The sequence below is a fragment of the Dioscorea cayenensis genome, chromosome 16, assembly GCF_009730915.1.
Source record: "Dioscorea cayenensis subsp. rotundata cultivar TDr96_F1 chromosome 16, TDr96_F1_v2_PseudoChromosome.rev07_lg8_w22 25.fasta, whole genome shotgun sequence".
NCBI lineage: Eukaryota > Viridiplantae > Streptophyta > Magnoliopsida > Dioscoreales > Dioscoreaceae > Dioscorea > Dioscorea cayenensis.
Window position 1 is genome coordinate 3,902,949 of NC_052486.1, and position 53,737 is coordinate 3,956,685.

Sequence of the window (53,737 nt, forward strand, 5' to 3'; positions counted from 1 at the left end):
TTTTATCTTCTTTATTATGTTTTATTTCAAATTATTCTAAAGTGATATAGGTAATTTAGTTTATGACTAATGAAACATCGGTAAACTTTTAATCAATCATCTAAATACATACTCTATTCACGCTAATTTTAGAAGATGATTATTACGATAAAAGTATTGAATAATTTTTATTTTAATCATAATTAAAAATCATGCTTATATTTTCTTACACAAAAAGCAAAACAAGCCATGTCATGAGATAGCAGCACACAAAGATATTTAGCTCTCATAATACTCATGTCAACTCTAGCACATGCAAGCAAAGATTCAAACCTATTTTCTAGCGACCTCAACGATTCTATGTAAAGAATCGGATGCTCAATGACCAACCGGTTGTCGACTTTTACTCATATTCACCATATCATTTTTATTTTTCTATAAGAGGAATGGGAATCATAGAAAAGGCAAATGCAAGACATGCTAACATGTTACCATTAGAGGTAATGGGGATAATAGCATAAAAGCTGCTGGAGAAGGCATTGATAGATATATCCACATGGTTGTGAACCTTTTTCTAACTAGAATTGATGCCCTGGGACTTCTGTGATCATGTGATGGACTAGTTTGTAGTTGTAGGATCACTGTGCTTTTTCTTTTAACTTTCTTTCTCTTCTTTCTTTCCTTGCTGCAGTTGCTCTTGGGGTCATTTGATCTAAGTTGTCTTCTTTTCAATTTTGATATAATATATATATATATATATATATATAATTTTGAGACTTTAAGTTGTTTTTTTTTTATTTTGCATTTTTATAATATATTTTTTTATCTTCATATTTAATTATAGTTTGTATTGAGATTAAATGTTTTTTGTTTGTGTATATAAAGTACTCAATATAATCTATGATGTTGACTTAGAGTATAATTTTATATAGTGATGTAGCCCTTTTATATCATATACTTTTGGTACCGATGGCTCCTTGGCCTATTATCACATTAGTCCCCATGTATAGGTAAAATTATGAGTTCAACTTTTCAGGTGTGGGTTATCCGCTTTATCAAAAAAAAAAATAAAATAAAATAAACTATTGGTGACGTTAGATTAAAGTGGACAGAGTACAAAGTTAATTTATGTTTTGTCATTTAGTTTTGTTTTATATTTTCGTTTTTATATTTTTATTAAGTTGTTGAAAAAAGATTTTTTAATTTACCATAACAGATCCAATGAAAATTGAAATTAAATATTCTTAAAAATGTCAGTTCGTACAATCGTTTCGATTTATTACGGGGACCCATGAGTTCCTATATATGCGTGTTCATCCCACTTGTTAAGCAATTTAATTAATTCTCAGGTGGAGTACACAAATATTGTGAAAAGTCTCAATATTCGTATGTGCTCATTTTAAACACGTGATTTTTTCACATTTGTCAAAAAAATAAATAATAAAATAAAATAAAATGTATATATGGTAAAAATAATTTATGTGATGAAACATATTTTAGAAGGCAATGAATCGACATAAGATAAAAAATCAAATGTGTGTGTATATATATAAGAGATACTTTCTTATTTTATTTGATATTATTCCTAGGTAGTCTTCTTCAACATATATATATATATATATATATATATATGTTCTTTATATGGTTACAAGATCAATTATAAATAGATCCCATATCTTTTCCTTAATTTGTTTTCTTTGTTTCTCTCTAGATTAGGGGCCACAGCAAATCACTATCAAAAATTTTATAAGCTTAAGTTGAGGGAATTTAGGATCGCAATGGACTTGACCTAATAAAGCACATATATATTTATTTTTTTAATGATATAAAAAAACCAAAAAGGTTGGGAAAGCAATTTATTAAATACCAAACCTAAGGTCTAGACCAAATATATTTAATTTTTTTATTTATTTATGTATTTGGTGATCATAACTTTGGCCGAAAGACATGAAATGCTTTTTCCCTACAAACTTATTTTTCCTTTGCTCTTCTTTTTATTATAAAAAAGTTGCTCACCATCTTGCTCCCCCCAAATGAAAAATACAACATTGGCATTCAATTCAATCACCATATGACAATGGGATCATTCTTTTTTTTTTCCATAAAATAAATAAATAAATATAATTTTTATCTAAATATAAATAAATATCTTCAAAATTTTGAAATTCTTTTTCCCGAGGGATAAGCCACGTATTAAGGGCTAGTGTGGGGTTTTTAAGTATTCCACATACTTTTATCCACCGCAAGTGTAAGGAACTGATCTCTGATCTCACTCGCTTTGCAGAGAATCTTGAGTACTACTAGGCTCAAAAGCATTTAACGAAATTCCTTGTATGTCCTTGTAAAATTTATTTTTAAAATTATATATATATATATATACCCAAAACCCTCATAATTGTGTATACTCCCCATGAAAGTAATATTTGGTGCACACCCTTCCTATTACAAGATGTTGAGCTCCATTAGGTATATAAACTCAATCCTAATTAACTATTTATTTCATTATAGAAAATGTTTAAGTATCTTTTACAAAGTAGTTGAACCGTTAATTTTAGGGGATTACATGTTAACCTATAATTGTCTTTTCCCATCCTTCACTGTGTTAAACACAGTTAACGAAGGTAAACCCACAAATGTGAGTAGCTTGTGGAGGGATAAATACAAATATGCTTTTAATACGGTATATAGAAATTTTTACATGTAGACTGTTGAGTCTAATTAACTATATAGTATTAATTAATAATGTATGATATATATATATATATATATATATATATATATATATATATATAAAATTATTAAGAGGGATTGATCCAATTGGCAAAGACTTAGATAAATTACGGAAGTAGTTTTAAGTTTGAATCTTTTTGTATATAAATGCCTATTAAGAAAAATTTATCCACTTATCTATCTCGCTCCATGAATTCTTTGGATGAACGATAAAAGAAAAAAAAAAATATCTACATTTAAACATTTATCATTTCATATTATTTAGTTTTATCTTGATTTTTATTTTATACTTTTATTTTTATCACACATAAAATAAATTTTATTAACAACTCATTTATTTATATAATTATTATATTTATGCCTCTTGTTTGTGACACAGGGATAGAAGTGAATATTTAAATTATCATAATTCCATGTATATGGAGATAGAAATTTTCTAATCATTTGATTGTGAATATTTAAAAAATTAAGATAGATAAAATCATAAAAATATATACTACTTGAGAATGTATGCTATACATTAATATATATATATATATATATATATATATATATATATATATATATATATATATATATATATATAGTGTATGTGTGTGTGTGTGTGTGTGTGTGTGTGTGTTTTAGGTATAAATAAATATGGTTAATATGAAATTAGAAAAAAAAAACTTGGAGGGTATTTTTGGAATCAGATAAAATAAAATGGTACTGCAAATCATTTGGGATTAAGAATTATGAGTATAGTGGTAGGACAATGAGACCCTATCAATAATTCTCCAAACTCTAACAAAACACTCACTTAAACTAATTAAAGTTCAGTGTATTGTCACCTTGATGCAAACACAACAACATTTTATAATTTTTATAATTTTGTTTAGTCTAGATATAATTTAGTTATTCTTTTATGTATATTCAATAACATAACTCAACTATCATATAGATTATTTAACTTATAGTATCAATACCAAAAATATATCAATAGCTAAAAGATTACATCAATCTAACATTAGTCTCATGATTGTTCTAAGATAATTTTAATATTCGTTAGATTAAATATTATAAAAAATTCTGTAAAATAATATAATTATGTTTTACTCCACTTACAATTTTTCTTAACTTCATAATCAACTTGAGTTAAAAAATTATTTAACCCTTCATCGTACCTCTAATATTAATTAAAAAATATATTAATCATATATTTTAAATTGAATGTCATTTATCATGATTCCAACTCGAGAAAGAAAACAAAATGTAGATCTAAACTTTGCAAAGAATCTATCAAAACAGGAATTTTAAATGCATAAATTTTTTCTAAAATATAACCCCTTTTATGTAAATTAATTACCACTTTTTCTTTCTTGTATTTTACTTGTCACTTTTGTAATCACTTTTAATCTCTAACACAAGACATAATGACAATTTTACTCATTTATTTACATAAAATATATTATGAAATACATATCACTTAGATATCAAATATATAGTCAATTATATTGTAAAAAAATTTAAAAAAAAATATCTTATATCTTACATATATTATTCAATAATGTACATATATGACTCATATGATTTTTTGGTCTATTACATAAAGTATTTGTGTTCTTATAAAGAAGATGTAATTCAAATTTTAGCTTACACAGGAAGAAAGCAATATGCGCCCTCATGTGATCTATTTTGTTAAATATATATATATATATATATATATATATATATATATATATATAATTACTAGAATTTAACCAAACACAAGATAAAAACATTTGTATTTTAAATGAAGGGGTGGCATGTAATTTCAAAATAGATATAATGTCAATAAATAAATAAATAATGAGGGGCATATATGTAAACAAACAAATAATTCAATTGAAAACTATGTCACAAAATTTGCATGTGTGTTTGTGAGTGCAGATGAAGTGATTGTTGCACTGTTCATGTTGCGTCTTTATTCCAATGGAGTAACACCACAAGCTCTCTTTAACTTCTTTTTGGCACGAGCTCGCACGTGCCAATCATTCTTCAAGATCATCAAACCAGCCCCTACACATGCTCTCATACATATCTATCCACTCTCTTTATTGCTAACCTTATCCTACGACCCTACCTACCATTGACAGAGATTTGGGTTGGACCTTTCTTTTTCAGTACTTTTATTTGTTTTAGTGTTTCCCTTTTCTTTGTTCCGTTTGAACATGCATGGTTGCTGCTACATTTGAAAGAAGCTAAACATAATGTATTTTAATTTATGTGTGCAGGGATTAAAGAAAATATGAGTTATTATACTATTAAAATGCTTCTCCTTGATCCTCTTAATTTATTGATGCTAAGATCTTAACATGTCACAGATGTTTGTGTGTCGCTGTGTGTTGAGTGATTAAGCTGGTATTTATATATGTCATAATGTTGTTTATTATCGTGGAATAAAAATAACTATATGTATGTATTTTAGTTTAATATTTATTTCTATGTTCATTCATGGACAATAACGAGTGTTTTGAAAATATAAAAATGAGAAAAAGAAAAAAATATGATACAAACCATTTGACATATATGTACTTTAATTCAATGTTTATTTCTACTTTTATATGTATTTTGAAAATATAAAGACAAAAGTGAATAATATGGAAATATAAAGACAATTAAAAAATGCACTTGAAATGCACTTAATTTATTTTATGCATCACCATTTGAATTAATTTTAATGTTTAAATAGGGTTGAAATGGCTTTTACTTTATTTATTTTAAAACTATTTTTTTAATACATATTATTAAACTTAAGATATACAATCCATTTAAAAAAAATGTTTTTCTTATAAAATTAAAAATATTCTCATATTTTATCAAAGATAAGTATCTAACAAAGATTTTATATAAGCACATGAAAAAAATTAAAACTATATTTTTTTATAGTGCTTGAATTATTGAGCATGTTGAGAGAACGAACGGAGGAAAGAAGTGAACATGTTGACATTGACAAAAGCTAGGGTTGCTATTTGCTAAGATGTAAAGAGATCATTATTTTTGTTTTTTTCGCTTTTCTTCTTCTCTAAATTAGATTAAAACTATATTTTTATAGTGCTTGAATTATTGAGCATGTTATGAGAATGAAGGAGGAGGAAAGAAGTGAACATGTTGACATCGACAAAAGCTAGGGTTGCTAAGATGTAAAGAGATCATTATTTTTGTTTTTTTTCCATTTTTCTTCTTCTCTCAATTAGTTTTTATGTTTTTGTCTTTGTAATTCAATTGTATTGCTAACTTATCGTTATCGATAAAAAATGTCAAATCAATTTAATATGTAGGGTTTTTGGTCTAGTAGGGTTTTGATTTGACTTAGCTATGTTTGAATCAAACTAACTTAAATATGTTGATCGAGACTATTTATATATATATATATATATACTCATATAACTCATTTAATGTGATATTATTATATTATGAATATAATCGATGGCAAAATTATAGACCTTTAACTTGTCTTACTTGCTAAGTGGCATAATTTTTATACCAACTTTCAAAAGAGATTTTTTTTTGTTAAATTTTTCTTTAACATGAAATTTTCATGTTAAATGATAAAATCAGCTTGATTTGTTACTAAATTCATATGCATACACACTTAAATAATATTACATGTGTGAAACAAATTTTAGAATAGTTTTCTTAAGAATAAATTATACCATACTTTTATAAAAAAAAAATAAAATAAACCTAAAATATGTCTAACTCATTAGTATGGCGTTTCACTAATGCAAACTTTGAAAATAGACATTATAAAAGAGAGAGAAAGATAATGTCATTTTTTGTTTCTTTATTTATGGTAATATTCATTTTAACTCGTGCATTTTTAAACTATTCAATACAGTCTTTACATTTTTTATAATTTTGTTTTATCACTAATATTATGATTTTGCCACGTGAAAGTTTCATTAATTATTTTAAAAAATAAAAAAAAATCAAATTAAGAAAAATTAATAAATGAAAACATTTTATCACAGGCAAAGTCATTCTCAACCATGAAAAGAAAATAAAAAATTATATTAAATATTTTGAGAAATATATAGAAGAAAAAATCAGCACTAAGGAGTAAAACAAAACATGCATACATAAATAAAAAAAAAAAACTTTATTAAAAAAAAATCAAACATTGAAAAAGAATAAAGAAGAGTAGTGTGTGTAGGACCATATTAGCACATGGCTTAGCTGGTGCTTTGAATAGTGGTAGCAGAATGAGGGGGCCAATTGCCATCATACAGGGGACCAAAATCAAAACCTCAATATCTTATTCCCTTGCAAATATGGCATATATATATCTATACATACCATGGTCAACATTCAACCCTTTATTCATGTTTGGTAGTTTTTTTATTTTTATTTTAATAACATTGCTGTGGTCATTGCATTTAACGATGTAGAAAAGATTTTAGGTTGGACCAAGAACTGATTGAATATGATAATGATCATCGACGTTTGGTTTGAGTAGTCAAAGTTCTCATATCATAGTTTACGTAATGAGTTTATAGTTTATTAAGCACAATGAGTGTTTCGAATAGATGTTTCTATTAATTGAGTCTTATTTGAACTTAATTTAGTATATTGATGATAATTTAATTAAATAAGTAGTTTTATTGTTGATGTAAAATTTTGAATTGGACCAATCTGATTATAATTATTATGGGTTAAATTGAGCCCAATTTGATGTATGTTTAACATGAGCCCAATTTGAGCTTGATATAAAATTATTTTATTGTTTTCAAAATTGACTATGAGTTTACTATAATTTTATTATTCATATTTGATCAAATCAAACAGAATTTGAGTTATATCAAGCTCAAGTTGACTTGATAATCATAATCATATTATTATTTAAAATTTTTTAATATTTATTACAGCCAACTTTTAGGTTAAATTTTATTGAGATAAATCCATACATTTTGAATTTGGGTCCAAATCTTAAATTCCAAGCCTTTTGCTTGACCCATTAACCATGTAATTGATCCAATGAATATTTTGAATGCCTTGTTGGTGTTTTGATATCAAATCATATTTTTATTCTTTTTCAATATGATCAAATTTATGAAATGTTACCAACATTGCATTGTGATTTATTAAATCAATTAATTTTTTTCCTCAATTTTTTTTCCATCATTTAGTTAACAGATGCCAAGTGATGAACTTATTTTAAATTAGTGTTTTGGAAAAAAAAAACTTAAATAAATAAATATGATAAATAAATAGAAAATTATTGAAGAAAAGTGGTAAGTCTTAAATCGAATTGATGATTAATTAAATAGAAACATGAAGCAATACAATGGCCAAGCCCAATTTGCAAAACTCGGGCTTGATTTATCCAGGTAAACAATATTGATTTATTAGAATATTATAATTCAAATTTCATAATGTTTAATCATATACATTAACAGGACATTTTATTATAAAGAAGAGTTCCTTTTAACTCAAGTTAATATATTTGAAACTAAATAAATTCTCTCATTCAGCATTGAACTTTTACAAATTTGGAAGTTTTAAGATAATTATATATATAGACATATAATAGAAACTCTAACGATATGATTAAATAATGTTGTACATAGAAACGGTTGGAATATCTTCATTTTGAAAAATTTATTATGCAAACAAATAAATAAAATATAGTTTTATTTTTTTCATGTGTTTATATAAAATCTTTGTTGGATAATTATCTTTCAATGTTATATAAAATATGAGAGTAATTTTAATTTTATAAAAAATTATTTTTTCATTAAAACGCATTGTATATCTATTAAATAAATAAAGTAGGAAAGCCATTTTCACCCAATTTAAACAATAAAATTAATTATTGGGTTCAATATTATTCATTTTGAGTCACTAAAATGTTTTCATATTATTCACTTCTGTCTTTATATTTTCAAAATACATATAAAAATAGAAATAAAAATTAGTTTTATCCTCCAAAATGGATTGTATTAAATTATTCATTTTCATGTTTATACTTTCAAAATACTTGTTACTGTCCCTGGAACAAGCATAGAATAAAATATTAAATTAAAATACACACGTCACAAATAGTTTTGTGCTTTTTATCTATAATAATGATTAAAACAATAAAAAAAATACATAAATAATTTTTTTTTATAAAGTGAATAAGCTATGTTAGGACATAGACAAATATGGTGTTAATATCTCAATACTCTTATCCTATTTATCAACAAGAACAAGAATACCCTATATAGAGTATTCAATATTAATAAACTAAGAGATTATTGATAAGTATTTAAATAAGTATTGTTATAACTATTTTTTTTTAATCTTACTCCTTGAACATAAATCAAAAATATATCGAGAAAATAAAAACATTACTACTTTCTCTTTTGATGTAGCACAACGAAAAAGAATGCATAAACAAACAACGAAAATGAAACAAAAACAAAAACAAATAGAATTTAGTAGTAAAGGAAGAGTCCAGCTCCAATTTGGTTGGATGGATATGTTAGCAACAAGGACAGTGGATAGACATGTATGAGAGCATGTGTTGGGGCTGGTTCGATGATCTTGAAGAATGATTGGCACGTGCGAGCTCGTGCCAAAAAGAAGTTAAAGAGAGCTTGTAGTGTTACTCCATTGGAATAAAGACACGACATGCACAGTGCAATCATCATTTCATCTGCACTCACAAACACACATGCAAATTATGTGACAAAGTTTTCAATTGAATTATTTGTCTTTTTATATATGCCCCCCTCATAAATAAATAAATGTTTTTATTTAAATAAATAAATGTTTTTATTTTGTGTTTGGTTAAACTCTAGTCATTATATATGTATTTTTTTAATAAATAAATAAATGTTTTTATTTTGTGTTTGGTTAAACTCTAGTCATTATATATGTATTTTTTTTATGGGTGGAGCAGCCACATGGAGACATGCATAGGCATAGAGTAAATATCTTAACAAATTTGTGCTTTCATCTTCGTGAGATGATATTCAAACTTGTCCTTTTTATAAGGACATGAATAGTATATTACTTAGAAGATAGGATTTTTCTAATCAGTGCATGTCAAATCAACTTTCTAATGTTAAAGTCAAACATTTAGGTAAAATATCACATGATGACTATGTGCACATATGAGGTTTTTCTTTTAAAAAAATGACTGCATCTACCATTGGCTGGTGAGCAAGATTAAGTGAGTTAATCAAAGTTTAAACTCTTTAATCTCATCTAACTATTCCTATAAATAAGCAAAGATGAAGCTCTCATGTTGCACTAAGTGATGAAAGTGAAAGAATAAAGTGAGGTTGAGAGAAAGAGTGGGAGAGAGAAAAAAATTTGAGAGTTAGTATTTTTACCCTAGTATAAGAGAGTATAGTGTCTCCTAATTATTAGAGAGATTGTAACTCCAAAATTTTCTCACTTAGTAAAATTCTTTTATTCTTACCCGTAGCTTATACCTTAATTTATTTAGTAATTTTTCACGTAAAATCTGTTTTTTATTTTCAATATTGTTTTAATTTCTTTTGTTGCAATTATGCTCCATCTGGTCTTATATTTCCATATCACACAATACAGAAATTAGTAGTCTTCCAATTTTTATGCATGAACTCGAAAATTTTGATTGAGCATCATGTATAGATCAACAAAATGCAATAAGAATGGGTTCTTATATTGACTCTCCATTTTTTTTTATCGCACATAATTAAAGATTTGGGAATATTTTTCTTAATGAACAACAAAGTGAAGAACAAGTGAAAAAAGACCAGCCGTGGAGGGAAAAGATGATAAAATGCTTATAAGCGTATGGCTAACAATTTCAAATAATAGCAGTATAAGCATAAACTAAAACGACTTGACATTTTGGAAATGAGTAAGCATATTTGGGAACATTTTAGAGGGAATGAAGATGATAACTATAGTGTTTTTAGCTATTGTACTTTTTCTATTATTAATGGCATTAATTATGTAATATTTTTTGTCACCAGTAATTTACGTTAAATTGTTTGTTGTTTCTTTATCAATTTGACAAAATATTTTTGATTTTTCATCAACTAAAAATTAAATAGCACTTAAAATTTAACATTATATTATTTTATGGAAATTTGAATAAGTTTTTTAAAATGTTTTAATAATGTATTAAAAATATAATTTTTAATATTAACTAGTTATTTTCATTAAATAATGAAATATTTTGTTAGATAAATAATTTTTTCCATTGTGAATAATTGAACTGATGAGTTAAATGATTGTAGGTCTTATACTACACCCTCCGGTTTTATTTATATGTTTGTCTCAACAAATTCAACCCCATTAAGAAAGTCGATTGAAATTTATTAATAATCTTAAATTTATAAAATTACATCAATTTTCAAAAATTACCCTTAATTAAATATACATATGGATTCCATTAATTTCTCTCTCTATTTTAATTATATTATATTTTATATTTTTTAAAAAATATTAGAAGTGTAAAAATACACAAAATATTAAGGGTAAAGTTAAAAAATTTATTTAATACTTCAAGAATTTCTAAATGGACATATATTTTCGTATTATTTAAAATTATCCGATCCACATTCGGGGGTAATTTAATATTACCTCCAACCAAACCACCATAAACCACCATGTTATGATTCAATAACTTTTCTACAATGGAAAATGTTGGAATATCTTGGTTTTGAAAAGTTTAATAGATATTTATTATGTAAATAAATAAAAATATAGTTTTAATTTTTTTTCTTTTCATGTGTTTATATAAAATTTTTGTTGGATACTTAAATTTTAATGCTATATAAAATATGATAATATTTTTAATTTTATAAAAAAAAAAATCATTTTTTATTAAAATGAATTGTATATCTAACGTTTGATAATATGTATTACAAAATTTTTTTTAAATAAATATGTAAAAAGCTATTTCAACCCTATTTAAACATTAAAATTAATTCAAACGGTGATGCATAAAATAAATTAAGTGCATTTTTTTAATTGTTTAAGTGCATTTTGAGTCACTAAAATGTTTCCATATTATTTACTTCTCTCTTTATATTTTCAAAAAACATATAAAAGTAGAAATAAACATTGAATTAAAGTATATATATAAAGTGGCTTTATCCCCCAAAATAGTTTGTATCATATTATCATTTTCAGTTTTTATACTTTCAAAACACTCATTAGTGTCCATGAACAAACATTGAAATAAATACTAAATTTAAATACATGCATCAAAAATAGTTTTTTATACTTTTCATCTATTATAATTATTAAAAAAATAAAAAAAAACATACATAAAAAAATATTGTTTTTTACAAAATGGATGAATTACATTATAAAAGTGTATAAATATAGAGTTAATACTTCAATATGCTGGTGCCCTCATCCTACTCATTGGCAAAAACACAAATACTCTATGTAGGAGACTCAGCACGTACTAATAGACCAATATGTTGTTGGCAAGTATTTTAATAGCATTATAATTAAAATATTTTTGGTTTAATTTTGCCTTGAAAATAAATTAAAAATATATCAAGAAAAAAACCCATTATTAGTTTCTCTTTCGATGTAGCACCAAAACAGAAACAAAAACAAAAACGAATAAAAGTAGTTTAGAGTCCAACTCCCATTAGGTTGGACGGATATGCTAATAACAAAGAGTGGATAGACATGCATGAGAGAATGCCTTGGGTTTGGTTTGATGATCTGGGATGGATATGTTAGTAACGAGAAACCTTGTGGTGTTACTCCATTGGAAATTTGGAATAAAGACACAACATGCAAACTGCACCCATCACTTCATTGCCACTTACAAACACACATGCCAATTATGTGACATTGAATTATTTATTATTTTATTATTATTTAATTTTTTTTGACATTATATTTATTTTAAAATTAACTGCGACCCTTCATTAAAAAACAAAAAAACAAATGTGTTTATTTTGTGTTTGGCTAAATTCTAGTCATTATGTAAAATTTTATTTATTATTTTTTTAATGTGCAGCAGCCGCATGTGGGCGTGCATAGGCGTAGAATTAGCACCTCATCAAGTTTTGTACTCTGCATGCACTGAGATTTAAACTCATCTTCTTTACAAGGCCACAAACAATATGTTTTATGGAAGATCAAGTTTTTTAATTCGTTCATGGCAAATCAACTTCCAAATGTTAAAATGAAACATTTTGGTTAAATTATCACATGATGATTGCTGCGCTCATGTGAGGTTTTCAAAAATGACTGCATCTACCATTGGTTGACGAGTAAGATTAGGTTAGTTAATCAGAGTTGAAACTCTTTAATCTCATCTAACTCTTCCTATAAATAGGCAAAGATGAAGCTCTCATGTTGCACCAAGTGAATGTGAACGAAAGAAGTGAGGTTGAGAGAAAGAGTGTGGCAGAGGAAATAAAAAAATTTTGAGAGTCAATATTTTTCTTCCTAGTATAAGAGAAAGCAGTCATTTTCTCCTAATTACTAGAGAGATTGTAACTCTAAAATTTTCTCACTTAGTAAAATTCTTCCATCCTTATCAGTGGTTTTTACCTTAATTTATTTAGGGGTTTTCAAGTAAAATCTATGTCTTTTATTCTCAATATTAGTTTTAATTTCTTTTGTTGTGACTTTACTTTATCTAATCCTATATTTTTGTAATACCCTAATGCAGAAATCAGTAGCTTTCCAATTCCTATGCGTGAACAAGAAAATTTTGATTGAGCGTCTCATAGTGATCAACAAAATGCAATAGGAAGGGGTTCTTTTTTTTGGCTCTTAATTTTCTTTTTATCTCGCACAATTAAAGAATTGGAAATAGTATTCTAAATGAATAACAAAGTGAAAAACAAGTGAAAAAAAGGTCAGCTGTGGAGTGTAAAAGATGATAAAATGCTTATAGGCATATGGCTTATAATTTAAAATGATAGCAATATAAGCAACGGCCAAAATGATAGAACATCTTGGAAACGAGTGATTGAGCATATTTGGGAACGTTTTAGAGGGAATGAAGAAGACAACTATAGTGTTTTTGGCCATTGTTCTTTTCTTGCCTTTATTTTATCTATTATTAATGCCGTTAATGATGTAATATTTTTTGTCACTCTTAATTTATATTAAATTGCTTATTATTTCTTCATCAATTTGACAAACTTTTTTTTTTTTTATTATCAACTAAAAATTAAATGGCCCTTAAAATTTGTAACAATATATTATTTATGAAAATTTGAACAAGATTTTAAAATATTTTAATAATATATTTATAAAAAATATATTTTTTGGAAATATTAATTAATTATTTCATTAAATAATGAAATATTTTTGGTAGATAAATATTTTTCATTGTGAATAATTGAACTAATAAGCTAAATGATTGTAGGTCTTATACTACTCCCTCCCTCCGGTTCTATTTATATGTTGGTCTTAACAAATTCACCCCCATTAATTAGAAAGTTGATTAAAATTTGTTAATAGTATTAAATTTATAAAAATTACATCAACTTTCAAAAATTACTTTTAATTAAAAATACATAAAGATTCCATTAATTTCTCTCTCTATTTTAATTATATCGTATTTTACAATTTTTAAAATATATTAAAAAAGTGTAAAAATGCATAAGAGATCAAAATGTAAATTTGAAAAAAAAATTTAAGAATGGACATGTAAAACTTCAAGAAAGGGACATGTAAATGGGGCCGATATAGGAATGCAGGGATGCAAGTAGGGTGGGGAATCCCTATTCCCCAGACCCACCCCGATGGGGCGGGAATTCTCTGAAAGAATTGGACTACGACATGCAAATGTGATGGAATGGAGACTACCTCCTTTATGTCGGAGGGAAGTTTGATTTAGTTTCAACAGTAAATTATGCTGATGATGGTTCTAAAGCAAGAATTGCGTCCACCTTATACCGAAGGTTCTGTAAAAATAGAGAACATATATTTATCTAAGACATACATTGTCTTTCGAAGCTAGAAAGTTCATAAATTATGTTTGGAGCTCAATAGTTTAGTCTAAAGTGTCTCAAGCTTTTAATTTAAAAAATTAATCCTATGCCTCCATGTTTGTTATAATCTAGACCGACTATCTAATTTTTGTCAAAATACCATTACATGATAAGGTGAAAATCTATTTATTTACAACAAAATATAGATCATATATATATATATATATATATTAACTTGAAGACTATAAAAACGGTGGGAGTAACATTGGCAGTAATGGCCTAAAAAACATTACCCTCATTCATACCTAAGAACACAACTCTAACACCATCTCTAATGAACTTCTAAACTTCATGCTTGAAACCATGACCACCACTTGTGTAACTTGGTTGATCATCTGCTAAATTAATTTCATAAAACTTTCTCTTTTTGTTTTTATTTTCCTTCTTCTGTTTTCAAACTTAATAGAATGACGTATGGATAAGGAAAAGAGTTCCTTGTCAATAGGTAACAAAACATGATTTGTCTTTGGTTAGTTAGGACATAGCCTATAATTCTTTGCCTACAATGTATAGTTGTCGATTTTTTCCTGGCCTATATGTTAGGGTCCCTGCACCATTCACATGACACCCATGTGTGTCTCATGTTCCTCGTCTTCCCATTTCTAACATTTTTTTTCTTGTTTTTATTTTTATTTTACTTGTTTTATTTTCAAACTTGCTAGACTCATGTGCAGAGAAGAAAGAGAAGTCCTTGTCTCAAGGTCAAACAAACCCACACATTAACTAATATAATATATATAAAAATATAGGTCATTTGTTATCCATGCTACAATAATGATTCTAATTATATACACATAAACAAAGAGGGATTAAGTATATATATATATATATAATTTTTATAGTTTTAGTTCAGTTCAAATCAAGAAATATTTGAATGAAATAAATGTTTTTTTCAGCACAAAAGAATATATTTTTTATTTTTATTTTTTAAAATTAGCATGTTTTTCCTCACAAATTTAGTGTTTTTTTATAAAAAAAGTGGAAGATAAAGAAAAGCCTCATTCAATATTTCACAGGTGACACTTGTGTGTCTTATGTTCCTTGTCTTTCCATTCCTAATGCTTCTTACTCTTTTTTTCCTTGTTATTTTTGTATATTTAATAGAATATCTTGCAAATGAGAAAGGGACCGGGGTCCTTGTCTCCAAGACAAACTATAGAGAAGTCCTTGTCAATAGGCAATGAAACATGATTTTTCTTTGATTAGTTAGGACATAGCCTATATTTCTTTGACTACAATGTATAGTTGTTGTTTTTTTCCTAGGCTATATGTTAGGATCCCTGCACCATTCACATGCGACCCTTGTGTGTCTCCCATTCCTTATTATCCCTATTCCTAACACTTTTTTTTTCCCTTGTTTTGTTTTTAAACTTGATAGACTCATGTGCATATAAGAAAGAGAGGCTCTTGTCTCAAAGTAAAACAAACCGACGCATTACCCAATATAATATATATAAATATACTATTGGTTATCCATACTGCAATAGTAATTCTAATTATTATATATAGATAAACAAAGAGCGATTGAGTATATATAATTTTTATAGTTTTAGTTCCGTTCGGTTCACATCAAAAAATATTTGAATGGAGTAAATATTTTTTTAGCACAGAAGAATATTTTTCCTAATTTTCTTTAAAAAAATTCCCATGTTTTTCATCACAAATATACTGTTTTTTTAACAAAAAAAAGGAAGAGAAAGAAAAGCCTCCATCAAGATTTCACTTGCTACACTTGTGTGTCTCATGTTCCCTGTCTAGGTTATGTCATAACACTCCTTACTCTTTTTGTTTTTATCTTCATTATTCTTTTTTGTAGATTTAATATGAATGACTTGCATATAAGAAAGATGGGTCCTTGTCTCCAAGATAAACTCTAGAGAGGTCCTTGTCAATAGGCAATGAAACATGATTTGGTTTTGGTTAATTAGGACATAGCCTATGTTTCTTTGCCTACAATATATAATTGTTGATTTTTCACTAGACTATATGTTAGGAGTTCTCCACCATTCACATGGCACTCTTGTGTCTCTTGTTCCTTCTCTTTCCATTCACACACTATGTTTTCCCACAAATAAAGCCCTTGTTCTCCAGCCATAAAATTTATATTTCTATCCAACAAAATAATTCTGTGATAAAATTTATCTTTTAAAATATAACTTGATTTAAAAATGTCAATGCCAAGATCAAAACTTCAAGATATGGCATCTGTCACATCTTTAGCAATCATAAAATTAAAAACCTAATATTGAAGATTGGAAGAGAAAACCTCAAGAGCCTTCTAATCAAACAGACTAAATCCCATGTCAGTCTTCTACTGGAGCTCTTACTTGAAATGAAAACACCAAAGCATACTCAAAATCATACTCAAACTCATCAAACACAATTTTTTAAAGAAAAATAAGTAATTAATTCAAATTGAAAAGAAACCCGCCTTTTTCTCTTGGATAACAAGAGTAGTTGCATGGGATTCTACCACACCGACAATCGTTGACGCAACGAGCACCAGGAGAAAAAAAATCAATAAATAACATAGTCAAAATCAAAACATTACAAATTTTTTTTGCTATGGTGAAAATGTAAGAAACAGGAATTGAGTTCTCTCACCATATGCAGATCCAACATTAGCGATGAGATTGGTGATGGACCCTTTTTGCAACGCAAGCAGCTTACCCCATCTTTAATATAAAAAATAAAAAACAAAAACTACAAAAGACTTTCTACCCAAATGTGTTAAATTCAAAAAAATATAAAAAAAGAGAATAAAATTTTGAAACCATCCAAAATTTACATGATAAGTGTACAATTGTTCATTATTTTATATCATTTTGTACACTCATTAAATATGCATTAGAGTTATATTTTGAAATTCGATGTTAAACATGGTGTATTTTGCATTCTCAGGCTTTAGATGGTTATTAAGGATGAGAGAAAGAAGAAAAAGCATTCTAAAGAAAAATCGATGAAGATGGAGTGTTCTTGACGTCAATCAGGAAGAACAGGCCAGGACAGACCCACTTATGGTTGCCTGATGGTCGTGCTTATGGAAGTAAGCCTCTTCAAGATAACCTTGCGGGCATGCTTATGCCCATAAAGGAAGAGCATAATGATAGACCAGAGGACCTTATGGGCAGGACTTATGCTCATAAGTCAGATTGTAAGGGCTATCTAGAGGAGTTTACTAGCACATCATGCGTCCGTAAGGGTGATCTCTACGGTACTCTAGAGAAGCTTATAGTCGAGCACCTTTCACAGTCGTAAGCTGGACCGTAACACAAGATAGAAGACCTTACGGAAAAGACTTATTGCCGTAAGTGATCCCATAAGCCTCACAACCCATCATCGCTAACTCCTTACTTTCCCCATTCTTACGCTCGTAAGTGGCACAATATAAATATTCTTGATGAGGGTTTCTAGGGCATATTTTGTTCTATTCAAAGGAAAGTCTTAGGGGAAAGAAGGGGGCCGATCTCCAGGGCTTTGGAGGTTAATTAGAAGGGAGAATCAACCACCTATCTTAGATAAGAAGGAATGTAGCCGTTAAGACTAGCTTAGTGACGTTCGTGGAAGGTTTTTGGACATTCTTCGGTAATCATCTCTCGGTATAATTAAGAAAGGGGTTTTCATGTCTTCTTTGATTCTCATTATGTCTTGTTCTTTGGATGCTTGCTCTCCATTAATGGAGAGCTAATTTTGTAGATGAAGAAGCATAGTTGAACTCTAGGGTTTTATTTTATTTTGACATTGATTGTGGATCTTGTTGCTTTAATTATTTCTTAATTGCAATTCATATTATTTAAATCCAATTGCGTGTTTTGTATGGCTTTATTTCTAATGAGGTGAAAACCCTAGTTCTCATGTATGATGTGTTTTGTGACGAGTATAAATACCCACCTAGAATAGACATGCCGTGATTAGAGGGAATTATGAGTTAGCCTGGCAATGGGGAACTTTGGAGTGGAGAGTTCTCCATCAATCCTCTTGAGTAATTAGCAAGTGATTTCCATGCTCTTTACAATCGTATAGAATAGATTTTAAGAGAAATCACATTTATATTTTGTATGAAATTAGGAATAATCTCTTCCCAAGAAGGATTATCTATTTCAAAAATTCTTGTTAACTCACATTGAGATTTCATTGAATGTATTGCGATTGTAGAGTGTTTGTATCAGCACAATACTAAATTAGTCCGCGACCTCATTGAGCGCTCTTGCTCCAACTTAACCTTCTCTGCGGATATATGGGCCTCATCCTCTTTCCATTTCTCTTCCAAGGAACTTTTTCCCTGCAATTTGAGGGAAATTTAATGTAAAATCATCTTGATTGTTACTTGTGATATATTATTGATAATTTATTATTATTTCTAGTTTTTGTGAATCATTGCACGTTTGCTTAATAATATTTTGCTGATGTAGATGAGAAAGATATGCCCCCACATTAGAAGACCCATGCTCTGTTAAATCTATGCATGTGCTAAAAGTTTAGGTATTGCTAGATCTCTGAATTAGGATTTGATTAGCCTTGCTAATGAAATTCTTGAACTTAAGGCGGACATAGGAGGCTAGGATAGGAAGAGATTCCATCCTAAGTTCCTAGTATTTTAGACCTGGTTGCTGAGAGATTGGAACCAGTAGGCCCTTGAATTCCCCCGGTCCATTACTAGATGAAATCATCACACCTTAATGCTTCTTTACAAGTAATCATTAATGGAATCTTCATATGATCTACAAAACGCCTTTCAATTGCACTGAACAATCCTCAACTATATTTTATTAATTAATTTGTAGAAGTAGAATTAAGAAACACTGTAGACGTTTAGGCTATTGATTAAGCTAAAAAGAAGTAAAATGAGCCTCTCACCATTCCCTGAGTAATACCACTCTCATGCTCACCCACAAGATATTACTTGATGACCTGCGCACTTATGGTATATACACACGTAAATCCTGCGTCAGACATGGTGTTGAAAATCATGGGAGATTGAAAGTGACATTGTTATTGTTAAGAGCATGATTAAAGGATGGAAGGGGGATTTACGGTGTATCGATCATGGTTAGGGATGGGCATGGGGCGGGGACTCCCCGCTCCCCACAGGGATCCTCCCATTCCGGATGGGGAATCCCTGATTTTCTCCCACGCAGAGATGAGGACGGGGAAAATTTTCCCCTGTCACTATAGCGGGACGGGGCCGGGGAGTGATCTCCCTGCCCTGCGGAGTCCCCACCCAAAAATTCTTTTTATAAATATATATGGGTTAAAATAAAAAAAAATTAAAAGAAAACTGGCATCACGAGATTCATTTTGAGTAAGTTACTCGAAAGACAGACCCTAATTTCTTCTAAACTCCACCGTAGCACCGCCTCCAAGCCACCACTGATCTCCAAATCCTCCATTAAATCTTCTCATCTCTTCTCTATAATTCATCAAATGCTCCCACCGATCTCCACCGAACCATCTTCTTCACTTTTTTTGTAACTCGTAAGCCATAGCTTTGTTTCTCAAGAATCTCAACTTGATTGTGTTTTGGATTTTGAGTATATTTAGTATTCTTATTTCATAATCGAAAGATGCGGCGTTGGTTACGGTGTCTCGCACGGGAGAGGCGAGAGAGAGTTTTCTATTTTCCATAGCAAGTAGGCCTCTATCACACATCTAATGCATGAATTCATACCTAAATATTTTCATCTAGTGCAAATTTTGTTGATTCAAGAGTTTCGCTTGCTTTTCCTTTTCATGAAATTTGATTTTATCATCTTAAATGATTGTCTGTTGTCAAGAATTTCTAGTTTTAAATTTTTCAAAGCTAATTTCTTTTTTAACTCTTCTTCTTATAAAGTAGTGATTGTTATCTTTTTTTCTTAATTTTTTTTAATGTTCAACTTATGATTTATAGCTTAGTTTGCTCACTAGTATATAATAATGGAGTCAATGTAGGTGATCAATTAAAATTATGGATGAGGGTTATCATGAAGAGAATTTACTTATTTTCAACTCTTGAAAGTTGTAGACAATCTATAGAACAACAAAGTTGTGAACAATCTAGAACACACCTTGAATCAACAAAACCAGTTGGATCAAGACAAACATTACCAACAGATGAAAGTGAAAAATTGAAATTGAGCATTAAGACTTGTCTAAAATCGGCTATATGAAACCATTATAACAGACAAAAATTGATGATAAATGGAAGGCAATATGTAATTATTGTCAAAAGAAACTTGGAGGGGATACAAAGAATGTGACTAAACATTTACATGATCATTTTGCATTATGTCCTTTGAGAAAAATCAGAAGTATAAAGCAAAGCATTTTGAAGCATAAAGTAGATAATGAAGACAAGGCTTCAATTGGCAAATATGCTTTTAATGAAGATGTTGCAAGAAAAGAGTTGGCATCAATGATTATTGTACATGAATATCCTTTATCAATGGTTAAGCCTCAATATTTTCGAAGGTTTGTTGGGGGCTATTTAACCACTATTTAAAATAATTGGCTCACATATAGTAAAAAGGGATATATTTAAAATATAAGAGCAAGAAAAAGAGAAGACGATGAAATTGCTTGAAAACAGTGAGAGTAAATTTGCAATTACAACCGACATGTGGACTTCAACAATAAAAAAAAGGATTCATGGCAATCAACACATTTGATTGATGCTAATTGGAGCTTTCAAAGTCAGATTATCAGGTATTGCTTTTATTTATTTAACTATAATGTGTGGGTGTGTTTACATATAAATGATATTATGTTTATGCGTTTATGCTCAATTTGCTATAACTTAAGCACTAAAAATTTGATTTATTTTTTTATTTATTGAATCAATTATTTAATTTCCAAGTACTCAATTAGTTTAGCTTATATATATATATATCTAATATTATTTCATACTTTATTTGAGTAGGTTCATTTATGTGCTATGCCCACATACTGCTGAAGTACTTTGCGATGTGCTCACAAATTGTTTAATGGATTGGAATCTTGATCACAAGTTATCTGCATTGACATTAGATAATTGTTCAATGAGTGATTCATTGGCGAATTTAATTTGAACAAACTATCAAGAAACACAATTTGGATAAACAAAAAATTATTGCATATGTGGTGTTGTGCACACATTTTGAATCTAATTATCAAAGATGGTTTAGAGATTGCATCCCGACACAGTTGTAGTATTAATGTGTGCACAAAATTGGATAGATATTAGTATATATATACATATATCTATTACATATTTTATGATTGACTTTAATTTTCAAATTACAAATTATAATTGTTGACCTAATTATTAATTAATGTTCTAGATTCCATTTCCATGACTTATTCTCAAGGTTACACAATAATTGATGACATAGATGTTGATGAAGAGGTAAGCTTACAAATATTGTATTTATCAAAAGCTGTTAGTTCAAGAAGGGAAGTAGTGCGTTGATTTTTTTCTTAATCACTCATGTAAGCATGTACACACACACTCAATGCAAACACAAACAAGTAAGAGAAAGGAGACACACGAATTGGTTGCCCAATTCTGCATAACTTGCTTACGTCTAGGGGGCCGAGCTGGAGAGAACAACCCACTAAAAGTGGTGAAGAATGAATAGTACAACACTCACTCTCACACAATAACAAAGAATATCCTCTCTAATTACTCGATGCCCACTCTTCTCAACCCACACACTAGGGTCTCTCACTCGTGGCACATCCTAAATATTAAAACAGGACTATCTTATATAGATGTCTCTATATCCCAAAATAACTTTCTCTTTTAGATTCTCTGCGGTTTTCTAACTTGGGCACCTTCCAAAGTTAGATGTTGCAACTCTTGTGCAACCAAGCTTGCAACGCGGCCTACCTACTGATCCTGACTGAGTTCCAGCTCCCATTGCAACACCACCTACGACACCACTAACCCTCCCGGTTGCTCCAGTTCTCGTCGATGCAATCAACTCCTTCCGAGCTCTTCCTACCAAAAACTAGCCTCCTTCCTCACGTCATATCAGGAGGTCCCTCTCCCGAGGGTTGCATCCACCAAGGCGCATCTCTATCTCACCAAAGATGGTCTTCAAAGATCTCCATGATCTTCTTTCCAAACTTGATCTCCATTCATCCAAGTTTGGTTTTCAACAATCATCAAACTTGATCTTCATTCATCCAAGTTTGATCTTCAATATCTTGTTATTAAACTTGATCTCCTTTCATCCAAGTTTAGTTCTTCAAGATCTTCCAAGCATGATCTTCATTCATCCAAGCTTGGGTCAACAATCTTCTTCCAAATCTATGCACTTGACAAAGATAGCTTGTGCCATTGAATAGCATATGTCTTCAAATAACTCCGCCCATAAATAGCATTGGATCTTTTCTTCAAATCTAAATTCTCAATGTGCTTGATAATTATTGTCTTGAGATCTTCATAGCTTTACCCCTCTTGGTTTGTTCTTTCAATTAAACTTTGCACCAAACTAAGAATCTCCAAATCTTGGCCTCAATAGATGATCTTTAAACTTGCCAATAATAGATTAATTTTCTCTTTAGAATATTCTTCACATGGTCTTTAATAAATCCCTCATGAGAAAAGAGTTTACCAAAGATTTATTTTATCATCTTCGATCTTACCAAAGATAGATTAAATCATAATTAAGATAAACTTGCTCTTCAAGAGAGATCCTTCAAAGAAAAAGCTCCTGCCATGATTTTCATTATCATTTCTTACCACATCATTAGTGCCTAGTCATTTTGCCATATCATCATTGATCATTCTTTGCCTTGTCACCTTGTTTACTACATCATTGCTTTTGCCACGTCAACTTCTATGTGTGTCAAATAATACCAATTATAGAGCCCCAGCTCTAACAAAAACTCTTAGTGCAAAATGTTAATAGCCTAAATGAAACTTATACAATTTTATTTACTTGATTTATACTTCAGGTTGTTGATATTAATAAGGATCGAAGTGGACCAAGTTACCTAGTGGTCTTTGATTGATAGAAGGGCCTAATTGTCACACCTACCCCTTCTAATGAGGTAAATGTGGCACCCATCAGTTAAAACTCATTTTAATTGGAAAACTAACACCCTTTTAAAAACAAAAATCAGATTTACAAAACATGATTGACAACTTTTACACCAACTACAAGTTCAAATACATGAATACAACAAACATAATTACTTCAATTTGTGGGTACAACCACTACAAGATTACAATACCAACAAATAGAAAGAAAGGGGACCCACTGCAATCCTAGACTCAACCCTTACTGACTCTATACTTGTACAGGCAATCTAGTAGAGTCCTGCTCCTGCAACTGTAACACACTTCAGTTGGTTGATAATAGCTCAATAATTTCAACAATAATTTCAAATAATTAAATTTAGAGTATATAAAGTATATAAAAATCAATTTCTCAAATAACTTCCTAACATTCACAAATACCATAATTTTGAAAAATAAAAGTTTTAAGAGCTTTTAAAATATAAACTCATCACGAATCATCATCAAATAAATTTTCCAAGGAAATATAATTTTTGTGAGAGACTACCCTCCTAAGAGCAATAGCTGGGCTTTGACCCATTCATCACTATCAAAAATAACATCTTTTACATGACTGAATTGTAAACCCGATCTCAAATTAATGGCCTAATAACACTCTTTGACTTAGGAGCCATCCCGACTAGGTTGAGAGCCATTAAGGTTTTCGTAACCTTGACGTTGGCCATTAAGATCCCCGTGTGATGACCCTGGGCTTCTCGATAAAACTAAGCCCTGTTAATGGCTCTACACACTTTTTAACCAGGGGTAAACTCAGGGTTAACTACGCCGCTTCCCATCAGGTCGGATCGTGGAACCTCCACTGCAATGTCAGACTAAAGTCCGTAGTCACCATTAAAATCATGTGGAAGCTTAATAGTACAATACATGCATAATACCCGTAAAGTCTATATCTAGAACACCATCCCTATACCGGGAATGAAAATCGATTCCACAAGCATTGACGGTAAAATCATTTTAATATGCACACATGGTTTCCCAAATCATTCAAAGTCAAAGCATACATAACCATTAAAATAAATGCTTGAAATGAATAATTAAATCATATATACATGTATTTATACACAGTTAAAACTATGTATAATTATATAAAACCGAATATACTAATATGATTGCTATGGCATGACAAAATGCAAATAAATATAAGTATCCTTTGACAATATAAATTATTAAACATAATATAATAAAATAATTAAACAATTATTTCCAACTAGTAGCCATTAAGCACTTGTTTCAAAATAGTAGCAATTAACCAATTATTTCAAAATAGCAACCACTACCAACTCACCTGGTCTCCCTTGGATTTTTTTTTAGACCTGGAACTCCCTCCCAAGCTTGAACCCCAGCTAACAAGAGAAAAGAATAAAATAAATAAAACAAGCTAATGATAGAACTGAACCAAAAGAAAATACAAAAAACAATAACATACTCTCTAATTGGGCCTACTCACTCCAATTGATTCAAACCCGACCTTGCATAATCAAACTTGCCTCCAGCTAGCATTTAAACCAACTCAATTTGGGCTAAACCATTCTGAACTAACCTGAACCAACCTCAATTTCATTGAACCAAGTTCAAATCAATCTCAACTAACTTAACTTAGTCAAAACTATTCAAGCCCAACCACAACTCATCTTGATTTGATCAAATCTAGACCAAATCAATTCAATTGAACCCAACCACATCAACTCTCATCCAAACCCAACTCCAATCCATTTTAATGAACTTAACTAAACCAAATCAAACCCAATTCAACCAATTTGGCTAAGCTCAACCACTTAATTTCCAACCATTATCATGACCATCTTCATCATCATCAACTTAATTAACCAAAACAATCCTTAATTCTAGTCGTTTCAGTAATATATAGTAAATCCGAGAAATCCTCGACCATTCCAAGCAAGATCCATCTTATATTCAAAGATTTTTCCAAACAAAATCATCTTATAACAACCACTTCATCCTCTCCATCAACATTTCTTTAAAAAAAAAAATCCACCATTTTCTCCAAAAATCACCCACACATACATACATACGTACACCCAAACATACACAACCAAATAAGCTATTAAAATTCTTACCAAGTAAGGTCATTCCTCCGCCGAGCTCCCTCTGACGATCTCAAGACCCAACTCTTCACAAACCTCCAATTTTCTTCTCCTTTAATTATTTCTCTTTTCTTTTACTGGTTTAGCCCATTAATGGAGAAGAAAGCTTCAGCTAATCCAATTAACTCTTCTTTTCTCTTTAACTTAATTTCTACCAAAATTCATTTTCACTCCCTGAAAATAAAATTTCTTACAAAAAGTCTATGAAAAGTCACCAATTTTCCCTGAATCATAAAATAGTATTTTAAAAAGGTCCCTGCCAACTTACCTCTCAGTCCTTGGTCTCCGGAAGTATTTCAAATCAAATCCTTTTATTACTTGCTAACCCAAAATCTTCTATAAACTCTCACACTTAGGTCCTTGTGCTTTTCAATTTGGTTTCTCAATACAATTGCTTTGTAGGATAGTTTCACTGAAGTTTTGATAATACCCTAAACATAATTTCCAACAGGTATCCAAAGATTCATGGTATTACACTAATGTTTTCAGGTTTATGCTTTTATCTCATGCTTAATTGTGGCCTAATTTTTTTCATGGTATTGTTATTGATGCAAACGTTTTTATTTTATGAAATTCATTTATTGCTATGTCTTGAGATGAGATATTTGTGAGAAAGAAAGATGTTTTTTGTTATATGATTCATTGATTTGAATGGTTTGATTTATATTTATTATTATGTCTTGAGAGTTGAGATATTTGTGAGGAAGATAGCGAGATGTGTTTATAATATGTTGTATGATTTATTGATTTAAATGGTTTTATATATATTTATTGCTATGTCGTGAGAGATAAGATATTTGTGAGAAAAAAAAGAAAGTTGTTTTTTGCTTATAATATGTTGTATGATTCATTGATTTGAATGGTTTTATTGATACTAGGCATTCTCCCCGGATTTGCATAGGAGTTTTTAAAACATTGTGAAGGGTTTTTAGGCAATATCAGGTATAAAAAATAATATATTTAAACAACTCCTACTATGGAAACTGTTGTATACTTTAGATTCCAAAAGCCTTATGTACATTTATTATAAATAATATAAATAAAAACTGAAATATTATTAAAAATTTAAATTTATTCTTTGAAACACTTTAGGGTTATTGATTTTTTTTTTTATAAAAAAAAATTGTGTTGGGAGGTGGGGATTCCCTTTTCCCTGATTTCCCAACCAGGGTGGTGATATGGAATCCCTGCCTTGGATGGGGGAGTGAGTGGGGGGAGTGCCTCCCCATTTTCGCCCAGCCCCGTGCCCATCCCTAATCATAGTGTTGAAAACATGTGAAGTTGAAAGCGACATTGCTATTGTGAAGTGTGATTAAAGGACATGAAAAAACACTCAATCAAAACTTGACAAATGTCTCTTAAACGAAAGGCTCGAAAAGAGAGATATTTGGAGATATAATTAAGAGTAAGTATATATATATATATTGGTTTTATTTATTAATTTAGTTTCAAACTTTATGTTATTTATATTAATTAATTTGTTGCATTCTACATTATATTATGGTTTATTAAGAGAAATTCTTTGTGAATTTTTTATTTCCTATATGATGTATATGTTGTAAGAAAAAAAACGGTATGGGTTGTAATGGGGCGGAGATGTCCCATCCCGTGGAAATCCCCAAGGAGGAATGAATGGGGGGATTTCTCCCCGTGGGGAATTTTGGGGAGGATATTCCCTGCTCATAGGAAGCGGGGACAAGGATCCCATTTCCCCACCCGCCCCACTTACATCCCTAGACCAATAATAATATAATTATTATAAAAAATATTTTGATGGAAAAGAATTTACGAGATAAATGAGATGATATGAACATCAAACTTTAAAATAATTAAACCATAAAAAAAATTGCCCTAAATAGTTTAATGGATAGAAGAATCAAAATCAAACTTTTTTATAAAATTGAAAAGCTAAAATTAATATTTTTATTTTTAGTGCTAAAAATGAACTTAGACGCATAATTTGGGGCCATTGGTTGCTTAATCCCAATTTTGAGAGAGAGAGAGCGATGGGGGATGGAATGGATGTGGAGATTGGGAGCAGTAGCGAATCCATGGTGGAGAAGGAGGAGGAGGTGGTGGTGGAGGTTAGGGGCTCTAGTTCAGTGGCACATGGTGATGGGTGGGAGCTCCTTGGGCTGGCTCGTCAGCTCGCCAGCCAAGGCAAGCCCTCGCTTGCTCTCCAAGCGGTGAGCTTTTTAAATGTTTTGATCTTTTTTTTTTTCCTTGAAATTTTTGTTTTTTTATGTTTATAGTTAGTGATGAAGTTTGATTAGGGAAATTTTGATGCTTTTTTAAGGTTGATTAAATGTTTGATTGTGTTTTTTGTTTTTTTTTTGTTTATTCCTTGTTTTTTGGTTTTTAGATTGAATTTTCATTAGTGAATGAGAATAGGTTGGTAGAGGTTTACAGTGCATTTTGTATGTTATGATGGTGTGAGAATGATAATGCATCTTCAAACTGAGAATTGTAGTTTGGTTTAAACTATTGCTTGAAAATGAACAAAATAGGGCTTGAATGTTTGCAATTTGTGTATTTGTTCTTGCTTTGTACTGGTCTTAAATCTTTGATGAATGTCAGATTTAAAATATAATATATATATATATATATATTGGAAATGTGAAAATTTTTGGTGTAAGCTAAGCTATTGTGTCCCTGTGTTGGTAAAAGTGAGATAGACAACTTTATGAGCTATGGAATAATAAGTAATGATGAATTCAATTATAATAATTATATACTATGAGGATCATAACGCTTACAAGTGCCAAGATGAGAACAAGATTTCCATGGAAAATCTAAAATTGGAAAACTAGTATGTGCAATCGGTTCTGATAATTGATGTGAACAAGAGTTGGAGATTCTACAACAACAATATAATAGTCATGAAGACAAGGTATCTCTACAAAAAAATAATAGCTAGTTCTTGAATCGTGACTTGAGAAATCTTAGAAACGTAAACCCCTAAGAATCTCAAAGTGTTTTCATAAGAGAATGAATATGAATACCCTTGTGTGTTGATATTCTACTTGAAGGTAATCCCTCAGCCTCCTTATTTTTTGTTCTCGTCCTTCTTCATTGAGTTTTCATCTCTTCTCAATTCTCATCTTGCTCACAACCATTACTAGAAAAACATGCACATATATGACTAAGTCCACTCCACACGGGGTCTAACTATGTGAACCCAATGCTATTAAAGTAGGAATGCTCAATGGTGGTTTATGGCTGATTGAATTTTAGTGTGAACTGTGAAGGACTGCATGGAGATTGCTACTACCAATGGTTCTTTGCCTAAAATGGAAAGATGGCTTTAAGAGTTGTAAGGCAAGTAGATTAGAATCAGAAGAAGCTTGATGTCAAAGATGCCTTTCCTTCTGACAAAGTAATTAGTTGCCATTGGTTTGGAATGGTTCTAGGCTCAAATGATTCACATTTAGACCTTTTTAGTTGAAAGAACCTGTGCATACCTTCATGACATTCAGCAGTTGATTTCCAAGGGTTTAAATCCTACTGAATTTCAGATAGCTTAAATTTGGATTTTTATTGCACTGCAATTTGATGTGATTGACATCACTTTTGTTGCTGCTGTCTTTTCTGATTTTCTCATTAATCCATTTGCTTTCAAATTTCTTCTATATGGGTTATTACTTGCCTATTTTTTTCGGCGTATTACAATTATTGAGGCCGGTTACATGAATCTTTCCTTTTCTCATTGTTCAATCAATAGCCAAAAGACTAGATAGATTAATAGCATACATATTATTACGTAAAATTTTTGTTAAACACTTTTTTGGTCTACTTCTACTTTTTTTGTGCAGATCACTACTTGAAACACTTTTATCTTCCTTGTAGGGGCATCTACTGGTCATCTTAGAACATGTTTCATACCATCTTAAACTATTCTCTCTTAACTTATCACAAATAGGCACTCCTCCTAATATATTTTAGATAAATTCACTCTTTACTCTGTTTTTCCCAATAACACCTAGCATCTATCTCAACATTCTCATCTCACCCATGCTCATATCTTGAGTATGTTGTTTCTTAACCGCCCAACATTCTGACATGTGCATCATAGCTGGCCTCTATAAAATTTACCTTTTAATTGAAAAGGTATTTTACCATTACGTAAAACTTCAGAGGCTTCTCACCATTTCATCCATCCTACTTTAATCCCAGTCATGATGTCTTTTACGAGTTCCTTGTCATCTTGGATCATGGAGTGTGTGTATTGAAAATTTCTACTTCTACCCATCTTAATATCATCCATCCAAATTCTCCCTCATTTCTTCTTATTTTATAACTGAAATTACATTTTGAATATTCCGTTTTTACCTTATTTAATTTGAAACCCTTAGCTTCTAAAGTATTTCTCTAGATCTTTAACTTTAAGTTGGCATCTCTTTTATTTTCATCAACTAAAATCACGCCATCAGCGAAAAGCGTACACCAAGGATCTTATCTTGAACATGCTTCATCAGCTTGTCCAAAACTAAAGCAAACTGGTAAGGACTTAATGCTGAGCCTTGATGTAGGTCCATGATAATAAGGAATTCCCTAGTCTCTCTCCATACAATTCTAATACTAGAGATAGAGTTATTTTACATAGTCTTCATTGGGTCTACATACATAGTGGTACTCTTTCTTTTCTAAAATCCCTCAAAAAGGCCTCCCTTGGTATCCCATCATAAGCCTTTTTTAGGTCAATAAAAATCATGTGCAAATCTTTTCCTTTTTTTTGGCCTTGTACTTTTCCATCAACTATTTAAATATGTAAATAGCTTCTATAGTTGACCACTTAAACATAAAACTGGATTAATTTAAAAAAACAGTAGTTTCACATTTCACTCGTTGCTCAATAACTCTCTTTCAAAACTTCAAAGTATGACTCTTAAAGTTTAATTCTGCGATAGTTATTGCAACATTGGATGCAACCTTTATTCTTATAGATCGGAACCAAAATACTCTTTCTACTTGCGTTGATATTTTGGTTTCTTGTCTATTTATCCTTGTGATTTGCCGAATATTGGCATTACTCTTCCTAAGAATATGATTTCACATTTAGACCTCTACAAATTTAGACCCATGCTATCAATATAAAAACTTCAATGGCGGAATAATTGCTTAGTTCATGAAGGTCCCTATAAGTTTTACTGATAAAGAAGGTGCTCTTCACCAGAGCATCGTGTGCATACAAGTAGAAACTGATATGAATGTCTGACCTACGAGTAATATTAGGCGCCAACTTTTTATCTGGAGTAGATCCTTATATCTTAACCCAAAGCATGCTCTCCCTTACACTTAATGGTGTCCATGTCCAAATCCCAAGACGTGTATAACTTGTCCATGTAGTGTATATATTCCTATTGCTATTAATTATCTAGATTATCAACCTGAGACCTTGCATGCCTTCATAGTTATGAAATCTGGGCCATCTCTTGCCAAGCAACATATCTTTCCGAATTAATATTGGGGAACAAATACTCGAATAGTCAGGGAACTATTAGTTGAAAATGGACCATTAACTGCTTTTAGTGTTCCAAATGGACATTATGAGGCATTAGTCATGCCTTTTGGTTTAAAAATGCCTCTCAAATATTCCAAAGGCGAATGGATCGGGTGTTCCAACCCATCCACAAATTCTGCGTTGTTTATATAGATGAAACTCTGATCTATTCTGATACTGAGAAAGAACATCAAGCTCATCTTAAGTTCTATCATTTAGAAAAAAAAAATGGAATATTATAAAGTGAAGCCAAGTCTGAACTATTCAAAACCAGAATTGATTTTTTGAGCCTCACATTAGATGAAAATGGGATAAAATTACAGCCGCACGTTGTAGAAAAAATAAAATTATCCCCAGATAAAAAACAGATAAACTACAGTTACAAAAATTTCTAGGCTGTCTGAACTACATTGAACAATTTATCTAAGATATAGTTAAGAGTCCCATTGAATGCGCTACTTGAAAAAGGTCAATCCTGGAATTGGGAAGAATTACATACAAACTGGTTAAAGAACTCAAAGCCCTTTGTACTAATCTCCCATGGCTACAACTACCCTAAGGATGAAGATGAATTTAATCCTAGACTCTGATGCATCTGAAGAATGTTGGGAGCTGTGTTAAAAACTAAAGGTGAAAAAAAATATGTAGACTACTGGTACTTTCAAAGCAGCTGAGAAAAATTATCATGGCAATGAAAAAAGAATTATTGGCAGTCAAGAATCGTATTCAAAAAGTTTTGGTCTTCCTTATTACCCAAAAAATTCAAACTGCTAATACGTAAGTCAATGCATTTATCTTTAATAAACTACCTACTACTCCAAGATATAAAAGACTTGATTTCCTCAATAACTCAATCTTTATGTCTAGATAGTTCATGCCCAAAAATGATATTCAGAAGCTTTTTTACGCCTATAACAATGACCATAACTCAATTTCCTCAGATACTTTTAACTTAGGTTCAGCTTTGTATGAGTAAATCAAAATCACATTTTGGAGTAAGACTTTTTGGCTGCCAGCTATCCTTTGTGCTATAAAAATGTATTGCCAAATTCAACACAATTGAATTCGAGTTTGTGACAGAGAAACTTAAATTGCACAAGTTGGTTGTCACTGACACATTAGCATATTACCATCCATGCAATATTTAGGCATTAGTGAATGACTAATTATTTGATTACCAATTCAAGATTTTCATTCTTTGAATCCAGGTGGTTCTGGCCATAAAATCAGTTGGTGGAGAACAAGCTGTTATGCAGATGCTGGGCCGTGCTCTGGGAACTCTACCAGAACAAACTCCGATCAAATGCCGCTGCTGATGAGCTCGCCTCCTTGTTTGCTGAATGTCTCATAGCGGAAGTCCACCCCGGAAAATCCAACCCATCACCATCAAATACAGTTTCTCCTTCCACACTTTTATCGAATTCTGCAGAGACATCCATACTTGGAACTAGTGGCCGGAAACAAATCATGCTTGATGCCTTCTCAGACGGAAGCAGTTTCATCTGTTTGCGTTGCGGGGGCCTCGTCAGTAATCTTAGGAAGGATGAGCATTTAACATATTGGTGTGGCTAGTTTGATTGTTTTAAATCATTTTCTTGATCTTTTGTTGAATCCTTTGTCGAACTATCTCATGTATAATCAACTGCATAGTTTTTAAGTTTGTCGTTTCCGAATTCTCAGTTTTCGAGATAATCTTGGAAATGTTTACAGGTTATGTTTTGCACGTTGCTCTTGCTCTACAAGGATTCATTGCTTCTTCCAAAGATGGCTCATACTTTAGTAACTTATGCTTTGCATATATTCAACAAAGTGGGTAATTACTAACCATGACCGCAAGTAAAAATTTTTGGTAAAACTGCCTTTCTTTTGTTCATTTTGTGAGAGGACAAGACGTAAAGGTAATAAGTTTGGTTTTCTAAAATAAAATTTAAATTGATCTTTTACCAATGGAAGTGTGTTTTGGTAATATGTAAGCAAATATGAATTTTTACAAGGATATCTTAACAATTATTCATTTTTACAAGCAACTTTCTGCCAAACATACCCCTCCAGGATTCCCAACAGTGTATGCGCAAATTATCATTGGAAATCTGCAAAACAGTACCCACAACCCTTCCTTATCAGTCAATTAAAAATAACTTCAATATCTTTGCCAAATCCTTGAAAAAAAAAAAACTCATTGTAATCATGCATTCTTCATTGGTTAACCTACCAACCAAAAAGTATTATATAATTAATCAAAATCAGTAGCTAATCAAAATAACCCTTCAAAAAAATTTACAAAAATATAAAGTTAGTCCAAACATCAAAATACCTAAACATCTGAAGGGCAAACAAGGGATTTTATCCAAAAGACAAGTAAACCAAATAAATACTTGAAAAAATTGCATGGGATGTTCCCCCAAGTCAAATACAAAAATGTGTGAAAACTTGCAACTGCAGCAGGTAATCTAAGGATCATGAAATACTTTCACATATACAGCAATTTCCCGGGACTATGTGCAAGCGAAAACTTGAAAATTCCTGTTCATTGTGTTCAGCTTTCAGCATGAAACTTTGACATCATATTACAATGGGTTTGTTTTCCAAGATACAGCACAATGACATCAAAGAGCAAATTGCTGAAGGGGCCAGGTAGCAGGGTATACATCATTTTCAACGTAACCGATAGATGTTAAGCAATGCATTGTCAAAATATGGCTAATGTTAGACGAGGCAGAGAAGTTCAAGAGATCGAATTGGCCTAGGCTGCTGGAAAATGGAGAAAAATAAAACATCATTTAAACATTTAGAACATTTGAGTCAAGACAAATAAGCCTAGTTCATCAAGATGACAGGAAGACTTCCATTCATCTATATATATAACGAAATAACAAATCATGACGGAATTTATTGTGAACAATGTATTTAAATGGTGAGAATTGTAAAGCACGTACTGAAAGGAATACGAAATGAAACCATTCAAATCTCATCATCACAATCAGAATTAGGAAATAGTCCATTTGTTAATTAACAAATGGACATAAAAACACACAAGGACGTGCTCCTAGTAAAATTAGTTAGACATTTTGAGTGAAAGATAGTGTATATGCATAAATAGTAAATGAACTATATCACTTGAAATATTTACCAGAAAAATATATCCACAACAATTGAGATGCACAAGCATTAGTTTGGGCTCCGATCACCATTTTTAAGGACCCATACGCCGCCATTCTTTGAATCACAGAGGTCTTTCATAACCTGCCACAATTCAATGCTTTTATCAGCTTATCCTATTAACACTTTAAAAACCCATCATATTTAACTAATGTAAATGGAACTGTAAGTACGAAGTTAGAAATGATATACAAAGCATAACTATCATCAGATCGTCTACAAAATTGCATAGTATTTAATAATGCTAGGTATATATATCACATGATATAAGGGGGCAAAAAAGGACCTGTAATATTACTTTCCACGGATGGACATTGACAAGAAGCTAATGAAAAGATTAGATATGCAATTTTGAATTTATAATAAATAAATATATCTATACAGGGTAAGGCCAGTCACATTTGGAGAAGAGTACAAGAGACACATAAAACCCTTGCCTCTTCAACAATCATAATCAAGACAAAAAAAAAACTGTGAAGGACAATAGATCCACACTACTGATCTTGATCTATGCATGCAAAAGATATAGTGATAAAATCACACATTATATAGACTAAGCGAAAAAAAAAGAAAGATAACTTTTAAGTGGTTTGGCCAATTTAATCTACATCACACAAAGAGAGTAAGAAAAGTATTTCACCAAGTTTTGAAAAAGAATACAAGACTCACAAAACCCTCGCCACCAAGCTTTTAACAATGAAGCTGGGCATGCATTGTAGTGAATAAATGCTTTTAAATAAGACAAAAATAAGATGAACACTTTAAGCTGGTTCACACAAAATTATGGGTACACAGGTGTAGCACTAAGCACCAATTATTTTGCATCTGTTGGCAAATAAAAGTTATAGACTTATAGTGCATGGATGTACACACACACAGAGACAAACTAAAAAAAGTAATTTGTTGTTCGATGACTAAACGATATGAATACAGCAAAATTTGGTCACTTTTGGCAAACAGACAAGAACTACAGTTAAATCAAATAACATTTATTTAAGGACAACAATGGTAATGCTCTCAAATTACAGTGGATCTAGAGCTTGAGAAACCCTAGATCCACTGCACCATAAAGGCCTCCAGCAAAAGTGATCTTAATGATTGGTTTAGTTCCTAGATCTTCATTTGACAAATGATACAAACAACAACAGCGCAATACCCCTTTAATTTTACCTGAAACCACCTGGACATTTTAAGAATGTTCATGACCACATTGGAGCTGTATATGATAAAGACCATCCTGGAAGAAGGCAATCGCATGTTTTGAATTAATGATATTTTCAGGACAAACCATACCATGGGCTTGAACACGCCACCTCATTAGGAAGAGGCCATAATCAAGTTAGAAAAGTGGATTTATCTCTGGCATCAGATCAGTTAGCTGACTAATTCACATTGGCATGGTATATGAACTATACATGTGACAGCAACCAAGTAAATAAAAAAGTATAGGGTCAAACTGAAGAAAAACATTTCCAGCTTTTCCACTAACCAGAAAATATTCATTTTCAGTGATATCCCTTTTGAGGCGAATCTGAGCAGCCTGCTGTACTTCCTGTTTTTTTAACTTTGCTTGAGGTTCCTTGTGGCAGAATAGTTCAATAACAACATCTCTGCTTGGAAGAATATCTCATGTCATTACCAAAAAGATAGTGACATTTGGCACTGAAAGAAATGCAATGTACTACTCATACCTTAATGGATCAATTGAAGAATTACCCATAGACTTTGCAACATATACCCCATGAATGTTAATTGCTACTTGATTTAGAACCACTTGGAGTTCAGAAAAAGATGCCTTGGCAGCATAAACTGCAGCATCAGAGACAGCCACATATCGACGATCGTCTTTTGGCTTAGCACGTAGGACTTTAGCAAGTTCCCTTAAGCCCTGAACTATCGCCTTTGGGCTGGGAGACAAATTGAGCAAGCTTCAGAATTGACTAAAGTCACAAGACACTAAGCAAGATGTCTCAAGAATAACAATATGCAGAGAAATTAACAAAACAATAATCTTTGTTCCAACAATATGAATTCAAGTATAAACATGTTTCGATTGAGACTCAGTGAAGAGAAATGAAAAAAAGTTTTCATTTGATAAATGGGGCAGGTAGAACATGAGAATTTTAATCCTTCCCTACTTAACCAAAAGTTATACAGAGCATGGATATAACAAATGAAATTAATATTGCATATGAACTAACAGTCAATCCAGTTTCCTCTAAAATAAAAAGGTAATGTTGCGGTTATATGTCTGAAGAAAGAGGAAAAGATAACAATCAAATTATATACCAAACTACCACAAATATAAATTAATTTAACCATACCACATGCCCTTATAAATGAAAGATGCCTAAAGAAACAAAAGTAATCAATACAGAGAATTTACAACAAAAACAGCTACCAAAAGAATCAAATATTTGTATATAAGAGAAGGTAAATTTCAAATTACCTTGAAACCTTCTGACTACGTAAAATTTGTTGAACAACTTTAGGAAGACATTCCCGGGTTTCAATTGACAGGGCATTTGTTCTAGTACTTGCTGAGACATCATTACTTCTATTTGCAACCCGTGATACTCCACCTGAAGAATCTAGAGAACTCTTAGTCATCAGAACTTTGTCTTTCCCAGCAGGAGCGGAAAGATCCAAGAAATGCATCTCACGACTTGACCAAGCACATTCTTGCTCCTTTATAATATTTGGAAATCTTTCAATAAAGGAACTATCAGGAGCATCTTTGAGTTTCCAATCATTTGTGGGACCTTTAACTGCTAATTGACTCATCATTTCTTTCAAATAGGAAACTTCACCAAATTTTGTTCCAGTGATTTTACTGGAGGGCACTACGTGATTCTTACTTAGCAGAAAGAGGAAATAGTCCCTAACACGAGCCTGCTCCTCCTTGAATAGCAAAGAACTTTTTGTAATCCACAATCCTTGAACCAAATCAGCATACTGCTGAATCACCTTTAAAACTTCATTTATTGATTCATTGGGAGCAAGATGCACAAGTGCATTAAATCGGTTAATCTGAGGGCCCTGCAAGTGCATGACATAGTTAAGAAAACATACCTGGATGTTTGGTAATGAAGATTGCAAAGAAGGTTGTGTGTGTGCATGCGCGTGTGATGAGGATGGTGGTTGTGGTGGTGCTGCTGATTGTGCGTGAAGATGATGTGGTGATTGGGTGTGTACATGATGGTGATGGTGGTGGCAGTGGTGGTGGCAGCGGTGGTGCCAGTGCACATGCGCATGTGTTTTTAGAGGATTATTGAAAGGGATGGTAACAGTTCATTAAAATAAATGTGGCAGTAAGTAAAACAATTACATTAAATACATTGCAGGGAAAATACTTATTAATCAAGTAGAATTTATTAAATCAACTAACATTCGCAAGTAGAATTCCAATACTTCGAATTATTAAATTATGACAGTGCACACTGCATGTACAAGATAATGTGTAAGTGGCCAGTACCTCACAAAACCATTTTTTGAGCCTTTCTTCCAGTGGCATCATAAGCAAATTCCTGTTGCATTGGTTGGCACAGAAAATAAATATTCTTGGTAAAAAGTACCATGGGTTCTCAATTAAAACAGTAAAATATTCAATAACAATAAAACAAAATAAAGAAAGAAACTTTTACCACATATCAAAGCGCATAATCAGTTACTATTCTTATTAGTACACTTGAGGACCACAGAAATTAGGGAAAACAAAGAAGACCACATATCTTATAAAATCTAATATGCTAGTATGAAAGTTAAATGTCAATTCACATTAAAAAAGGTGAGAGACATAAAAAGGATGCTTCTGTTTCCTGCTCCATACACAACATTTGGTCAATAAAGAACCAGCAACCCACAAATTGATGCCTTGATGCGGATCTTATTTAGGAATGGAAATTTTCATAGGTTTGATGGATGGATACAGGGTCTACCCAAACCCTAATAAGACTGATTAAGAACCCTTATTGGGGTTTGGGATGGTTTAGGATTTAAAATTAAAACCTGAGAAAATTTGGGACAAGTTTAGCATTTGTTCCTTTGGTACCGAAAATCCAAACCCATATATACTACAAGGTAACCAATATAAACTCGTGAAACCTAAAACACAAATAATATATTTATGCCTAGTGTCTACATATATATGTGTGTATATATATAGAATGCATCTAAAAATCTTTTGCTATATTACCTTAATTTAAACACTTGCCTTCTCCTAATTTTTATTTAAAATATTCAAACATGTAGAGAGTTTTTCATACTCAACTCAAACTAAGGAAAAAAAATTCTCTTCTTCTCACTGGGGGATTGAATCGTAGAATATTTCAATGTCTTCTTAAGTTTCTTTATATATATATATATTGCATAACTTTACCCTAAATATCTTCTTTCTTTTTTTTTTCAATATTTGCTTGAATTACTAATTAATTAAATGAGATTAGCTTATTTGTTTATCATTTATCTATTAAGAGATCATGTGGCTTCAAATTTCAACTAATTTTTTTTATTTTAAAATTCTACAAAAACTGTTGAAGCATTTAAAGGTTACCTAGTTCTTTAATGAAAATTAAAAAATATTTCGTAAATTATTTTCTCATATATACACCCTTACAAAAGTACATTTTTATATATATTCATAATAATTTTATTTACTTTCTAAATTGTCAAATGTAACATAATAAAAAAATTGATTGATTGTCAACCAAAAAAATTGGTTTGATTTTTGCCAAAACACAAAAGGTAGTGTCTTGTGATGGTATATACACAATATGTATTTTATAAGAATGTATACACAAATATGCACTTTATATGGGCACATATACAAAATTTCATTTATCGTTATTACTGAACATATAATGCTTTTCTTGTATGCTAGGAATTTTCATAGGCTTTGGGCTTGGAATTGTATTTTTCATGGGTACCCATGACATTGTCATCCCTAAGTCCAACAACTTAATGGAAAAAAGGCTCCACCTATCAAAAGTATTGTCACAATACTAAATGGAGGGAAGGAAGATTACAAAATCTTACCTTAGAAACAAAGAGACATAGAACCAAAGAATAAAAAAAGATTAAAAGAAGTACGTGAGAGTTCACAGTTTACTGATCCCACAAGCTGAAAAACACCCAAATGGACAAAGCTAATTGGAGCTTACAAGTGGCTCAAATTTGGTTAAGTTTTCTTACCACAAAAGCCCAGATTTTAAGAAACTCAAGCTATTGCAGTCTGATCTTCAGAAGCAATTATGAATATAATAAGTTGCAACAAGAAAGCAAAGGCAAATTTCACTCGAAAACAATAAACGGCACTTGGGTGCACTTTTTAACAAGAAAAAATTCCAAATGAGTGCACAATAAAACCAATTTATGCTTGAATTTTCATACTAACAACATTAAGATAATTAAGATAAGAGGACATAAAAATTGACCCAGAATATAAGAAATGAACAACTACACAAAAGGAAATAATGGAATGAAGACAAAGTGCAACTTCACTGTAAAAGGGATATATAACATATGCAATGAATGACAGTAATCATGCATTTGATTTTGTTATTCTGAAAGAAGATGCAAGTATCCAAAGTATATTTATTCACATGAACTGTCATACCTTCTTGACAGACCTTTTGTATTCTTGGAGTCTGATGATGTTACTGGACACAAGGAGTTGATATAGTCACACCTTTAGAAAACAATAAAAAGGTCTTGTTTAAGATTGCAAAGTTATACCAATTAATAATTTGAATTTCAGCTAGAAAAAGTGATAAACCATGCACAACATTGAAAATGGCTATCAAGTGATTATCCTACAGCACTCACGGTGACATCACAAATTGCATAGGATCATGCACTTCTGCAACCATCCTTTGCTGGTATGCGCCTGAGAATGGACTTCCCTTTGCATGGTAATCCAGGTAAACCCAATCCTGCAAATTTCATAAGATGGATCCAGACAAATTCCTTACAAGACAACATAAAGTGTGCGTTGAGTATGCCATATTGTATATCTTGTCTTTTCCCCTAAATACCCAGAATTTCAAATATGAGTAGGGAATGCTACAGCAAATGAAAACGATAGTCTTGCATTGTCAAAAGGAAACATACATTGAACAAAGTAATCAAAATCCTTCCCATCCATCAAGCCAAAAGGACATTCTTGCCACAAATTTGGTTGATGTGACTTGAATTGTCAGGTCAACCCAGCTTGTGGATCTTTGAAGATCTTGAAAATTTATTGGAAGCCCAATTGTAATCTTGAGTTGAATTAGGACCAGGGTTTAAGATCGATTAGAGCTTGTGCTTGAGTCCAATAAAAGCTAATCCGTGAACCTATTATGATTATATTTTCACATCACATGTATATATAGAATCCCTGTCTTATTTTGAGAGAGTTGACTGAGCAATGCTTTGAGTAGTTAGTGTAAGACTACTATTTATAATATTTCCAATTTGAGAGTATTAAGATGTGGCTACAAAATTATCCTGTATTTATAATCTCTCCCCAGAAAGTAGGGAAATATACTCCTCCACTACCCTTAATTTTTCCCCTGATTTGGAGGATTCCATGTAACTCTTTAAGTCTTCCATTTCTAGACTATTATCTTGCTTTTAATTTCATGGTCAACCCGATTGTTTGAGTTTGTTGCTTCAACTATTCCTGACAAATTTTCATATCATTTCATTTTCTTTATGTATATGCTCTAGATTGTCGGTCAATTTTAGTGAATTAAGATTTTGCATAAATTTATTTTCCTTGTATCTTTTACTGGAAATGATTATGGTACTCATTGTTTCATAGCTAGGCCATCATTTAGAGAGAGAATTTACACCTACAGAAACTTAGAGTTCCAATTTCTTAGCTATCAAGGGTCAAATTCATGAAAGTGGAATGCAATAACATGGAGTTACATGCATAAAAGTCTGACATTTATATGTTGATAATAAAGCCATTTTTGGTCCCGTATTTTGACCAAGTATTCATTACCATTCTTATACGTTAAACATGTTCATTTTCATTATGTATTTTTGTTTATTTTTTTATGCTGGCACTAATGTAGGAGCACAATGGCAAGATGGCATGGCATATGGTTCCATATCATCATAACTTCTCCAAAAAAAAATAAAATAAAATAAAATAAAACTTAAGCGCAGCTTTGGTCTGTGTACTTCGTCATATTGTTCATTTTGATCCTTGAGCATTTAAAATCTACAATTTGATCATTGTATTTTACCTTGTTCATTTTTGTTCTCATATTTTCAAAATGTTCAACATAGCCGATTTTCTTTCCCTAATTGACTTCAAATTTAGGACGGAAGTGGATATAGCCTACCAAGATGAGCAGATTTTCACATAACTATCTTATATGTTGTTTTAAAAACTAAAAGAAATATTTCAGATTGAGATAGTGAATAAAATAATCATAGATTTCGGATCGTATATTAAATGGCTGCCATATTAAACATTTTGAAAGTATGGGGATTAAAAGGAACAAAAAGCCAAAGTACAGGGAGCATCTTGAACATATTAAAGTGGATAAAAATGGGCATTGGGCCAAAGCCGCTAAGTGTAGGGATAAAAATGCAATTAAGACTTTAAGAAAAGGCAACGTAGCAAGATAACGCAGCCATAATTCCATTTCATCATTTTAAAAAGAATTTAAAAAATCAAAATTATTATTATTTGCCATGTGGCATATCGTTGCCACATCATCAAGTCCAAAAAATATTAAAAGAATTAAAAAATAATTTTTCATAATTCTCGTAGTTGATGGTAAGACAAAATGGGCCAATAAGAAGTGCCACATTGATGACTATAGAACAATTGTCCACCACATCAAAGTTGAGGACAAAAATAAAAAAAAAATTGCAAAGTATAGGGATGGAAATTAACAATGTTTAAAGTACAAATATAAAATGAACATTGGGGAAAACGTATATTGACCAAAAATGGTTTTAATCATTATATTTCCATCATCACTTGTTTGGTCGGATGTAAATAACAATGCATGATTTCTATTTTTAAGATTAGTCAGAGTTAAACAAATAGACCAGCACGAAAAATCCAAATATAAGCCCATGAACTTTAGCATTTGGCTGAAATTTTGCCATGCTATTTTAAAACAAAAACTAGTCAAGCCTAAATTCAACTAAAAGAAATGGAAAGTGCAAGAATCACCGAGGGCTTATCCCAACCCAAGGAGAAGTCAAAGCCTAATACCAGCCAAAAGTGATATATCCTTTCTAACTAACGCATGAGATAATAATTCCATATTAACAAGTTAAACAAAATTATGCTCACCTCAGTATTATCTACATTTTGGAGAGAATTATTTGAAGATGATGCCTTCTCCTGATAAGGAAAACAAAATGAAGTTTATAACATGAGTAACGTTCTGCATGCAAAAGGAGAAAACAGAAAACAAGAAAACAAAGGGGCAAAACCTCATCATCTGAAAGAAAAACATATCAACGCATCAATAGGTTGTAGTAAACAACAACATGATCAGATAATGGGGGGAAAAACCCATTTGAAGAAAAAATTTGTAAGGTCACCTATTCATATCAAGAACATTAGTGAGCACATCGGAAGAGTACCACACTAATAAAGAAAGAGAGAGTATCATTTGAAGTTGGGATTTTAAAATAATCAAACAAGAGAATCAATTACCGAAAGCCATAAAGGCTAATTTGACTGTAATACTCATATCCAATTGTCACAAAAGATCAATAAAATTGAGCAGATCCATATTATCTAGAGTGCATTGATAAAACTTTCATAATTTCCTCAGTATATGGTGGTACCTGTACAATTTTCTTCTTCTTCTGCAACCCATCACTGTTTGCATGTGCCATTGAAGGTCGAAACTGCACCACTCTATCAAGAGGATTCAAGTACAGCTGCAAGGCTTTAGAGCTTGTTACAATTATGTTTGATCATGACAGATCAGAGAAAGTTGGTAATAAATCATACCCTATTGGAATGTTTGTTTTAGCTTTCTTTTTCAGTTGATGAGTTAGTTTATGCTTACACATTCAAGTCGTTAGAAAAGAACAGCATCAGTTTTGATGCACAAACATCATGTGCACTATATTAACCCCGCCTGCCCATGGAAACACCATTTAACAAGTGGCACAGATATCCATTCATACATTTAAGCCTAAAGCTAAAGAGATTACCCCAAAATTTGGTGAAAAAAACATTATACTGACTTTAACATATGGATTAAAGCCACCAATGGCCCTAAAGTATGGGTACTTGTTCGTTTCAACCTCTAAACTATAAAAATGTTTATTTTAGCCCTCAAACTTAATGAAAATGTTCATTTCAGCAGCTCCATCTGTCAGGCTGTTAGTTAGGTGTTGAGGTGGCCATTAGAGATGATGTGGCAAATGACATGAATAGCCACATAGCATATTTTGCCACCTTAGCTGCCACATCACTAGTGAAAGATTATTTTTCTATTTAAAAAAAATTGTCATTGGTATGGCAAAATTTGCCACATCAACATCAAAAGGCATGCCTTACAGGGACTATGGATGGTGCTGGCATGGCAAAAGGCACACTTTGTCAGGTCATTACCATTTTTGTAGAAAACAACAATAATTTTAAATGCTAACATGGAAACTGAGGTGGTAAAATGTGCCACATCAATTGCCATGTCATAGCAAAATGGCCACCTCAGCACCTAACTAACAGCCCCAATAGACGAAGCGATCAAGACTAATATTTTCATCAAGTTTGGGCAAAAAATAAGCACTTTCAAAGTTTAGAGACCAAAACAAACAATGACACAAACTTTCACGGCCATCTGTGGCTTTATTAACCCTTAAAATATTTATTAATGAGTATTTACGCGTCCAATTAAATTAAACAACCCAATTCGCACGGGAATAATGTGATAAATGTTGTGTGTTTTAAGCAACCAACCAACCACCCATTGGTAGAAAAATTTGGTACTCAACTTTCAAATTTTAATGAGCTCCAAAAGTTTGGCCAAGCACACTACCAAGATTAAATTTTCAGTTCCACATTTTTACTCATGGTCCAAGTCGCTTAAATTCCAAGTTTGATCATTATTTGATGCAACATAACCTAAAAATTGAGCCTATCATTTCTAGAAAATCACACTTATGGTTTCTAGGAAATAATATGACACTTAAAAGAAGACAATCAACTTCAAAATAGCATAAAGCTAAAAAAAACTATATCATTCATTAAATTATCTCTTAGAAAAGATCAATGTCCTTTTTATAGAGATTAGTAAGTAAATTTTGAATACAGATAACGGGCTTAGATGAACTTCTAGACTTACTCAAAAACTCAACTTAAATAAGAATACCAATAAAAAAAATCTATCAAATTTTGCACGTCTGGTAGCCAAAATCTAAAATAACCAAACTACCCCTAATACTTAAATTCATGGAAACATATAGCTTTAACTCTTAAGCAAATTTTAAACGTATACCATGCTAACCAATATTATCAGCCCATACTTTATATCGATGTTAAACAATAGTATCAGCTCATATTTTGCATAATTATTAAATCATAAAATATCATTAATGTTAACATTACTTAATGATATGGTGTAGCTGTAAAATTAAATTTGAAAGAAAAAAGAAAAACTTAGAAAAAGGTCAACAAATTAATGAAAGAGCTTACCTTGTCTCCGACCAAAACGCCAACAGCATACTGAGTTGCGAAAGGTACCTCAGATGAAGATAGCGTCTAGCAAATATAAAAGCAATATATACGTTATCATGATGGTATCATAAATCATTATTTAAGAATTTGCGATAACTTTTCAAATATCAACCTTTACAAGATACAAAATATTGGTTTTCATTTAGAAATAAGACGGGAATTCAAACCAGTTGATTTTTCACCATACATTAATTGCATGGTAAAAGTGAGAAATGGCTAGACAAAATTCACAAGATATTATTCTGTAAACCATTCCACAAAATATATCTAGTAAACCATGCTTTCCAATGTATTTCAAAATTTTATAAAATCAGCCATAATAAAATTAACAATGCTTACCATTATGCAGGAGTAAGCTTTAGGCAGTATCATGATTACCAATTTAATGCCAGTATAAGGTTAAAAAGAAACTAAGTCAGTCACTGTTTTAGTATCAGCGAATTTAAATATTAGTTAAAATTAAAAAATTTAGAATTTCAGAAAATTATTAACTAATATCATGCTTTTGTTTTATCATGTAGGAAGTATAAGAGATCATAACGAGAGAAATTATCAGTTATCGTCCAATGCTTTCTATCTTTTAATATTTCTATAAGATTTGGTACTTTAATTATATTTTTTAAATATAAATGCCAACCAACCAAACAGGTACATATTGGGTTTTTAAACCAAAATTGAATTAAGTGTGCTATATAACAAAGGCAAAAAACAATTGTAGCTCAGTAAGAAAAGCTAGAGTTTGCAAACAAATATATGTATATATATATAAAATACATACATATATGGAACTTTACAAGGAAAGAGATAGAGAATAGAAAATTTGTTATAAAGTATCCTATCATTTGTGGGATGTTACCACCAATAAAAATCATTCGCCAAGTTTTAGTTTTATTTTTGTTTATCCTGATTCGGCATTAACAGAAGTTCATAGAATACCATGTCCTAATGCCCACTTGAACAGTGTGCAAACCAAGCTTCCTTGAGTAGGTAGGCCATGTATACCTTTATTACATTAAGAAACACATCAAGCAATTTATGTCCCATTTAGCAAGCAGGCTAGGTGCAAAGCATCAACATGCAATTCATGTGTATGGTCCATGCTCAAATGGAAGAAAAAGCAAAGATCAAAGAGTGCCTTGAGGTGATCATAGGCCTTTCTGAGTAATATCCATAGTATTAGAATATCATAGCTAGGAAAACAACTCCAAACATTCCATCACATAATCCAAACATTCCATCACAGAATCATCTAATTTGAAAGGTACTTACCACTTTCTTTTCAAACAATGGGTCTGCTGCATCTTCATCATAATTAACCCCAACATCCAAATTCAAATCAACCTCAAGTTTGGATTGTCTAGCATCAATTTTAACCTGCAAAAAGCAGTGCAAACTAAAGGCTATAGATCTATTAATCTTCCATGCTCAAACACAATAATATGAGTGTATGAGATGGTCTACTATAACATTGATTTGGTAAAAGATAAAACAATCCTCCAAATCATATAGACAATAAGTGATGAAAATCTCTCCACAAAAAAGCAGAAAATAGGATAAACAGCCATAGCCTCTCACATCAGATGGTGCCGAGGTTCAGTTTCATACCATGTTAAGGAGGAAAAAACATAGAATATATACCTTGCTTTTTTCATTTACTTCATAAGGTCGCCAGGAAGGTCTAAGTGGATATTGCATAACATATAGCTGCAAGAAAGAATAGCATCCATGAGGTGAACAGAACTAGCCATCAATTAGACTAGATAAATTTCTCTTACCTATGCATTCATGCACATATGAAAGAAACCAAACATTGAAGAACAAAAGGAACAATAGATTTAGAAGGAAAGAGCATCTAGGCGTAAAAAATCCTTAAAAAGGAAAAAAAAAACAAGGACGCAACAGGAACAAAGCCATCAAAGTGAATCACATAAAAGACTTTGGCTTTTCAGACCAATTTCTTCACATACTAGAGCATATTCATACACAAATGTCCACACATGAGATAGAGCTTTAAAATCTTAACTAAGACCACAGAAAATATATTCCTGATCATAACAAGACTTTAGAGTAGCTGAGTAGGAGAGGGGGAGAAACACATGTCTCTAACATTTTGCTGTAAAATTAATACAGATTAAAACTTATAACCATCAATGTCATCTTGGATGCAATTAAAGGTTAATTTGTATATCAAAGCTCACTTCCAAAACTTATATACAACAAAATATATGCTGCTTTACTTTTAAAACTGAACCATCGTTCAAATATGAAAAAATTGAAGATGCTAACAATGGCACATGACAAAATCAAATACAAGTACAAACATCCATCTTGCACAGCTTTTACCAAACATCATTCTAGAGTTGAACTAAAATCAACACTATGCATGTTATGCTAAACTGCAAGTCAGCCAATATGTTTGTGTAAGATAACTACTTTTGCATAAGTATACATCAAAATAACAGAACGTTGCTTGCATGAACTCAAAATCAAACTCGAGCAACTTATATAAACACACAAATAAACCTTTTGAGTGAGAAGATCGCTCATAGATGTAATGACTCCGGATCAATTCGGTTCTCATGCACAAATTCAGCAGTACACAATCAATTATCACCATAACGATGCAATTAGAGGAAACCTGAATAAAACTTAAATATAACGGCGCCAACATCAATAAAAGAAACAAAATTAGAAATTTTGGGCGAATTTTTCTCAATTTCGATTCTAGGGCACATTCAATAATTAAACAACATTACTGCCTACCCAAAGGATCAAAATATTGAATCAAAATCAAAGAAAATAGGCGAATGCCTCACCTTGGTCTGATCATCGAGAGAAGGATTCAAGAAGACATCAATCTCTTTAATTATACAGTCTTCTCCACCATCGATATCCATCAGGCTGATAGGGTCTTCATCCGAGAACCCATTAGAGGCTGGAGCGGGAACACCAGTAGGGACGGGGGCGGAGGCGGGGGCGGGGGCCGGGACTTCAAGCTTGGGTTTCCTCCTTGTTTAAGGGGATCCGAGGGGGAAGGGGAGCATCAATGGGTTCGGCCTTGACCTTGCCCTTAACTTTGGGCTGGAAACGAGAGACGCCACGCGAAGACGAAGGACGAGATTGCGAGAGACCGGAGTCGATGCCGAGAGCATCGTCGAAGAAGTCGAAGGGCTTCTCTTCGCCGGCGCCGTCCATCGCCGGCGATCTCGCAGGGGGTTTGGGCTTCTCCAAGCCTTCTTCGCTTAAACCCCAAAGTAGTGAATAAGAGAATGCACGCCCGACGAGAATAATGGATCCCAACTTCTAAACGGGTTTCACCCGTTAACCTGTTAACCAGTATGAATGCAAACCCGTTAATCTACACTGTTGGAGAATAATTCAAAGTTGTTAGATGATATTTTTATTTGTTACTTAGGGGGCTGTTTGAGTTCCGTAACTCATTTAGTAATGTAACTGGTTTCATGTAAAAAGCTGTTTGGTTTCTTTGTGAAATCGGTTTTACGTATAAACAGTTTTTGCGATAGTGTCTATTTCTTTGCGTTTCAATTACTAACAAATTTTTCATGTAAGTTGAAATCGCAGACAAACATTTGAGTTAAAATCACCATTCTTCACTCTCCAAATTATGCATTAAAAAGAAAATGAAAAACTTACATATAATCAATTGTTAATATAATTAAACTTATACTTATTTATATTTTATTAAATTTATTTTTATTTAAAATATACCAATTTGTATTTAATTTTTAATTAAAAAAATATTTTATATAAAAATTATAGAATTTTTATATATTTTTTTAATTTAATAAAATTATTATTAAGTTAATTAATTAATTAATTTACATTAGTGTTAAGAGTAGATGGGGAGAGTTAAATTAATTATTTAGAGTTAGTATTTAATTATTTAAGTTTCTTATTATTATTTGGCTTAGTTATTTGAGTTTCTAATTATTATTTTTAAATGTAATAAATACTTTATTAAATCATTTAATTTAATTTAAAAATTAAATTAAATTAAATTAAATTAAATTAAATTAATTATTATAGTTTAAATTATTTTTTTAAAATGCATTAAATAATTAATAATAATACAGTATATTGGGGTAATCTCACCCCCTCTACTTACATGGTAACCATATCTTCTAACTTACATCAAACCAAACAAATTAAAAGTAATGCAGCATTTTCAGTTACAGCAAACCAAACAGCAGTGATGTAAATAGAAATGCAGCATTTTCACTTACACTGTAATTTCACTTACATGTAATTTCACTTACAGACAACCAAACAACCCCTTAGTGCAATAAAATGTGAAGTCTTATCAGTTTGTTTTAACCTAGTGATATTTTAAAATTTGTATAAGGCATTCAAATAATAAATTTTTATTATTATTATTTTGTATTTTTTCTTTTCCTTAAAATTTCAATATAGTATCTGAGCCTTATAGATCTTAGAGGACCTGCGGATGATTATGATGGACATGTGGATGATCAAGATAGTTAGTAGCAACCAAGGTGAAGAGAAGGATTATTGGCTAGAAGGAGAAGCCTCAATGTTTCAAATGCAAAAGTTCTAGCATCTATAAAAAAAAAAAATTGCAAAAGAATTTACAAAGTTAGTAGAAGTGGATGAAGCAGAAACTATTTTTTTGAATTGATTAGTGAGAAGTGCACCAAGAAGTTTTTTGAAGATATTTGTTCTAATAATTGCAGGTTGATGAGAAGTGCATCATATACTGAAGAGAAGTGCTTCACAAATATTAAAAGTATGGAAGAAGTGCTCCATGTTTAAAGTTCTATAAAATTTTTATTTTTAATGAGTTGTAAATTTGAAATAAGGGAGTGTGTTGGAGAATAATTCAAATTGTTAGATGATATTTTTGTTTGTTACTTAGTTCAATAAATTATGGAGTTTTATCAGTTTGTTTTAGCCTATATAACGAGTGATATTTTGATATTTGTATAAGGCATTCAACTAATAAAACCTTATTCATTATTATTATTAATATTTTGTATTTCTTCCTTTCCTTAAAATTCCAACATCTACATGCGCCACGTGTTGATTTTTTTTTTCATCACTCTCTTTCAATATATATTTATATATAATATATATATATAGCGGCGGAATTGAAACAAAACTAAGGGAATGCTGGTTTAACCAGACTCTCAACACAAGTTCTCTTTTGTGCTCTAATGCTAGTTTCAGAAGAAACATTTACTCCCGATTCACAACTTTTCGGTTTAGGTATTAAAATTCTCTCCATATCTATATAATTAACAATTAATTCAATAAGCAATTAAAACTCAAATTAACAAATAATGTAATTGAAAAATAACTTAACTTAAATTCATAACTCATTTTTTTATTTCATGTAATAACTATTCAATAAATATTCAACAATTATTCAATACAACACTTCTATATAAAATCATAAGTTTTGAAAAATCATAATTTTTTATTAATATAAAAATTAGTGTGGATTTACTTACCTATCAAACACTTAAATAACTTCCAAACTCAAAACCAGTGTAAGGCTTTAATGAATCATAGGGGTGCTACCCCTTTGTACCTTCAAGGGGAGAGAGGGCGTTTCCCAGCTAAGGGGGTGCTCAATCACCCCCTTGCCCCCTCTCCTTCTGCCACTGTATATATACAAGTGAAAAATGGAAACTATATTATTTGACGCCCATCCCAATGATGCTATATCCTATGAGACATGAAAAGATGTCAGCTTTTGTGTATTTGCACTTTTTTTCACATGTGCTTCTACGGCACGGTTTCAATAATGGGATGGACATAACATTCTTTCACATATGATTATACAACATCCCAACGATACTCTGTCATATGAGACATGAAAAAATGTCAACTTTTGTGTGTTTATATTTTTTTCACATGTGGTTCTACAGCAATCACATAGTATTCACTCACATGTGATTATAACATAATGTAAAACCCTACCCACACAATTCTTTATAATACTTAGTTGAGTCATTCATGATTCATCTCGCCTATTAACTTTTTTAGAGCCAACTCAAAACATTAATCACAAGGTATGCATTTATATATATAGTTTTAATTTTTTTTTATGAAACCTAAGATCATATTTGGATGTGTACATTAGCAGAGACAATACATAATTTAATAAGATTTTTGTAGGAATATTTTTATTAACTTTGAAAAACAAATAGTTAAAAAATGCACGTTTTAGTTTTTCATTTACATTTTATGTGAAAACCCTAAATAAAAAATTATGAATTACATTATTATAATTAGTTTGTTTGTTATTTATAATTGCTTATAACATTGTGATAATTGGATTTATTGATATGTAAAAAGCTGAAAAAATGAAAAATCAAAACTCTGTCATTGTCACTGCGCAATTTAAGTAATGCTTATGGAAATACTCAAAAGATTAAAGTTACCACTACTAAGTTATGAATGAGAAAAAGTGGCCCGGATCATGAACCAAATTTTGTAGCCAAGATGAAATTTAAAGACAAACTTAGAAAACATGAACAATATGGATTCAAGGCATATAAAAAGAAAGAAGCTGATTTACGAGCTAAGGCATCTTCAAAATATTGATAATATTGTCATTAAAGATATGAGTGAAAGAGAATTATATGAAGTTAAGTATAAATTGGAGGATTTGAAAGATGCTAATGAAAACTTAAGGGATAAACTTGCAAAACTTATTAATAAGCTAGAGCAGCTGAAGATCGAGATGAAAAAGGATGATTTAGAACAATCGGGAAGTAATGAAGATTAACTTATGAATCATCCTAAAAAAAGAGCACTTGCAATTCATTATTTTCCTCCTAATTGTGGCTAAAAAATTAATAAACAGAGTTATTGAAATGAAATTTCAAAATAATTCTGTGCCTTGATGTGTTAGATAAAAAAAAAATCTTTCTTTTTCTCTTTCTCAATAAATGCTCCTCATTGTTATTAAATATAATTAAGACAGGACATGTCACTTTTCTGATTAGGGATTATGTTGACTTTGTTGTGTTTTTTTACCTACTATTATATATATAATAATAATTAAAAAATAATTATAAAACCTTAATGATAATAATAACAACTAATAAACAACATTTAATAAGTAAACTAAACTTATTAAACTAAAAAATTTGTTAAACGCTTCAAAGGTACGCTTCCTACCAAGGAATTAACTATTAGAAGAATTAAATAACCCGGTAATGAATAAGGGGTTAAATTAGTAGTGGAGGATTATGGTAGTAATAAAATAACACGTTAGAAGATGAAGCTCATTTAGGCCAAAGAACAGATAAAGAAGGATGCTTCCATGGTGAAGAAAACTATCGTCCCTTCTGTCGATTCCAAGAAAGCTAATGCAAAGACAGACAAACAAATAATTCCATATACCCTAATTTAAAAAAAAAAGAAAAATTAAATTTGGTTTATTTATTTATTTATTTGGAAATAATAGAGGAGCAACATTGATCGAGACCTTGATGTTCAAATTATAGTGAGATGGATTCATACAAAGTATAAGAAAAACAATGCTTAAGATTAAAGGTAAATTATAATAATTAGTTAGTTTAATTTGAATGTTGAAATGACAAGAATGACCAATGAGAAGAAAAGGAAACTAAATAAACGAACATATATATTATAACAATATAATATATAAATGAAATATATAATCAATAATAATAATATATATAATTAAAAACAGATAAGACCTTTTAATTATTTATTTTTTTAAAAAGAAAAATTAACAGACATACACACACTCACTCACTCACACACACACACACACTCTCTCTCTCTCTCTATATATATGTAACATGAGTGAAAAATGGAAACTCCATTGTCTGACTCTCATCCCATCGATACTTTGTCCATATTAGGCATTAAAATATGTCAACTTTTGTTTGCTTACATTCCTTCACATGTAGTTCTACAACAATCACATATCATACATTCACAAGTGATTATTGAATAAATAAATAGGCAACAATCATTCTTACGTCTACTAAAAACCCCATAATTATACCATTATTGGAATTTCTGCACACTAAACATACCGATATGAATTGTTGACAAAAGTAATATTAGAAATCAAACACTTGATCTGAAAATAAAAAGATATTATCATTATTAGCTTTATAAACATTTATGGTGCCAGTTAGGTGATGAATTGTAATTTTAGGCACTGCCACTATTATATCAATTATTTCTATTACTAAAAGAGTAGCTTGAGTTGGCAACTTTACTTTATGTGCATGATATGAAGCATTTCTTTGTATTTTATATAATATAATATAATATAATTAATGTTTTATTTTCCAAAAAAATAATCAAATTATTGCACCAATGAAGCAATGATTAAATTTTCATTACACTAAAATGTTTATTAATATTATATTTTAATGCTAATTTCAAAATAGTTTTTTGATTTCATAAGGATTAAAATTTATTAAGTAATAGAGGAAATAAATTTTTCCTGTAAAGGTAAAAAATATATATTGATAAGAAATTACACATAATAATATATTTATATTA

At 30.8% G+C, this 53,737-nt stretch overlaps 1 protein-coding gene and 1 pseudogene across 3 annotated transcripts; one reads left to right on the plus strand and one right to left on the minus strand.

The window, feature by feature from the left end:
* The first annotated feature begins 27,736 nt into the window (after window positions 1–27,736).
* LOC120279365 lies at window positions 27,737–33,027 on the plus strand (annotated as a pseudogene).
* Window positions 33,028–33,228: 201 nt separating this feature from the next.
* LOC120279090 (DNA-directed RNA polymerase III subunit RPC5) lies at window positions 33,229–48,456 on the minus strand. Of its 3 annotated transcripts, none has more exons than XM_039285948.1 (14): window positions 48,019–48,456; window positions 46,841–46,906; window positions 46,472–46,576; window positions 45,161–45,226; window positions 43,300–43,395; window positions 42,797–42,847; window positions 40,318–40,424; window positions 40,109–40,180; window positions 37,970–38,021; window positions 36,944–37,533; window positions 36,186–36,401; window positions 35,984–36,104; window positions 34,466–34,578; window positions 33,229–33,425 (listed from the first exon to the last, which is right to left on the minus strand). In XM_039285948.1, the coding sequence occupies exons 1-13, from the start codon at window positions 48,097–48,099 to the stop codon at window positions 34,504–34,506; spliced, it is 1,698 nt and encodes a 565-aa protein (XP_039141882.1). In that variant the 5' UTR covers window positions 48,100–48,456; the 3' UTR covers window positions 33,229–33,425; window positions 34,466–34,503. The 3 variants fall into 3 exon arrangements, with proteins under 3 accessions (XP_039141882.1, XP_039141884.1, XP_039141883.1); XM_039285950.1 differs by lacking the exon at window positions 33,229–33,425 and adding an exon at window positions 33,689–34,083; XM_039285949.1 differs by lacking the exon at window positions 33,229–33,425 and adding an exon at window positions 33,689–34,086.
* Window positions 48,457–53,737: the final 5,281 nt, after the last annotated feature.

Bases quoted from the DNA above. Each gene is read 5' to 3' on its own strand.
- LOC120279090 (XM_039285948.1), bottom strand. From the start codon at position 48,099: ATGGATATCGATGGTGGAGAAGACTGTATAATTAAAGAGATTGATGTC. The intron at 46,907-48,018 runs GTGAGGCATTCG...TCTTTCTTGCAG, and splicing joins CTCTCGATGATCAGACCAAG to CTATATGTTATGCAATATCC. The intron at 38,022-40,108 runs GTATGACAGTTC...CCAATGCAACAG, and splicing joins ACAAAAGGTCTGTCAAGAAG to GAATTTGCTTATGATGCCAC.